The sequence below is a fragment of the Rattus norvegicus genome, chromosome 1 (assembly GCF_021556685.1).
Source record: "Rattus norvegicus strain SHRSP/BbbUtx chromosome 1, alternate assembly SHRSP_T2T, whole genome shotgun sequence".
NCBI classification, from domain to species: Eukaryota; Metazoa; Chordata; class Mammalia; order Rodentia; family Muridae; genus Rattus; species Rattus norvegicus.
Genome location: NC_141534.1, coordinates 104,855,617 through 104,910,732, shown reverse-complemented (window position 1 = coordinate 104,910,732; position 55,116 = coordinate 104,855,617). Strand labels below are relative to the sequence as shown.

General features: G+C 42.7%; 1 protein-coding gene and 1 pseudogene across 2 annotated transcripts; one reads left to right on the top strand and one right to left on the bottom strand.

Moving 5' to 3' along the window:
• Positions 1 to 7,634: 7,634 nt before the first annotated feature.
• Isg20l1 (interferon stimulated exonuclease gene 20 like 1) lies at positions 7,635 to 13,236 on the top strand (annotated as a pseudogene). Its single transcript, XR_015650967.1, has one exon. The product of XR_015650967.1 is annotated as an interferon stimulated exonuclease gene 20 like 1 (transcript).
• A 15,155-nt stretch (positions 13,237 to 28,391) lies between these two features.
• Positions 28,392 to 50,390, bottom strand: Znf431l12 (zinc finger protein 431 like 12). The gene is made up of 4 exons (XM_087607174.1): positions 50,290 to 50,390; positions 32,712 to 32,838; positions 32,460 to 32,520; positions 28,392 to 31,342 (listed from the first exon to the last, which is right to left on the bottom strand). Exons 1-4 carry the CDS (start codon positions 50,290 to 50,292, stop codon positions 30,394 to 30,396), a joined length of 1,140 nt encoding a protein of 379 aa, XP_087463300.1. The 5' UTR covers positions 50,293 to 50,390; the 3' UTR covers positions 28,392 to 30,393.
• Positions 50,391 to 55,116: the final 4,726 nt, after the last annotated feature.

Here is a 55,116-nt window from a genome sequence, read left to right as displayed (position 1 = left end):
CCCTCCAGATAGCCCTAGAGAAGCAGAGAGAGTTGGAAGCACACGGTATTCAGATGACAAGTGGGCCAGGATCTCCAGTGTTGATGTGGAAAAACCCACATCTTTTACCTTAAACTGAATAAGAGATAGTTTATTCTAGAGCCAAATTTGAATGACAATGGCCTGGGAACACAGATTGGAGTTACTCCAAATTCTATGTTCAAGTGTGGAGGCAAGCTTCACAAAGTTTTGTAGTTTGTAGAACAAAGAAAGTCATCATTGAGACAATTTAAAATATATTGTACACCAGAAAGGTGGTCACAGCAAGGTAGAGGGATGTCTCCTGTAGGCCTCAGATGCTATCTGATGACATTCTTAGCTTTTGGATAGGTGGAATCTAGTGGTCTGCTAAATTAATAAGTTCCAAAATAGGTTTTATCTTATTAACCACAGGAGGTATGTTCTGACACAGGCGAGCATGGAATGGCTATTCCAGGGGCTAAAGCTAGCCTTAGAGGGGAGTGGAGGGATAACTCAGCAGTTAAAGACACTGGCTGCTTTTTCAGAGAACCAGGTTCAACTTCCAGCACTCATGTGGCAGCTCACAGCTATCTTTATAAAATTCCTGTTCCAAGGGATTTGACACCCTCTTCTGACTGCTGCATGTACTTGCTGCCTGAACACACTTACAAGCAAAACAAACATAAAGTAATAGTAAATATAAAAACAAAAATGAGTCAAAGGTAATGTGGTTAGCCCATGCACCTACAGCATCCCAGCTTTCCATCAGTCTTTGTGATAACTGCTGCTTTCTAGGAGTTACTACACCAAGGACCATTTCCTGTTGAGTGTTAGATTCCCCTTCTCTTTATTTGAGAGTTTTCTATTTTGACCCTTTTTATCTCTTACCTTAAGATAGTATCTTCACCTCTCATTAGATTTGCATGTATATCTTCAGACCATTGGAACAACCTTTTGCCTCCTCCTTTATCAAAAAGGTCTTCAACCCTTCTTTTGAAATTTACCTCACTCGTTTACACTTTAAACAGAGAAGGAGGTTTTAGTTTGTTTCCCCTCTCTACCTGTAAGGGCTTTCCCCAGGCCTATTCCTTGACTCACTCTGGTGACCATGGTCTAAAACCCTCATATTAATAGGTATTGTTAGGTACCTGGAAAGGCAAGGCTTTGTTTGATAAGATTCCATTACTGAAGTTTTCTCTCTCTGTATGCAATGTGGTGTAGTCAAGAAACTGTCAACAGGTTCACTCCATTATTGTCAGGGGCAAAGAAAAGCAGAGGGAAAAAGTGGGGAGTCGCCAGGGCTATGGGAGCAGAGAAGATAGCAATATTGATGGAAGAGTCTGCCAGTTATAAGGGGTTATGGTGTGGTGAGAGGAGGGCAGGTTAGCTGGAACAGCCTAGAACTAGTGTGGAGCTCTTATCTGTTGGAAGTCTGTTAATAGAGAACCAGATGTCCTCTCTGGAGACTTGGGGACTATAGGAATGGGTACAAAGTAATGGCTTTTTCTGGCAAACAAACCCACTTTACAAGGTTTTTGAGGAGTGCCGAATGTTTACCAGGTCGAAGTCCTGCCTTAGCTAAGTCATTTAGTGGGATTGGGACCTGAAGACATGTGAGGGAAAAGATATCACAAGTGTAGGGATTGTGGGTATCCTGCATGGTACCCCAGGAATCCACACTGTAGCTTGTCTCCATTGAACAATTTTTACCTGGGGTGGACATCAATGCCCAGTATCATTCTCAGCAGCAAAGGATACTTTGTTTCCCCATTTGCTAGATGGTTGCTCTAGCCTTTTCGAAAACCCCTACTTAGAAAACCTTATTCATATGGTAGGATGAGAAACCTATACTTGAAGATGCAGTTTGAAGGCAGTTGAATTAAACTTCATATAATCCTTTTTTTTTTTTTGGTTCTTTTTTTCGGAGCTGGGGACCGAACCCAGGGCCTTGCGCTTCCTAGGTAAGTGCTCTACCACTGAGCTAAATCCCCAACCCCATATAATCCTTTAGGGCTCGGCCCACCTGATACATCCAGTCTTCTAATTGGCCTTGCATACACAACAGGGAAAATCAGAATGAGAGGATGGCCCTAAACCACTGAATGCCATGAGCCTGCGGTGGGATGGCAGGCCTGTCTTACCATACCTGGTTTATATGGTGTGAGGATGGATAGGTGGAATGAAGGACTTCATACATGCCCGGCTGGCACTCTACCAATTGACTTATATCCCCAGCTCTAGCTTTCACTCTGCTAAGCCAGTAAAGTAGTGATTAAGATGTGTCACCATCTCAGCATTGTTCTAAGACTAGGGCATGTTCCAGATCACTTGGACTCATTCTGACTGGTCTTCAACTACCACATAGCCCCTAGTATTTTCACAGGTCGCCCGCTGCTGTCATCTGTCCTGGATTGTATTGTGACTGCCTTGCCAATCAGATTAACAGGTTTCTGAGGAGGGCAGGGTTTTAATACCCATTCATTTTCATGTCCCATATTTAAAAAAAAAAACAAACAAAAAACGAGTGGTTTGTGGAACTTGGAGGAGAGGGAGTATGCAGTATAAAAGACCCTGCTGTGGGAAGGGAGAATGTTAGAATGTTGATCAAGGGTAAATCATTTTTTTTAAAGACAGTTTTAAGATTTATTTATTTATTATATATAAGTACACTGTAGCTGTCCTCAGACACACCAGAAGAGGGCATCAGCTCTCATTACAGATGGTTGTGAGCCACCGTGTGGTTGGTGGGAATTGAACTCAGGACCTCTGGAAGAGCAGTCAGTGATCTTAACCGCTGAGCCATCTCTCCAGCCCCCTCAAGGTTAAATCTTAAAGCTGGATCTGGATCTTGCTCAGGGAGTGTTTAAAAGGCTATTCTACAGCAGAAGTTTAAACCGGGAGAGATTTTGCCTCCCAGGTTGCATTTGGCATTGTCTCAAGACATTGTTTTTAAAGTCATTGGTGGTATGTGGTGTGGTGTGGTGTGGTGTGGTGTGGTGTGGTGTGGTGTGGTGTGGTGTGGTGTGGTGTGGTGTGGTGTGGTGCTCTTGAGGTAAAGCATCCCATCTTGGAGGGAAGCTCACTAAGAGCAGAATGTGCTAAAGAGAGGGAAACATTTAACTTCCTCTAGGGAAGTTTGTTAAAATTCAGGAAGCTGGCACTAGAGAGATGGCTCAGCTCTTAAGAGAAGGCACTGCTTTTCGGCAAGGACCCCAGTTCAGTCCCCAGCACCCAGGTCAGTAGGCTCCAGCTGACTGGCTATAGCTCAAGCTCCATGGGATCCAATGATTCTGGCCTCCACAGCACCCATGTGAACATATCCTCTCCTTCCATAATTTTAAAATAAATCTTAGAAAAAAATTGCAAGAAATAAACTCAGTAGCTTCAAGAAGTACCAGAAACTGACCAAATGCACCAGGCCTCTCCAGTCCCCCATGTACAAGAAAGATACTGAGACCAACCTAGCTGCCCAGAAGAGACAGAGGCCTCAGAGCTGACTGTAAATTATGCAGAGAGAGCGCTCTGTCACCCAGGCTGAGGTGGGCTTTGGTGATGTAGCTCCCTTGGAGTCTTATGAGTAACCTCTCATCCATTTTCCTGTAAGCAACCCCGATGAACTTGTTGGTTCACCAAGTTGGACTTTGGTGGTTCATTTCCACTCTTGGGTGAGCGGACATTCATTCCAGTTTACCAAGGGAAAGTATGACGAAGCACTGCTTTTGTTTGTAACCCAAGTTCAGTTACTGGCACCCCTGTCAGGTGGCTTATAACCCTATAACTTCTATTTCCAAGGCATCTGACGTCCTCCACTGTCTCCCACATGTATGTAAGTCATGTGCCTGGTCATGTACACCTTTAACCCCAGCATTTGGGAGGCAGAGACAGGTGCCTCTCTGAATTTGGGACCAGTCTGGTTTATATAGTGAGTTCCAGGGCAGGCAGGGCTCCAAATAGTCAGAAAACTAATAATCATAATTTAGAATTTTTAAAGATTTATAATTTGTGTGTGTGTGTGTGTATGTATGTATGTATGTATGTATGTATGTATGTATGTATGTACCTGAAGAGGCCAGAAGAGAACATTGGATACCTTCAAACTGGAGTGACAGATTGTCAGCCACCATGTAACTTCTCAAAAAACAGCAAGTAGTCTTAACAGCTAAGCCATTTCTCTAGATCTCATTTATTTACTTTTTTGTTATGTATGTATGTATGTATGTATGTATATGTATGTATGTGTGTATGTATGTGTTTGTGTGTATATGTATGTATGTGTGTATGTATGTGTTTGTGTGTATATGTATGTGTGTGTATGTATGTGTGTTTGTGTGTGTGTATGTATGTGTGTGTATGTATGTGTGTGTATGTATGTATGTGTGTGTATGTATGTTTGTGTGTATGTATGTATGTGTGTGTTTGTGTGTGTGTATGTATGTGTGTGTATGTATGTATGTGTGTATATGTGTGTATGTATGTGTTTGTGTGTATGTATGTATGTATGTATGTATGTATGTATGTATGTGGGCTTATTATGGAGATCAGAGGATAGAGTTGGTTCTTTTACCATATGAGTTTCGGGATCAAATTCTAGTTGTCATGGTGGACAGCAAGCATCTTTATCTAATGAACCGTATGACTAGCCCAAGCCATTGTTGGTTGACTTTTTGGACAGAGGTTGCTACTGATAACTTGTGGGTAGAACCTAGAGATACACTTTTCATTTCACTTTTCACAAGATGGCTTCTACCACACCAGTCCATAATATCAGGGGTGCGCACAGTGACTAACTGCTGTGGGAGCTGGAGAGACAGCTCAGAGGCTAAGAGGACACACCAGTCTCATTGAGGATCTAAGTTTTGTTCGCAGCACGTACATCAAATGGCTCACAGTCACCTGTAACTCCTGTAGTTCAGGAGGATCAGATGCTCTTTCTGACACACATGTGCACACACAGAGGCCCATGCACAAATCTCCAGAGTTTAGGGTCCTTAGGGTTGCTTTTCTTAAGGTCTGGAGAGCTGGCTCAGCAGTTAAGAGAGCTTGCTGCTTGTTTGTTGTGAAGCAGTTTCCTCTGAAATAAAGCTTTCCATCTTGGAGGGGTTAGGAAACAGCATGTACTAAAGGGAGGTGAAACATCCCACCCTGCAAGGAAGCTCATTAAAACCCAGGAAGCAAGGACTGGAGAACCTGCTTGGCTGCTAAAAGAAGATACTGCTCCTGGTGGGGCCCAAGTCCAGTTTTCCCTGGCACTGGCGCCCATGAGCAAAAACCCACACCGTAAGTAAACAATACCAAGTCTCCAGGACGTCCTGGAAACTCACCAGATGCACCAGGTCTCTTTCTCCCCCTTCCTTAAGGATGGCCAAGGGACGCTCAAATCAGCCAAGCTGCTTGGAAAAGACGCCCTGTGGCTTGTCACGCTGCCTTCGGATTTCGAGCTCCAGGTTTCCAGGTTGTATGAGCTGGGGCCCATACTTGGGTGGACTTCTGGTGTTAGTCGAGAAGCAATCGTACGTATGTCCATGACTGGGCCGTGCTATTATGTGTGCGATCCCTTTCCCAGTGAGGCCAGACTCCTGCTCTTTCCCAGCTCTTCATTAGGCCAAGGGAGCAAGAGGTGAGAGGCAGTATCCAGGACTCCGTGTGATCTAATCCAGGCTTAAGAAGGCCCTCTTTTCAATGAACTGGGACTCTAAATAACGCACTATAGTCAGTCCAAGGTCCCAGAAAGTAAGGGCAAACTAAAGGGAAGCTGTGAAACCCCTTCAAAAGATACTGTATAACTAGAAATCCTGGGGTCTGCAGATGAGGCTCAGTTGGTAGAGTGCTTGCCTAGGATACCTGACGCCTTGAGTTTGATTTCCAGCACTGCATAAAACTAGGTATGATGGCACACATTCATAATCCCGGCTCTAAGGAGGCAGGAGGATCAGGAATTCAAGGCCATACTGGGATACGTGAGACCCTGTCTCAAAACACAAAAAGTACAGAGATGAAAAGGTAGGTCACTGGTTAAGAACGTGGTGGTTTACAACTGTCTGTAACTACAGTTCAGGGAATCCGATGCCCTCTTCTACCCTCTGTGGGCATCAGGTATACACATGGTGCATAGACATATATACAAACAATACACATACAAGAGTGGTCTCCTCAAGGCTGTGCAACAGGTCCTTAAAGGCACTCCACTTCCTAAAACACAGTTCCGTTCTGCACCTCCTTTGCTGCTTCCCGCTTTGTTCTGTAACCACATCTTTAGAGCCTTATTTCCTTGGTGGAGAAGGAAGCTGCTCTTCCCGTGGGCTCCCCTCTGCAAGGACCACTCTGGGCAGACACCATCTAAACAGCCCCCCTATAACACGGACTATCTGTATGACTCGCTTCTCTCTGTACTTTCTGCTCCAAAGTACAGACATCCTAGGTAATCGACTTTCCCTTTTCCTCCCATCAGCCCTGCAGTGCAGATGCCCCAGGTGATCTCTTCTCTATACAGGTATACCTGCCAACCCACTTCTCTTTAGAAAGTGTAAATGGGTAACCTACTTCTCTCCATGGTGTAGACATCCCTGACGAACCCCCATTTGCTCCTTTGCAATGTAGACATCTGGGTAACTCACTGCTTTCTTTTCTGCAGTGCAGACATTCTGGTGTGCCCCCCGCCCCAACCCCTTTCACTGTGTAGACATCCTGGGCTACCACTTCTCTCCCTGCAAGGCCTGTCAGGATGTGCACTTCTGGATGCACAACACACTACCCTCTGCCCCTCCAGATTGGGCACTGCCATGGAGTCTGAAGTGCTGCTATAAGGATTTAGAGGCAGAGTACTTTGGTGGTCTGGGCCTAGGTATGCTGCAAAGATCACACCATGACACAGATCTCACACGAGATTTATTGATGGGAGTGGGGGAAGTAAAAGGTTATCTAGGAGTGGGGATGTGACAAGAGTCAGAGAAAGAGCAGCAGACAGACCAGGAGCTAGAGCTGGCTGTGATGGCAGGGGACCTTTTAAATGGCTGGTGACTAGCAATGATGCAGGTGTTAGCACTGAGTTCTGAGGAAAGGCAGTGTGTGTGGGTGTGCCTGCGTTCTAACATTCCTCCATTTTGTCTATTATAAAAGGTGAGGACATAGGAAGAGTTGACCGGGTAAGGCACGATGCTGCTTTTTAGACCGTGTCCTACTTTCTGAGAGTGTCAACATCTTTGGGGACCCAAGAAAGGTGGGATGCTGGCCAAATCCTGGAAGAGAGGCTGTTTTCCTCATTGTTCTGGCTCTGTGGGACGATCTGTGCCTATTACAGTGCAGACCTAGTTGAAGCAGTCTGTGAGGATGGACCACCTGGGCTAACCTCTTTGAAGCTACCCAGGATTTAGATTTTGAGGGAACATCTAGACCTGGCAGGATGCTGAAACAGATATCTATATCTCTATCTATCTCTATCTATCTCTATCTCTATCTATCTATATCTATATCTATATACCTTTATACCTATATACCTATATACCTATATATATATAATCTCTCTCTCTCTCTCACACACACACACACATATATACATATATATATGTATATATATGGCGGAAGACAAAGTTAAGGAGTTTAGGGGAATTTTTTTTCTTACTTTTAGGCCCATGCTCCTGGTGGTAGAGGAAGAGAGTTCCCAAGCCAGGAAGAGGGGGATCCAACCCTCGGGGATAAGTGAAATAGGCAGGTGGAGGAACAATCTACTGATTGGCAGCACTTATCTGGAGTTGGTTTGACCCATGCGAGGCAAATTCAAACTGAGTTCCTAAAGCTTAAAAGAAAAAAGGTGGGTTCTAGCTATATTATTAGCTTTACCATCATTTGTAACCTGCACTGAAATCAACGTCTTGAGAAAGGAAGTAGACTCGGCACCTTTGTATCATAGTAGAAGCGTGGGAAGTGCTTCTGGTTTAAAGCATGAACATTCTTTAAGATGAGTTCAGGGAAGACAGACTCCTCCTGTGGAATAGAAGGCTCAAAGCTCACTTGACCTTGATTTTCAGTATGTGTAGAGACCATGAAAGTGGGGTCTTTCCCCTCTATCCAGAAGACTGAATGTATATAGATTAGATAAATATTTTTAGCACAACGAGACTCACTTTTAAGTCTATATTTAGAAGAAAGCCAAAGGAAATCTAAAATCTTGGGTTTGTGACTATGCTAATAGTAGCAGTGCTTTACCAGAGCTAGATGAAAGCTTACAGCATAGTTTTAAAAGATTTTTTTTGAGAGCAGAGCTCAGAGAAATCATAGAGATTAAAGATCTATGAGGGGAAAGTAGAACCTTAGAGACGAGACTTTGGGATCATTTGTGTGGTGGCAGAAGTTGTTACAATCTGTGAGAATTTGGAAATCAAGCATGCCACTATTTTGCCGTTGGTCTGTACAGAGGCCAACTGTCTATGGCAGAACAGAGGGAGTCACAAAGCAGAACACTGAGCAGGTGTGTTCCTATAAGCTCCAAGAAGGAGCAGGGAGTTGAAGCTGAGGGACTGCGGGCCGGAGCCAGAGATAACCAGGAGCGAGCAGGAGAGAAGGTAGCCATAGGGAGCTTAGGGGGTTATGTTTGCATCAGACGCTCCAGAGAGAAAAGGTTTGCGCCGGGTGTGTGCACTCTGTATCTGGCCTGCTCCTTTGCTTCCCGACGCCAGGTTCTGCTAGGTCTGGCTCCTGTTCCCACTTTGAACAAATTTACAGATCCACCAGCCTTAATGTAAAGATAAGACATTTACACAGTGGTGGGGGTGGGAGTGGGGGACCAATCAAAAACAAACAGCACTTGAAGCAGAGAAAAAAAGAAATAGGGAAATAGGGAATGCGTTTTTTTTTTTTTTTTTTTTCTGTTCCAATTGCTTGGTTGGTCCATTTGGATTGATTGTCTAAGGGATATTGAAGCCATTTTCAACCTCAAAGGCAGATAAGCTTAGAGGCTCTGGTGGTTTGAATATGCTTGGCACTATTAGGAAGGGTGGCCTTCTTGGAGGAAGTGCATCACTATGGGCATGGACTTTGAGGTCCTGTGCTTAAATTCTGCCCAAGGAAGAAGAGCCCCTCCTCCTACTGCCTTTGGAAGAAAGTCCACATCTGGATGCCTTCAGATCGACATATAGAACTCTTGGCTCCTCCAGTACCACATGTGCCTGCACGCTGCCATGCTTCCCACCGAGATGATAATGGATTGAAACTCTGAAACTGTAAGCCTGCCCCCATTAAATGTCCTTTATAAGGATCACCGTGCTCATGGTGTCTGTTCATAACAATGAAACCCTAATTAAGACAGAGGCCCTTAAGTCAAGTGCTAAGTGGAACAGTTGGAGGTTCTCCAAGAGGCATCCCCCAGGAGGAACCAGGAGATAAAGATGGCCTAGTTCCCAGAGGTGAGGTAGAGGAGGAGTTCTGAGGCCTGAAGTCCAAGGTTTTTTTCAAGCACATGGGACTGAATGAAGAGGGCACAAGACAAACAGTAGGTTGTCACCTTGTGGGTTGGGAACCAGGACCCAAGGAGACATGGTAACTGATACCTGACTTTTGAATGAAGCCAGAAGGTGAAAACTATGCTCAAGATCTAAGTCTCACCCAAAGGAAAGGGTGAGAGGTGGGTACCTCTGCCTCCAAGAGTACCAGAGAATCAGGGAAGCATTTAAGCCAACTGAGAGGATCCATTCACCAGTTGCTGTTGATAGATGGAAGGCCAAAGGATTGGTGGACCAGAAGGTGGATCTGTTGCAGGTGGAGTGACCTGTATGGCACCAGTGTTAGGATTTAGTGGCAGAGTACCTTGGTATGTCAGGGCCAAGGTATGCTGCAAAGATCATCACACCATGCAACAGATTTCATGCAAAGGATTTATTGGAGGTGTAGGGAGCAAAAAGACTGTCTCAGTGAGTGAGTGAGTGTGTGTGTGTGTGTGTGTGTGTGTGTGTGTGTGTGAGAGAGAGAGAGAGAGACAGAGAGAGACAGAGACAGAGAGAGACAGAGACAGAGACAGAGAGACAGAGAGAGTCAGACAGAGACAGAGAGAGACCAGAGAAGGAGTGCTGGGAGACAGAAGTCTGACTGTGATGTTAGGGGACCTTTTAAAAGGGTTGAAAGCTAGATTAGTGATGATGTAGCTACTAGTGCTGAGGGCAGGCCGGGTGATCATGCTGGATGTAATGGTTGTGGACTAAGGCATCTGCTGCTGATGCCACACACCATACGCAGACAGGTAGTAGGCTTGGAGCTGGCATTCACTGTGGTGGTCTATACAGATCTCTTTAGAGGCTGAGTGATGGATATGGCTGCCTGCAGCGTGGTGGGCATGTGCTCACGTTCATTGGGATTGGAAAAGACCCCCAGTGCCTGATTTAAAGAGTGGAGTCCATTAAGACATAGACTGTGGCTTTCCGCGGCCCACCACCTTCGAGTTGTATCTCCACCGCCGAGGGGCCGGGGAGCGCATCCCGTCCCCGCCCCCCACCCACGCCGCCACCGCCGCCACCCTTGCCACTGCTCACTCACTCTGAGTCCCTGGCCTCGCTGCCTGAGGTGGGGGCGCTGCGGGCACGTGTGCGCCGGCCGCCTTCCCGTTGCCGCCCGCGTTCTTGCCGTCCGGGCATACGTCGACGCGCGCCTGCATCGGCTCCGGACGCTTGCGATTTTAGTGGGACCTAACTTGGAGGCCTATGGTGCAAGTATCAGGATTACTTTTGCCCCCAAGGCTAATTGCAGATCTCCTCATGTTGAACTACGGGATTCCATAGAGAATGAGACTCTCATCCTTTTTCCATCAGTGAGCCACTCTTCCCAGCTTTCTCCCACCATCCACTGACCTCATGTCTACCATACTCCTGAATTTGGACTTTGGGGAACCTTCGAAAAAGGCATTTGGAGGAAATGCCAAACATCAACGTTTTGTCAAGAAGCGAAGGTTCTTGGAACAGAAAGGATTTCTGAGTAAAAAGAACCAACCCCCTAGCAAGGTGTCTAAATTAAACTCAGAACCTCCAAAGAAAGGGGAAACTTCAAGAGTAGATAGCATTTCGAAGATCCTTTCATGCCTAAAGAAGAAAAAAGAGGCAGCTGCCTCCAAGAGGGACTCAGAGCAGTCCAAAGACAAGAAAGCATCGTCATGGCTGACCCCTGCTCCTTCAAAGAAGACTGATTCTGTTGTGGCTAAAATAGATTTGCTTGGGGAGTTTCAGAGTGCCCTTCCAAAGCCTAAGAGACGCACCCAGAAGAAGGGCTCCAAGAAGCCCTTGAAAAAGAAAATTGCTACAGAAAACTCCACCCAAGCTCAGTCAAAGGATAAAGGCTCCAACAAGAAGCCCTTGAAGAAAAATGCTGTACAGAACTCCACCCAAGCTCAACCAGAGGATAAGTGCCCTAAAGTCCCTCAAAGCTTGCCAAGGAAGATGGTGGCAATAGACTGTGAAATGGTGGGCACCGGACCCAAGGGGCGTGTGAGTTCCTTGGCTCGCTGCAGCATCGTGAATTACAATGGAGATGTGCTTTATGATGAGTACATCCGCCCCCCCTGCTATATCGTGGACTACCGGACCAGGTGGAGTGGCATCCGGAAGTGCCACATGGTTAATGCTACCCCGTTTAAGACTGCTCGGAGTCAGATCTTGAAGATACTCTCAGGGAAGGTAGTGGTAGGGCATGCCATTCACAATGACTACAAAGCCCTACAGTACTTTCATCCCAAGTCCCTCACTCGAGACACTTCCCAAATACCACTCCTCAACCGGAAGGCTGACTGCCCAGAAAATGTCACTTTGTCACTGAAGCGTCTCACCAAGAAGCTGCTGAGTCGGGACATCCAGACTGGACTAAGTGGACATTCCTCGGTAGAAGATGCCCAGGCCACATTGGAGCTGTACAAGTTGGTTGAAGTTGAATGGGAGCAGCATCTGGCCCAGAATCCTCCAGAAAATTAGCAGTCCCAGGGAGACACATGCAGTAGACCAACCCACAGTTCTGCCAGCTTCTCACCTGTAGAAGCCGGAATCATTGGGGAGAGGAGCTTGACCAGAGACTTAATACCCATTGAAATTTCATCTCAGCTATTGTGGTTACTGTGTGTTAAGTGTCTCATGGAGGAGGAAAGCCTTCATGTTAAAATCCACCTCTAGGTCAGGCAGGACGCCCAGGCTTGTAATCTCAGATACTTGGGAGGCCGAGGTTATAGATTTAAGGTCTGCCTGGACTACAGAATTAGTTCTAGGCCAGTGAGACCCTGTCCTAACATAAGAAGAGGGCCAGGAGTAAAGCCCGGTGCTAGAACACTTACCTAGCACATAAACCACTAGATACAGTCTCCAGTGTGGGGTGGGGGATAGTAGAAGGAATGGGACCACAACTGTTTACTTCTTTAGTGGTGCTAACCACATGTCACAGTGCTTGTGCTAGTCAGCCTTGACTTTGAGGGAGCAAGGCACACCAGGGAATACTGTTTCCCACCTACCTTATCTACGGGATACATATCATAGATCTGTCTCCTTTTGTGGGGAGTGGGTTAAAGGAGTAGCTGAGTTGCCAAGGTTGACCTCAAACACTTGGCCTTAAATGACTTCTTCCTCAGCCCCACAAGTAGCTGGGACCACAGGTGTGTGTTCACTGCTGTGCCTGGTTCTGTTAATTTATGAGGTTTTTTTTTGTTCTAAAGTACTTAACAGTATCTTTTCACTTTCAGACGAGTCCTGATTGGAGCTAGGTGTGATGGTCTGTAATCTCAGGATTTTGAGGCCAAGACAGGAAGATCAAGAGTTTAAGACCAGTCTGAGTACATAGAAAAGCTCTGGTTCATAGAAGTAGAAAAAGAGAAGGAAAGGATTGTGTGGTTGCTTGCTGAATTTTAATTTACGTTCTACTTAGTTTAAAAAGAATTTATATAGTTTTAATAGTCTTTCAGTCTTTTACCTTGCAAATGCAGCCTCTTAATTCATATAATTCTTATGAATTTTTATAATAGAATACTGGTGATTTTTTTTACATAAAAAGATGTATTTTTTATTTAAAAAAAAAGACATAGACTGTGTAGGCTGGAGAGATGGATCAGTGGTTAAGAGCACTGTGTGCTCTTACAGAGGCCCTGAGGTCAATTCCCAGCAACCACATGGTGGCTCACAACCATCTGTAATGAGATCTGGTGCCCTCTTCTGGTGTATCTGAAAACAGCTACAATGTACTCATATATAATAAATGAATAAATCTAAAAAAATTTTAAAAAAAGTTTCTGTTGCCTCAGCACCCATTTAACTAAACTATGCTTTCTCACAGCAAAAGCAAGGTTCAGCTACTCTTGGCATTTTTTTTTTTACCTTGCTCAGATCCCTAAATATAGACATCTGTTTTATATCACCCCGTGGTGGCCACTTCCCTGTGGAACAGGTAGGTGTTGCTTACTAGAAATGACTTCTTGGTCTCCACACCCTCTCTGATGCTGTGCTTCCTAAGCACTGCATAATCACAGCATTTGCAACACACTTCTGAGAACCACCAGCGCAGTGATTCTCAACCTTCCTAATTCTGTGGCACTTTAATACACTTCCTCATGTTGTGGTGACCCCTAACCCTAAGATTATGTTCATTGCTACTTCATAACTGCAATTTTGCTACTGTTATGAATTGTGATGTAAATATATGATATGCAACCCTTGTGAAAGTCATTGAACCCCCCAAAGGGGTCCTGACCCACAAGTTGAGAACCATTGCACCAGAGGGAAACCTTCTGGCATAACACTTTGGAGCACAATATTAGCTCTAGCCTCTTCTCTCCCTCCCCCACTCCTCTTTTCCTCCTGATCCTCCTTCCCCTCCCCTTCACTCTCTTTTTCTCCTTCTCTAGTTCTTCCTTTCTCTTCCACCTTCCTCTCTCCTCCCTCTCTTCCTCTCCTCCCCCATTTCCCACTGTCCCTTTTCTCTCTTGTCTACCTCCTCTTCTCTCTCTCCCTTCATCCCCATTGCCTTTCCTTTCTCCCTTTTCTCTCTTTTCTGGTGTGGTAAGCTAGCCTTCCTCTCTCCCTCCTTCCCTCCCTCCCTCCTCTCTCCCTCCTTCCCTCCCTCCCTCCTCTTTCCCTCCTTCCCTCCCTCCCTCCTCTCTCTCTCCCTCCTCCTCTCTCCCTCCTTCCCTCTCTCCTCTCTCCCTCCTTCCCTCCCTCCCTCCCTCCTCTATCTTCATCATATTCTCTCCATTACGATGCTCTGCCTCTTCACAGACATACAGCAATGAGGCCGTGCATGGTGTAAAACTTCAGAAGCCACTAGACAAAAGTAAGCACACATGCAACTCTGGGTTTAGATTACAGTGTTGGCTGGATTAGAAATTCCTGTGTGGCCCCAATGTTGTTATTAAAATATCTTGTTGTTAAATATTGGCCTGAGCCCATCCAGATAGAGCACACCAAACCAACATGGTTTCACGTGGAGAGATTTAATGGGAGAACAAGACAAGGGGGAAGGGGGGGGGGAGAGAGAGAGAGAGAGAGAGAGAGAGAGAGAGAGAGAGAGAGAGAGAGAGAGAATGAATGAGAGAGCGCAGAAGCTGTCTGCCTTTTATTTGGAATGTGATGTAACTACTCCCAGGTGGAGTTGTGAATTGAGCCAAAAGGTCTTCTGGGAATGTATGGTCATTTCCATGGCAACAGTGACCAAACAGCCTAAACAGCATCGCTGCTGAAGGCAATTCCTGATACCAACACCCAAACCCACAGAGTTCCACCTGTCTCTGCCTCAGGTTTGCTGGCATCAAAGGTGTGCACCACATGCCCTGCATTACCTGAAATCTTTTACAGAGGAACTGTAAAATTGCAGTAGAGGCCCTGAGTTTGATTTCCACTGGTCATGTGATGGATGGCTCATAATTGCTTGTAATTCCAATTTCAGGGAATCTAACTGGACACCTTCATCACATGTATTTATGCTCAAGCTCGTGTGCGCATTCTCCCCCCTCTCCCACATGTTCTTGGGCTGGAGAGATAACTCAGCATTTAAGAGTGCTGGGTGCTATTCCAGAGGAATTGGGTTTGATTCCCTGCACCCACAGGGTGACTCACAATCATCTATAACTCCAGGAGATCCATTACCCTTTTCTGCCTCTGCAGGTACATGGTATACATACACACATGCAGGCAAAACACCTAGACATATAACATAAAATATAAGTAAACCTAAAAAAGTCTTTAACAATTTCTACCAGTAGAAGAATTTTAAATGTTCAACATGTGTTTATAATAACAACTTTAGCTGAGCCTGGTGATACTAGTCTATAATCCCCGCAATTGGAAAGTTGAAGCAGGAGGATAAGTCATCCAAGACCAGTCTGGTCCAGACAGCAAGGACTTGTCTCAGATAAAACAAAACAAAACAAAGACCCAAATGCTCTTAATGCTAGAAACTTCCTTAACAATAAGGTTAATTAAAATAAACTGAAAATAGCTGGATACTGAGTGCCTCTCTTTCGAAATAAAGATACTTTATGCTGAAGAGATAGCACAATATGTAAAATACTTGCCTTACAAGCACAAAGCTTTCATTTCAGTCTCAGCACCCACATAAAAATACTTAGGTATTCTGCTAGAGATGGTAGCGCACACCTTTAGGCCTGGCACTCTAGAGGCAGAGGCAGGTGGATCTCTATGAGTTTGAAGGTAGTGTGGCTTATATAGGGCAGCCAGGATTATATGATGAGAATATAATTTATTGTGTATCTGGGTTTTGTCCTGCACACTTGTAATCCCAGCATAGGGATGTGGGGGTGGGGAGGTGGGAGGGGTGGCAGGCCTGGCAGGGGTCTTCTTTTTTGTCCGTTCTTCTTGAGGCAGTAGAGGAGGAAGAGGATTAGTGGAGGCTAAGACTCTGTCTTACAAGGTATTTAGGGTTGCTGTATAATTAAAAGTTTACTTATCTAAGTCTAAGTTACCTTGCTGTTGTAGCTGACTTGTCTTCTGTGTTCCTCTGAGGCCAGGAACTGCAGTCTCTGACACTTAGCACCTCTTCCTCAAACAGCAAAGGATTAACTAAATAGCATTTGTACTATCTCAGCAGGAACTGCTCAGTTCTAACTTTCAGCCTGCTAGTCAGAAGTTGCAGGAAGAAAAAGGAACACATAGAAAAGTAATTATAGCATTTATTACAAAGTTATAAAAAGTTTCCTATGAAAGTTATCTAATGGGAAAAGCGGAGAGATCCTAACTGGAGAAAGGTGGAAAAATCTAAGTGGGGAAAAGCAAAAAAAATTCTAGTAAGGGAAAAATTCTCTAAGCAAGGGAAGGGAAAAAAATTCTCTACTCTTTTTTCTCATCTCTTTGTCCTCAGTATGTATACATCTTTCAGAATATATGATCACGTTAAAAAGTTCATCACAAGTTCACACCCGAAAAAAATCAATTCATAAATTGAAATAGTTTACAACAGAGAATGTTTGCATTCCATTAGGAGTAATTACCTGGCTCAACATCCATCACCTGTCACAGCTCTACAGGCTCACAGGATGTTTAAAACCATAACTATTAGTGAGGTTTTGTATAGATAAACCCAGTCAATATATTATCCTCTGTCCTATTTGTTCATATAGCCTCACTACAAGACAGTACCTCTTCATGGATCTGCAGAGATCTTCTCAAAAGGGATGGGCTAATACCTAGTGATTGTTATATATGTTTAATAATGACAGGAAAAGCATATTAATAGCAGGAATCTTTCCTAAAATGAATTCTCTTATGGTCTTGCCAAATAAGAGAGAATCTGTCACAGACTATATTATAATCTGAAGCAGACCATCTCAGGAAGGTCACCTGCTAGTTATTAGCTTGTCCTATTATGGCTCCTGATATAGGGAAAGTGGAGATGGATGTATACCTGGGTCTAATTCACCAGTCATCTTAGCCTAATAGTGAGTTCAGGCTAGCCAGGGCTACATAGTGGGACCCTCTCTCAAAACAAACAAACAAACAAACAAACAAACAATCTTAAGCAATACTTTGATTTCCTATCTATCTATCTATCTATCTACCTACCTATCTATCTATCTATCTGAGGTTTTAACATTTTTATTTTTTACTTATTCACTTTACATCCTGCTCACTGCCCTCCTCCTGGCCACCCTCTCCTACAACCTTTCCTCCATACCCCCTCTCCTCTGCTGAGCAGGTGGGGGTTCTCCCCAACACTGTCACATCAAGTCTCTATGAGGTTAAGTACTTCCACGAGTCCAGAAGCTCCATCCGCTATTTGGCTATTTGGCTGTGGATGTCTATATCTTTCCAAGTCAGCTGCTGGATGGAGCATCTCAGAGGACAACATGCTCCTGTCTGGAAGCATAACAGGGTATCATTCCTAGTGTCAGAGATTGGTGCTTGCCAATGTGATGGGTCTCAAGTTGGGCTGGTAGTTGGCCATTCCTTCAGTTTTTGTTCCACTCACGCCACCCCTGGGTTGAAAGTTCTGTGGGTGGGTTGATGTCTCTATAGCTCCACAGAGGAGTTCCTGTCTGGCTACAGGAGGTAGCCTCTTCAGTTTCTGTATCCCCAATGTTGTGAGTCATAGCCAAGGTCACCCCCATTGATTCTTAGGCTCTTCCCTTATCCCAGATCTCTGTCTTGTCCTGGAGATGCCCCCCAACTCCTCACTCCTGACAATTGTGTATTTCCATTCATTCTCATACTCATCTGGCCATCTCTCCTGTTCTTCCCCACAGCTGATCTTGAAAACTTCCAATTCCCCTCCTCATACCTTTTCCCACCCTGTTCTCTCCACCTGCCTCTTTCTATTTTGTTCCCCATGCTAAATAAGATTCAAGCATCGTTGCTTGGGCCTTCCTTCTTGTTTATTTTCTTTGGGTCTGTGGAGCGTAGCATGGGTATCCTGCTTCTTCTTCTGACTAATATCCACTTATGCATGAGTACATACCATGCATATCCTTTGGAGGCTGGGTTACCACACTCAGAATGATATTCTCAAGTTCCATCCACTTGCCTACAAAATTAATGATGTCTTTTATTTTAATAGCTGAATAGTACTCTGTTGTGTAGATGTATCCCATTTTTTAAAATCCATTCTTCAGTTGCGGAACATCTAGGTGGTTGTTCCCAGTGCCTGGCTATTATGAGTAAAGCTACTATGAACATAGTTGAGCAACTATCCCTGTGGTATAGTGGAGCATCTTTAGGGTATATATCCAGGAATAGCATAGCTTGTCTTGAGGTAGAACTACTCCCAGTTTTCTGAGAAACCTTGGCAAAACTTTTTAACCATTGCTTTCTCAAGTCACTACAGACATTTCAGTTTTCTATACAGACAGTTTATTGGGCAGTGAGAGATCCCACAGACCTCTGAACCCCCCACAAATTTCCCCTTGTTCAAGCTTAATGATAATGTCTGGGTCACCTGAGTAGCCAAAGGAACACTAGAACTGACTTGGAAAGGACCCCGCATAATGATTTTCTCAACTTCTAGAGCTATGAAAATAGGCAACATTACACTATGGGTCCACCATACCCAGGTCAAGAAAGCAAAAGGCACAGATGCTGCCACCAAATGTTCTGTCTCCGTGACAAACCTATTAAAATGAAGGTTTCATTGGGTCTTGAGCCCTTCCACTCCTTGCCCCTCTACCTCCTCCTCAGTCTTATGTATGACATGAATATAGCATCATGGTTCAACCTCTTCTTGTCCTCAGACCTGGACATGGGAACTGAGAAAAATAGATGCTGGGGAGATGATAGCTAATATGACTACATACCAACAACCCTCATTTCATATAGTCTTTCGCTCATTAATCTGGTTATATTTAGAAAAAGGGTATTCCTACCACAATATACCACATCTATTATTTGTAGTAATGCTTCAGTTAACATGGTGCTGCAAACATAGCTACTCGATCCTTTTAACGTTTGTTATGTTTATTTTGTGTGTGTGTGCACACCTGTCTTAAGTTTAAGTTTATAACACATCCAAGGAAGCCTAAATAAGGCATCGAATCCCCTGGAACTAGAGTTTAATGTCAGTCATTAGATGTTATATGGGTCAGTTGGGAACTGAACCCAGAACATCTGCAAAAGATGTTCTTAACTTTTCTGAACCATCTCTCCAGCCCCATTGTTTCCTGATTTTAATTTAATCAGATATTTATCCAGGGGCAGGATAGGCTCATCATATGGTAGCTCTATTTTTCATTTCTGAAAAAATATACATTACACCAATAGTTCGCAAAGGTTCATAATTTGAATGTTCTTATATTTTTTAAGAATATATTTAAAATTCTCATACATAGGTTGTGAGCCTAGCCTTTAACAGCTGAGCTATCTCTTTAGCTCATTTTTTTATTTTAAATAGTCATCTAATATTGAATAAATGGTTGGCAAATATATTTTCTTAATATATAGGATAGTCCCTCATTTGATTGCTAGGCAGAAAATTTACATTATCATATAGCTTCTGAAATTTTTAATCAACATTTTTCTTCTTCTCTGATACATGGTCTCTTGTATGGCCTTGAACTCATTGTATAGTGGAGGGTGATCTTGAAACACTTGGCTCCTGGAGGGATTATAAGCATACTGGACCATGCCATGCCAGACTTATCAATAAAATAGATACAACTCATATTCTTCTTCTGGAAGTAACTGCCCATGGCTTTATCTTTAGTTATCTCCATTCATTTCTCCAACACTTTCAACAGTTCATGTCTGTGTTAAGGACTTTGTTCCTTTGCTTTTGTACTTTTGAAAAATAGTCATTTCCTTTTAGTCTTGTGTGTGTAGAAAAGAACTTTCAAGGTACCATCTTTCAAAGATCCCTCTTTCAAACCTGGGTTGTTGGTAATACAGTCGAAAAAGAGATGGTAGTGACCATTTGAATATACTTTGGTATTAAGAGCTTGGTATCTCTGTTACTAATATTTTGTGTGGCGATATTGCCATTATTACTTTTATTCACAGGATTTCCTTACCCAGTATGGGAGACTTTCTTGTGGGATTGAAAATGCAGATAATGTTCATTAAGACATTTGGGGCCAGGTATGATTGTGCATGTCTTTAATCCTTGCACCTTAGAAGGGTCTAAGGTGACAAATCTCTGTTTTTCTAGACAAACAATATCAACAACAAAAAACCAGCTCTTGGTAATTTGATGAGTTTGAGGCTAGTCTAATGTACCTAACTCCCCCCTCCTCCCAAACCATAGGTTTTTCTTCTGGCCACGGATATCAGTTTATAGGCAAAAGGATTTTGGGATTCTGCGTTGACATTAAGATTGTGACTTTGGTTCTGCTCATGGTCATGAGGGGTGAGGTATGGATTATTTCCCTTTTTCTTTCATTTCCCTTCAGATTTTCTGCTCTCTCTCTGTTTCTCTCTCATAAATTATTTATTTACATTTCAAATGCTATCCCCTTCAGTCCCCTCTTTCAGAGTTCCTCCCCTGCCCCGTTCTTCTTCATCTCTGAGAGGACAGCCTCCCATGTCCCCCAACACTGGAACATCAAGTCTGCAGGATTAGATGCATCCTTTCCCACTGAGGCCAGACATGGCAGCCTTCTGCTACATATGTGCTGAGGGCCTCAGACCAGCCTGTGTATGCTTTTTGGTTGGTGTCTCAGTCTCTGGGAGCTCCCAGGGTTCCAGATTAGTTGACACTATTGGTCTTCCTGTGGAGTTGCTATCCCCTTGAGGGCCTTCAGTTCTTTCCCTAACTCTTCTAGGGGTCCCTGACCTCAGCCCAGGGGTTGGCTATGCTCATCTGCATTTGTCTCAGTTATCTGCTGGATAAAGCCACTCAGAAGGCTGCTATCTGCAAGCACAAAGTAGTATCAGCAATAGCGTGAGGGGCTGGTGTCTGCCCATGGGATGGGTCTCAAGCTTGGCCAGTCACTGCTCTGTTGCTCCTTCAGTCTCTGCTCCATCTGTGTCCCTGCATTTCTTTTAGACGGGATCAATTTTGGGTCAAAAGTTTTATAGGTGGGTTGGCGTCCCCATCCCTCCACTGGGTGTCCTGTCAGGCTATTGGAAGTGGTCTCTTCAGGATCCATCTCCCCACTATTGGGCATTTTGGCTAAGGTTGCCTGCATTGACTCCTGGGTACCTCCCTCATCCTGGATGTCCAGATACCTCTTTTTTCTTTTTTCATTTCCAGCAAATGTTCTCATTATCTCTTCTTGCAATATCTCCTTTCCTCTACTATCCTTTTATATCCACATAGTGACATGGAACAAAATTCTAACCCACCATCCTGGAAATTATGATACTCCATTTTCTTATACATTCTACAGATGGATACCAGAACTATGCTAAAGACTCAGTTGAAGCTACAGATTCAACTTTTCCAAGTTATCAATCTCTTTTGTAACCATGATAGGTATCAAGTCTTGAATCTGTGTATCCTATGACAAATGTGAAAAACTCATTTCAAAGTTAAAGTAAGCAAATAGCAAGTTACCTAGTAATGGATTAGCTTTAAGTCATTCCTACAATAAAATTGCATCGATTTTTTTTCTTTCATCTAAGTAAATACTCTGTGGTCCATATCTCGCCATGATACATTATCTCTTTCTTATTTTACATTTACTGAAATGGAAGTACTTCAAGGAGAAAAGAGGTCATCAGAGACCAAGCTTGGAAGATTTTGTCAGCAAAGGACTAATAAAGAAGTATACAACAGGGAGGGAAGGAGGACAACTGAGAACTTAGGTAAACTATGCAATAATCTTGGAAGGTAGCAGAACAGGACCATGTGGGTCATGAAACTAAGAGAATTAGGAGTTAAAGGCCAGCTTTATCTAGACTGCAAGTTCAAAGGTTAAATAAGAACTTCTATCAAAAAGTCAAAGAGAAAGTGTCTAAAGTCTATGTAGGCTGTCTTAGGGTTTTACTACTGTGAATAGACACCACCAAGGCAACTCTTATAATCCTGCCACTCTCTGGGCCAAGCATATATAAACCACCACATAGGGATTAAATTTTGTGAAAATCTAAAATTCAGAGAAAAAAATTATCAAGGAAATAGTCAACCCATTTTGTCAAAATTATAAAAATCAAAGGTAGTTGGTATCTGGATGGGAATCAAATAAGGTTTTTTTGTTGGGGGGGGGAGATCACCACACTATCAACATGATGACCTATCTTCTTGTTGACCTCCTTTGCTCAGTTTGCATGCACTGATCTGGCAGGCTCTGGATAAAAGCTTCTGCTACACTTCATGGCCCAAATCCATGCTCCAAGTTGAAGATTAACTCAGGTTTTGTGAGTCAGTGCTCTGTAAGTGGGAGGTAATAAACAAATTATGACAGACAAAGTAGGTCCATTGATAAAAACAGCTCTAATTCAGAAATATGCTTTGAATGGGAAAGTTTAATTAGAGGGCTTATATTGGCATTCTTTAGAGACTGGAATATTATTTTCAAGTAGCACTAACATGTCTAATAAATACCCAAAGTGAAGATTTTTAAGAAAACTTAAGGGTCTGGAGAGATGGCTGTTAAGAACACTGGCTGTTCTTTTATAGGACTCTGATTCATTTCCCAGTACTGACAAGGTGGTTCACAATTGGATGGAACTCCAGTCCAAGGGATCTAATGACCTCTTATGGCCTCCTCAAGTACTACATGCATGTGATATAAATATATGCATCAAGGCAAAACACCCATACATATGGAGTAATAAAATATTTTTATGAAGAATTAAATTTAAGAAACATGAGTAAGAAAAGATTGGAAAGATATATTTAGAATGAACTGAGCAGGAGAGAATAGTCATAACTGCCTGAATCTTTTAACCCCAAAGACTTCAATTAATAATTTTGTTTTTGTTTCCATTTTTATTTTCGAGACAGGGTTTCTCTGTGATGTCCTGGCTGCCCTGGAACTCAACTCTATAGTTCAGGCTGGCCCTGAACTCAGGGAACCACTTGCCTTTGTCTTCCAAGGACTGAGATTAAAGGGATGCACCACCACTGCCTGACTAATTGTTTTCAACTACAATTGTACAGTTCAACATATGGGCTGAAGAAAAAAAAAGATCTTAGTCCAGAAATTTTATTTTAAAAGAAGCCAGGTAGACTAAAAAAGAATGAGCCTTTTACTATATAGGCATAGTAGTTGAGCAAGGGAACATTTGACTGTTTAGTGCCCCAGGAGAAAAAGAAAGGACACCAAAATACATATCCACTGAAGGGGGTTTGACCTCACGGCAGAACCCCACACAATGGGAAGAGTTGGATAGCAAAGGGGGAGAAAATGAAGTAAAGGTGACAAGAGCTGTTTGGTGCTGAGGTCACTGAGGGAGATAAAATTGCATTGGAAGGAAAGTTTTAAAGAAGTTAATTCACCAAGGACTACAAAACTGGTGTGCTACCCCAGTGGATTTGGTGAGTCCCATAAGGTTGGAAAGCTGAGATCTTTGTGAGATAGGAATTGCTTTCATAGACTTGAAAGATCTAGATTGGCATACAAGTCAGTTCAGAAGGTGCTGAAGAGTCAGGGAAGAAATGAGGAAAGAGGAAAATCCACAATGGACCCTGCTTACTTCACGTTACTAAAAACAAATGTGGCAAGATTTGAGTACAGATGGAGTTTGTAGGAGGAAGACAATTGACAGAAAGTCAAATGCTGGGCTTGTGAGTTTTCAGAAGGCTTTTAAGTCTGACCAACACCTCAGCAGAGGGACAGGGAGGGGCAGAGACTCTCCAATGAACCATCTGCTGTGGAGGAAGATGTCTCCCTCTCCTCTGACAGGAGAGCCAAAATTGCCCAGGAGTGAGGACCATACGTGGCACCTTGAGGCCTCATGCCAAATCATGGACTAAATGATTCCTTTTTAATGTACAAAACACTCAAGCTTTGGTCAATACTAAAGTCAAATGTTTTGTCATCCATGGAAACCCCCAAGTGCACCAGAGCAATGGTCAACAGTTGATGGATATGCAGAGGAAACAATACAAATAAAAAGAGCCAAGCTCTCGCTAAGGGTGGGCAATAATCCAAGAGTAAACTATACATTTTTCTTTTTGGTAAAACAGTATGATAGAAGTAGGAACTGCCTAGCCTGGGGCTTTCAAAGAAGCAAGAAGGATGACTACAGCTATAGCTGCCATTCAGACCAATAGCCAGACCCAAGTGGAGTGTAGCCTGAGACCTAAAAAAAAAAAAAAAAAAAAAAAAAAAAAGGCCATTTATCTCCCTTGGACCTATGCTAAACCACGAAGCTTGAGGCATCTCGATGTAGGGAAATACACACAAGTCCCATGGATGTGCTCTAGGATGATTAAGCCAGATAACAGACTCATTCTATATTAATCCTTGCTAATGCATTAAAAAAAAACCACTTATTTATGATGTGTGAGCGAGGTGTATGATGGGGAGTGAGGTGCCTAGTCTACCATGGAACAGGTATGTAGGTGAGTCAGTTCTCCCATTCATTATATGGGTTCTCAGGTTCTTCAGGCTTAGCAGCAAGCACTCACAGTACTCCCCCAAGGTTACCATCATATTTATACTATCTGTCATGAAATGGTGGCCCTGGAACTTGCTCTTACGTTGCCAGACATCTCTAAGTTGGCTTTGTTGCATGGATGTAATAATGGTAACATCGGAGTACTTAACATACTTAGAAAAGCATCCTAAAGACACACAGGTGAATGTAAAGGAAGGAACATCAGGGAACAGTCTACACAGAGTGCAAGGGTCAAGCACCAGTGTAAGCTTTTGGGAGAATTAAGCTCTAACAAGACATATTTGATAGCTAAAACACTTACTGAAGAAATCCTGCAACATCCTGTGCCTCTAAATATAAAAGAGCTATAGACAGTCTTGGGACATTGATTTTCATACTCTTAAGTTGTTCATACTCTGTTATAACTTGATAGTGGGGAGGGACATGTGAAATTGTGACTGAAAGGAAACTTAAGAAAGCTAAGGTCCTTGTAGGGTAAGCTACAAAGGGGATGACAAACAGAATTGACAAGCACTTTAATCTAACTTGCTCAGAGAAAAAGGGATATGGTTCAGCAGTTACAACCAAGTTCTGTGAAAAACTCAAGTTCCTAGTACTCATGTCCAGCAGTTCATGATCACCTGTAATTCCAGTTCCCAGAATCTGACCAACCCATGGCCTTCTTAGGCACCCTGTACGTAAATGCACACACACACACACACACACACACACACACACACACACACACACACACACACACACAAATCATCAGAAATAATAGGTTGGAAAAATGTCTTAGAAATGAATAGTGCATACTATGTATGTAGAAGATTCAGGTTTAATTGCTAACACCCATGTCTGGTGGCTCACAACCTATAACTTGAGCTCAAGAGAGACCCAACTTATTTGGCCTCCATAAGAATTTATACTCATATTCATATACACACACATACAAGTAGTTAAAAAATAAATTACATCTTTCAAAATGTTTACAAATAAATAAATGAACTTTAAATTAAATTTAACTTCAATTAACTTGTTCCATAAAGGATTAGAAAATAGACTATTTTCTTAGAGTTTCTATTCCTGTGAAGCGACACCATGACACAAGGCAACTCTTATAAAGGACAACGTTTAATTGAGGTGGGCTTACTGCTTCAGAGGTTCAGTCCATTATCATTAAGGCAGGAAGCATGGCAGCATGCAGGCAGGCATGGTGCTGGAGTAGAATCTGAGTTCTACATCTTGTTCGGAAGGCAGTCAGAAGACTCAGCATCCTCAGGCAGCTTGGAAGAGGGTCTCAAAGCTCCCTGCACAGTGACACATTTTCTCCAAGGCCACATCAACTCCAACAAGGTCACACCTCCTAATAGTGCCGTTCCCTGGGCCAAGCATATTTAAACCACAACTATGTAGAGCTTTTGCCTGGTCATCAAGAGAAGCAAACATACCCTCACTTGTATAACAGTTCTCTCCTGGGTGTTTTTATAAAAGCAAACAATAGGTAAAACCACTAAAAAGGTTGTCACCCACCCCAGCCTTTCATATGGGCATAAACCAGGAACTGATAAGTACCCATGGTCTTCAGCTTGCAAATACTGATTTGCAGGAGTCAGTTGAAGACAACAGTTACAATAACTACTTCCACCTACCATACACACTATTGGGACTGGAGTAACTGAAAAAGAGAATGGGTTATTAAAGCAGTAGGTAAGGTTCACCTCTTTACCTTCATGGGTAGGCAAGGGCACACTGAAGGCCATAAAATTATTAAAAGAGAATCCCAGTGTCAATGGTGGGTTACTTCCTTACCAACTGTCAGTCAGGGATGCCACAGGCCCCACAAACCATAAGCCACTGGTATTGGTGGCATGTCAGAACGAGACACCACAAACTTTGGTTGTAGGATATGGAGAGATAAAGCCGACTGCTTTAAGTTCACTCTGTAATGGATAGCTCTCATAAAGATGGGAGGGTTTGGGGGGCTTCGGGAAGTAAGACTGTCACAGCTGTCAGCCCTGTGGCAGTCAGAATGTGCCTGCTGTGCACGATTGTGGGCACAACCAACAGGTTTCTGTACAGGAGGGCAGAAACCTGACTAACAATGCAACCGCTATTGTTAAACAGAAGTGGTTTGCTAGTCAAATTGCCCTTAAAACATTTGTGCTTATTTCAGTATTATAAGTATTGCTGTCAGCTGCAATCTATCAGGGAAAGAGTTTCTTTTGCAATGGTGTATCATAGAGACACACAACTACTATTGAGTTTCTGAGATCAAGTGACATAGGAGCTCAGTGCTTAGCCATAGATGGATGGCTACGCCCCCTACACCGAGGTGTAGGGAACTTCATGTTAGAACAGGCGGAATGTAAGAACCACAGGCATGGGTGGAACACTGAAAATCAATTGAAACACCCTTCCTCAGAAGGGAGGGGGAAGCTCATGAAACTCAGTGACCCGAGTCATGTTAGATAAAGCTGAAACTTGCAAAATTCTTAAAGAACCTTCCTCTTTATAGAAAAACCAGGCACTTTATGTAGTAGGAAATTCTGGTCATCTGAGCTCCTGAGGTAATCTTAGACTTGAGCTCCCTTCAAGTTGAGTAGAGCACTCCAAGGTTGCAATCTTGTCGGAGTGGAATTTTTAGTGATGCAGATACTTTTGAGTGGTCTTTGTTTTTGTAAGTAACCTCTTAACCCCATTCCTGTAAACAACCCTAAGAAATGTACTGGTTCACCGAGCTGGATTTTGGTGTAATTGTTATTGTGCTCTGTCATGGGTTTCCAATCTAGGCCATGTACTCATGTGTGTTATGTCCTCCCAGAAATTCTCACAACATAATCCCCAATGATTATGGGTGTAAAACACTCAAAAAACACCCAGCATATAAAATAATTACAAACTATGACCACACCTGACTCATCAAAGGGATGCTCTGTCCACTATTAGGAAATGTACCAGTTTAAATGCTTCTATCCATACATTGAACAAACATCCATATGAACACAAATCTACAACAGGAAAAGGGCATTTTGTATTAATCCTATCTTCAAAACCAAACCAAACCGAAACAGTAAAATAGATGTAAGCCTATACCTTTACAACAATGACTACATTCAAGCCCACAACTTGACCTTAAGGAGTACAGCAAGCCTGAGATGATTTCTTTTAGCATCTGAAGCACAGCAGGATGTGCTTTACCACTCTTTCGGTGCACTAATCAAGTCTACAGATATGTATACCCAATAAGATAAAGAGCAAAGAGCATCACTATGCCTCCACATACTAATGCCCTCCTCCAAATGTGTCCATGTCAGTGTAAGAACTGTCGTTCACTTAGTCTACTTCCCACATGTTCTTCACTGGTCTCTGTAGATGGACACTTACCTTGACATGTTAGCTTTCATGGACAATGCAATACACAGAGAGCTGCAGATGTTTGGGCATAGTAGTTACTTTTCTTAGCTACTAAGCCAACAGTGTAATAGCAGCATTGTACAGTAGTGCAATGTTTAATTTGGTGAGGATGCATCTTACTGTAATTCATATTAGCTGTGCTAGTTTGTATTTGTACCATCATTATATGAGACTTTCAGTTTTTGTTACTTTGTGTCTTAGATAACAATGGTTCATTCAGAGCAATTGGCCTCTTCATTGTGGTTGTGATTAGACTTGTTAAGCATTTCAATATTAATCTTGTTAAACCCTATTGACAAAGCAGGATACAGTGTGGGTAAATCTTCTTAGACTTGTACTCAGGAGGGTGACACATGATAATCAAGAGTTCTATATAGCCTAAACTAATTACTGATACTCAAGCCAGACTGGATAGCAAACAGCACCTCAAGGGTTGTGAATACGACAAACAAAACCAGGAACAAGGACCCCTCACTGATTCACAGATACCCTTCCTTGAAATGTATAATTACATGCTGTCCAGTATTTAAATAAAAAATGGACCACTTATTTAGAGACATTTTATTATACACATTGAAGCCAAAAGACATCTGCCACCAAGTAAAAGCACAATAGAAGACACCTATAGCCACAGAAGCAATATAAGGACCATCAAATAAGCTTTGTCACACAGAACACTTCAACAACTTCAAAAGTGTCAAAGTATAAACCACATGCAGAGCTATGAACCATCAGACTTTTGTGAGCATGGTGAATTATTTACTTGCTTCAAGGCTAAGAAAAAGATGTACAGCAATAAATTTTCTGGTGATTGAATGTGATGTCAAAATCTTTACCAAATTGTTTGTAGGAATAGCATTTTTCTCTTGTATGAGTTATTTTTTTTTATTACCTGACGTCAAGATGATTGATAAAGGCTTCAATATTTACAGGGCTGGAGCCATGGCCAAACATTTAAGACAAGTTCATTCCAGGACCAAGGATCAGATTTTTGATGAAGGCCATAATTCCAGCTCCAAAAAGATTCAAGGACTAACATCCCTAACTCTTGTATAAAGACTACACTGAAATGTAGAATTTAGTACATTTATAGGAATTCTCTGCAGTATGAATTTTTTTCTCATGAAAAGCTGCTGCTACATGCAAAGGCTTTATAAGATTGATTACATTCGTAGGGTTTCTCTCCAGAATGTGTCCTTTTATGTAATAGAAGACTACTGTGATGTGCAAAGCTTTCACCACAGCAAGTCCATTTATAAGATTTCTCTACAGTATATGTCTTGCATTCATTGATAACTATTATGTGTAGTAACACCACATTGCTTGCATTCATATGATTTCTCTCCAAAGAATAATGTCATGCTGATTACAAAAATGGGCAAAGGGTTCAACACATTAGAGACATTTACAGGGTTTATCTCCAGCATAATTTTTTTCATGCCTTTGAAGATGACTGTGATGTTTAAAGGCTTTCTCACATTGGTTATATTTGTAGGGTTTCTCTCCAGTATGTGTTCTTTTATATATTTGAAGATGACTGTGATATGCAAAGGCTTTGCCATGCTGGATACATTCCTAAGTTTACTCTCCAGGATGTGTTTTCCGTATTCAGTCATAACTGGGATGTGCAAATACTTTACCATATTTAATATGTTCATTGCATTTCTCTCCAGTATGAATTCTTTCATGGCTTTGAAGTTGACTGTGATATGCAAAAGCTTTACCACATTGACTATGTTCATAGAATTTCATTATGGTATGTTTTTTTTAATGTATTCAAAGATGATCGTCTTGTGCAAAGGCTTCACCACACTGATTACATTCATAGGGTTTCTCTCCAGTCTGTTTATTTGATGTATTCAGACATAACTGTACTGTGAAAAGGCTTTATCACCGTAAGATTCCATGATTCATGAAGAGTGACTCCTCAGACTCAAAAAGTATTCGATGGCAAAAGCATTTATTATGCAGAGAACATGCAGGCAGGGGTCTGAAATATACCAGGATAGAAGACAGACGTGTAGACTTTTCAGGGTCAATTTAAAAACTGTTAGGGTAGGAGTGGGTGACTTTTACTTTTCTTTCCCTTGATTGGTTGGCTCTATTTTGAGGCTCTATGGTGCCTTTTGATTAGCTAAGGGGATTTGGGAGACTTTTGCTAATTAATTATACTTGGCTCAAGTTAAGTGGTAAGCAGCTTCCACAGTTCATGATTGGCTGCCCTTAAGGGTTGGTTTTTCCTGAAATTGACTTGTTTTGCACTTTGCCAGTTCTGGCAAACAAAAACTTAGCTCACTCTGCCAAACTGCCAGATTGCATCCTGTCATGGAATCAGCCTGGCTCTGGCTAATTGAGTCCCCTCACCACTTTGGTAACACTTCTAATAACAATTTCTAATCTCTGGTTTTTTCTACATTAAGAGATAACTGTGATATGCAAAGGCTTTATCACATTTCTTCCATTCATATGGTTTCTCGGCAGTATAAATCCTTTCGTGATGATGAAGACTACAGAAATGTGAAGAGGCTTTATCATGTTAAATACCTTGTCAGGGTTTCACTCCCAGATGACTCTTTTTATGTTTTTGGAGACCACTGTTATATGCAAAGACTCCACCACAATGATCACATTCATAGGGCTTCTCTCCAGTATGATGCCTTTTATGGTTTTGGAGAGTACTGTTCCGTGTAAAGGCTTTACCACATTGACGACATTCATAAGGCTTCTCTCCCGTATGTATTCTTCTATGCATCAGGAGACTACTGCTTTGTGTAAAGGCTTTATCACATTGATCACATTTGTAGGGTTTCTCTCCAGTATGTGTTCTTATATGCGTTTGGAGACTAGGGTGTTGTGAAAAGGCTTTACCGCATTGATTACACTTGTAAGGTTTCTCTCCAGTATGAATTCTTTCATGAGTTTGAAGATGATTGAGAGATACAAATGACTTACTGCACTGATTACATTTATAAGGTTTCTCTCCAGTATGTGTTCTTTTATGTAGTACGAGATGACTCTGTTGTGAATAGGCTTTATCACATTGATTACACTTGTAGGGCTTCTCTCCAGTATGTGTTACCTTATGTATTTGAAGATAACTGTTATGGGCGAAGGCTTTACCACATTGATCACATTCATAAGGTTTCTCTCCAGTATGTGTTCTTTTATGCAAACGCAAAGTACAATGATATGCAAAGGCTTTACCACATTGATCGCACTTATAACGTTTCTCTCCAGTATGTGTTTTTTCATGTATTCGAAGATAACAGTGTTGTGCAAAGGTTTTATCACACTGATTACATTTGTAGGGTTTCTCTCTAGAAAATGTTATTTTATGTATTTGGAGACTTGCAAGGGCTTCACTATGTTGAAAGCCTTCAGAGGGTTTCTCTCCAGTATGAGTTCTTTTATGCTTTTGATGATGACTGTGGTAACGGAAGGCTTTATCACACTGAGTATGTTCATATGGTTTCTCTGAGGCATGGCTTTTTTCACGCCTGCAATGATAATTAGAACATGTAAAAGTTTTATCACATTCATTACACTGACAGATCTTTTTTATCTGTTTGAACTAATTTTACAATCTGGTCTAACTGTAAGGTACAATGAGATCGTAAGCTTTTATGCCACTGTTTCCAGTCTTTCACTGTGGGTTGTTTTGTATCACTAGAGACTCCCATGATGATCAGGGCATTTATTACATGACCCACACTTATCCCAGACATTTTCTACATGAAGATTTTCACAGATTTGAAGAAAACTGCAAGAATTCTCAGATTTACCACTCTAATTACATTCATAAATTTTCTTACACTGTGAGTCATACTATATTTCAAAAGTGAAGGACAAACAGAATTTCCACATTCCTAATGCTCATAGGAATTTTCTGGAGTATAAGTATGTGGTGATATTCCAAATGAAAACCTAAGTGATTACAAACTTTTATTACTTTCAGAAAGTCTCCTCAAAGTGGAGACTACCATATATCATCTAGTTGTTCTAGAAAAGAGAGATGTTCTGCTTCTTTCATTATCCATACGCTCATATGGCCTATTTCCAGTGTGACATATGGTTTACCTATTAAAAGAATAACAAAGTTTTCCACCTTGCCTTAACACAGCTTGACTTTTGTTCCTCGTAGACATGAAGTATGGGGATTAGGGTTCCTCCACAATAACATTCTTAACTCTCATAACCGTCCCCTTGCTCTAAACTTAGCAAATTTAAGATAAGTGTGTGAGTAACAGCAGCTTTGCTGTGGACTATTTGCTTATGGCAAGGTTGTGGATATTTACACATCACCTGCTCAGTGCACGCATACTCTTTGCAATCTCTGAGTGGTATGAAAAAGATAGGACATGGCAGTTCTACAGGGTAGCTCTAATGGTGATACGATTCAAACAATTATATGTGTTAAGAAATACTGTCATTGAGGAATGCCTTGCAAGCACCAATCAGCTAGCTGACATCAAGGACCTGGCTTTGTTAGAATTTAATAATCACTAGCACACTTAAAGCTGTGCTTATTTACACTGCTGCTGATCTTTAAAACTTCCAGAACACATTAACTTTTCTTCAGAAGCATATTTGTATCAGGTTTCACAGAACAATTACCTTCCATATGTTTTATCACTTTGACAACGTTCTTCAATTTTATGGTCTTCCCAACTGTATCCTAAAATATAGTACCAGAAAGTGTATGATATATTATTGGAAATTAGGCAAAATTTAAGCTATTATTTTCAGTGATCTGAGAACCATGTCTGCTTTATTCACTGCATTCTCATAAAAAATTACAGAAGAGCATCAATAACCAAGAAACAGTTGACCCCTTAATTTAAAACTTAAAGGAAAATTCAATTTTACCTATAGCAGTGAGGTTCCTGTAGGTCTCCAGCATCACATCTTTGTAAAGTCTCTTCTGAGATGAATCCAGCAAGGACCACTCTTCCCGACTGAAGTTTATGTATACATCATCATAGGTCAGTGCATCCTAAAATATCCCATACGAGTGTACAACACAAAGCGTGATAGTGATAACACTGTAATGAATATTTCATTGACAATATATTCATATGATTCTGATGATTCCCACACTTGGCCCATGACGAAGAAATCCTGCTATAACCATGAAATCATTTTAAAAGAAAACCAAATTATGAGGTTCACCTGCCATTGCTATGCTCTTTAACAGTATATAGCCTAGTAAAAGAAATGACACTTGAGAGAGAGGAAGAGAGAGAGAGAGACAGAGAGAGACAGAGACAGAGACAGAGAGACAGAAGCAAACAGGTGAACAGTATTGAGTATTCATCAGAGAAATTGTATGAACAATTACTAACAAGAGAAAACAATGATCATTCTGGGTATATTAGCTCATGTCTTTAAGCACTCACCAGGCAGGGGCAAGTGTATCTCATTGTCAATACCAGATTGGTCTATTAACCAAGTTCCAGGACAGCCAGAGGTACCTATTAAGACCCCGTTTCTTTTGCAAAAACCAATCAAACAAACAAGAACGATAGAAAAAGTCAGAGGTTTTTTCTAAACCTCTTGGAAAGAATTAAACCTTCACACTCATTCTGTATTCATATTACAGGTACCTGAAATTCCCCAGTTTAAATTGTCACATTAATAAGACCTTTCTCAAAGGCAAGAGATGTTTAAAGTTATAATGAACAAATGAAAATATTAACAATGTAAACGTTGATCTTAAATAAACAACATAGGGCAGGAGGGATGACTCAGTAATAATATCTCTTGTTGGTCTTAGATATGGGACTCAATTGCCAGGACTTACCATGGAAGCTTAGAAGTATTCATTTATTACTCCAAGTTTAGGAGTTCCAAGACCATCTTTTGCTTATAGTAAGGACCAAGCACACAGAGGTTCATATGCATGCATACATGCAAAACAGTCATAATCATTCTAAAATTTCAAAACAAGCACACCATGTAGGAAGAATGTTACACTCTTACAATCAAATGAATGAGAGGGATCAGTCAGAATTAATGTTGTGAACACATGCTATTTTGGGAAAAAGAATAACACTGCTAAATTTCATAATTCAAGATGTGGGTGAAGCACAGAATAACATCATATGCTTGGCATGTACAAAAACATACATTCCAAACTCATGGGCCAATCATATAAAACCAGAAAAGCAAGGCATGTTGACACATATATAATCCCAGGCCAAAAGAGCCAGACAGGTGTATCTCTAAATTCAAGGCCTTTCTAGTCCACACACCTACTTTTAGGGCATCCAGTTCTACACAGAGAAACCTAGTCTTCAAAAATAAAAACAACAAAATTAAAACCATAAAAACATTAGGATAGCAAAATAATGTAGAACTGAACAGGAATTGCTTCTACATGACATATTTGATTTAGGAGTTAAGTCTATAATAGTGACAGCATGACAGCAGAAGAAAGATGCTGAAGAATCAATTTCAACCACAAAACAGTAGACACAAAGAATAGGAAATGGGTTGTGTCTATGGACACTAAAATCCTAAACTCAATGACTAATTTTATCTAGAAAGGCTCCTCCTACATAAGCTTCAATAAGCTCCCTGCTTAATGTCACTGATGACAGACAAGTGTTCAAAGACATCATCCCAGATAGGGAGAATTTTCATTCAATTGACTGGAAAATCTGGAGGAAATGGACAATTCTCTAGACAGATACCAGATACCAAAGTTAAATCAGGAACAAATAAACCATCTGAACAAGCCTATAACTCCTAAAGAAATAGAGGCAGTTATTAAAAGTCTCCCAATCAAGCCCTTGGTCCTGCCAAGACTGAACCCCCAGTGAACATGATCTTTGGGGGCAGGGCGGTAATGGGAGGAGGATGGGGAGGGGAACACTCATAGAGAAGGGGAGTGGGAGGGGTTAAGGGGATGTTGGCCCGAAACCAGGAAGGGGAAACTGGGAAGGGGGATAACAATCGAAATGTAAATAAGAAATAAATACTCAAGTTAATAAAGATGAAAAAAAAAGTCTCCCAACCAAAAAGAACCCAGCACCAGATGGGTTTAGTGCAGAATTCTATCAGACCTTCATAGAAGACCTCATACCAATACTATCCAAACTATTCCACAAAATACAAACACATGGAGCACTACCAAATCCCTTCTATGAAGCCACAATTACTCTTATACCTAAATCACACAAAGATCCAACAAAGAAAGAGAACTTCAGACCAATTTCCTTTATGAATATTGACGCAAAAATACTCAATAAAATTCTTGCAAACCGAATCCAAGAACACATCAATCATGATCCAATAGGCTTCATCCCAGGGATGCATGGATAGTTTAATCCATCAATGTAATCCACTATATAAACAAACTCAAAGATAAGAACCAGATGGTAATTTCATTAGATGCTGAGAAAGCATTTGACAAAATTCAGCACCCCTTCAAGATAAATGTCCTGGAAAGAGCAGGAATACAAGGCCCATATATAAACATAGTGAAAGCCATATACAGCAAACCAGTAGCTAACATCAAACTAGATGGAGAGAAACTTGAAGCAATCCCACTAAAACCAGGACTAGACAAGGCTGCCCACTCTCTCCCTACTTATTCAGTATAGTACCCAAAGTCCTAGCCAGAGCAATCAGACAATGAAAGGACGTCAAAGGGATAAAAATTGGAAGGGAAGAAATCAAAATATCACTATTTGCAGATGATATGATAGCGCACTTAAGTGACCCAAAAAGTTCCACCAGAAAACTACTTAACCTGATAAACAACTTCAGCAAAATGTCTGGGTATAATATTAAGTGAAACAAATCAATAGCCTTCCTCTACTCAAAGGATAAGTAGGCTGAGAAAGAAATTAGGGAAATGATACCCTTCACAATAGTCACAAATAATATAAAATATCTTGGTGTGACTTTAACCAAGCAAGTGAAAGATCTGTATGACAAGAACTTCAAGTCTCTGAAGAAAGAAATTGAGGAAGATCTTAGAAGATGGAAAGATCTTCCATGTTCATGGATTGGCAGGATTAATATAGTGGAAATAGCCATTTTGCGAAAAGCATTCTACAGATTCAATGCAATCCCCATCAAAATTCCTACTCAATTCTTTATAGAGATAGAAAGAGCAATTTGCAAATTCGTTTGGAATAACAGAAAACCCAGGATAGTGAAAACTATACTCAACAATAAAAGAACTTCTGGGGGAATCACCATCCCTGACTTCAAGCAGTATTACAGAGTAATAGTCATAAAAACTGCATGGTATTGGTACAGAGATAGGCAGATAGATCAGTGGAACAGAATTGAAGACCCAGAAATGAACCCACACACCTATGGTCACTAGATCTTTCACAAAGGAGTTAAAACCATCCAATGGAAGAAAGATAGCATTTTCAACAAATGGTGCTGGTTCAACTGGAGGTCAGCATGTAGAAGAATGCAAATCAATCCATTCTTATCACCCTGTACAAAGCTTAAGTCCAAGTGGATCAAGGACCTCCACATCAAACCAGATACACTCAAACTAATAAAGAAAAGTGGTGAAGAGTCTTGAACACATGGGCACTGGGGAAAATTTCCTGAACAAAACACCAATGGCTTATGCTCTAAGATCAAGAATTGACAAATGGGACCTCATAAAACTGCAAAGCTTCTGTAAGCAAAAGACATTGCCATTAGGACAAAAGGGCAACCAACAGATTGGGAAAAGATCTTTGCCAATCCTACATCTGATAGAGGGCTAATATCCAAAATATACAAAGAACTCAAGAAGTTAGACTCCAGAGAGCCAAATAACCATATTAAAAAACGGGGTACAGAGCTAAACAAAACATTCTCAGCTGAGGATTATCGAATGACCAAAAAGCACCTAAAGAAATGTTCAACATCCTTCGTCATCAGGTAAATGCAAATCAAAACAACCCTGAGATTCCACCTCACACCAGTCAGAATGGCTAAGATCAAAAACTCAGGTGACAGCAGATGCTGGCAAGGATGTGGGGAAAGAGGAACAGTCCTCCATTGTTGGTGGGACTGCAAACTGGTACAACCACTCTGGAAATCAGTCTGGAGGTTCCCCAGAAAATTGGACATTCCACTCTGAGGACCCAACTCTACTTCTCCTGGTCATATACCTGAAAGATGCTCCAACATACAACAAAGACACGTGCTCCACTATGATGTTCATAGCTACCTTATTTATAATAACCAGAAGCTGGAAAGAACTCAGATGCCATTCAACAGAAGAATGGATTCAAAAAGTGTGGTACATCTACACAATGGAGTATTACTCAGCTGTCAAAAACAATGACTTCATGAAATTCATAGGCAAATGGAATGAACTAGAAAATATCATCCTGAGTGAGGTAACTCAATCACAGAAAAACACACTTGGTATGCACTCATTGATAAGTGGATATTAGCCAAAAAGCTTTAATTACCTAAGATGCAATCCACAGACCACAGAAAGCTCAAGAAGAAGGATTACCAAAATGAGGATGCTCCCACTCCTTCTTAAAATGGGAAAAATGTCCATAGGAGGGGATATGGAAGCAAAGTTTAGAGCAGCAAGTGAAGGAATGGCCATTCAGCGCTTGCCCCACATGTGGCCCATATATATACAGCCACCAAAACTAGGTAAGATAGATGAAGCTAAAAAATGCATGCTGAAAGGGACCGGATATAGATCTTTCCTGAGAGACACATCCAGAACTTGTCCAATACAGAGGTCAATGCTAGCTGCAAGCCACTGAGTGGAGAACAGGACTCCCTTGGGGTGAATTAGAGGAAGGATTGAAAGCTTGCATCCCCATAAGAACAACAATACCAACCAATCAGAGCTTCCAGGGACTAAACCACTACTGAAAGACTATACATGGACTGACCCAGGGCTCCAACTGCATATGTAGCAGAGAATAGCCATGTTGGGGCACCAGTGGAAGGGGAAGGCCTTAGTCCTGTCAAGGTTGGATCCCTAGTGCATGGGAATATGGAGGGTGGCAGTAAGGGGGTTGGATGGGGGAATACCTGTATGGGAGATGGGGAGGGGATGGGGGATTACGGAAAGGAAACCGGGAAAGGGAATAACATTTGAGATATAAGTAAAGAAATATATCTAATAAAAAAAAAAACCTAAATGCAAGATAACAGTGTATCCCGCTAAATAGCTTGTTTTGCTCTACTGAAAACAAGTCTATCCTCAATTTTATTTTTGTATTAATGTGTATGAGAGAGAATGCTTTTCATGTGTGTACAGGTGATACACCAGAGATTTATTAGCTTCCTCACTTGAATGCTGGTATCTGAATTCAGGTCAACTCCAAGAAGAATACCTACTGAGTGACCTGTCCAGCCCACACAAAAGCTTTTATCTTGTAAACTAAAAAAAATTACTGTAGATCACCAACAAAAACCTGAATGAATATAGAAGTAAATAAATGATCCCCAGGAACCTGATGATTCAGTATTAAGATGTTGGGTATCGGAGAAGGCAGGATGCCTGCAGACCCAATACTCATGGCTGGCCCTAGTGCTGCAATTTCCTCTCCTATTGTCCACCCCTCAAGTAGATACCACAGACACTCTCGTCTTCCTATTCTGTAATGGCTATTTCTGGTTGTCAACTTGACTATATCTGGAATGAACTACAAACCAGAATTGGAGGGCTCACCTGTGATCCATATCTTGAGGCTAGAAAACATACGTTTCTGACCTGGATCTCTGCATGGAGATCTTGAAGCATAGTGGCTATGAAAAGCTTAGGCCCAGGCAAGGCAGTACACGCATGCCTTTAATCCCAAGAGACTGAAGCAAGGAGATATTCCTGAGTTCAAGGTCAGACTTGAACAAAATGAGTCCCAGATCCAGGCTTGTTTGCACACACCTTTAATCCGGGCCACACCTTCTGCTGGAGACCTACATACGGACATTGGAAGAAGGAAGATTCGCTCCTCTTCACCTGCTTGCAATCACTTGCCAGCACCTCTGTTGGAATCATCTTCTACAGAAGACCACCTGAAATAACCAGCCTCATGGGACTGAGCTACTACTAGATTCTTGGATTTCCCATTCCCAGCCTAAAAGTGTTAGGGTAGTTGTACCACGAACTTTGTCATTACAATAAATTTCCTCAATATAAAGAGACATTCCATAAGTTCTGTGAGTCTTCATAGTTGTCCTTAGCACTGGAAGAGAACAGCAGAGGCAAGGGCACCACCTCCTTCATCTATGCCTCCGATGGATAGGTGAGATCATATCTCCCTTGTCTCCTCTTCGTCAAGTCTCCAACACCAGCAAATATTCCCACTTGACCATACCAGGATAGTGACCTTGACCATGTAGGATAGTAAAATACGCAAAATTCAGCCAACGCACTCTCCGAAAATACAGAGGGCAAACAGAAATCCAGGAACAAAACTCCCATTCAAATAAAACAAACCCAGAAATCAGAACCTAGACCTATAATCACCCCAAACCCAGCTGCCTAGACACCATCATACGCATATAATCATCAACTCCCAGGAAATAGGTTAGCAATAGAGCCAAGCTATCCTATCACAGCAGGTCCTGAAAATTCCATCTCTTAAGTTTGGCTCAGAGTTGCCTGTTTTGTTGATTTTTCTCAAAGAATGAATTATATGTTTCACTGATTGTTGCTTTTTGTTATTGTATTGTTTTCTCCTTTTGGATTTGGCCCTCAGTTTGATAGTTGCTTGCTATGTCCTCCTTTAAGGTGTGCTTCCTTTTTTTTTCTAGAGCTTTCTTTCAGGTGTTACATTAAGTTGCTAGTAAGACATACCCCCCCCCTTCTAACGTATGCACTTTGTGCTGTTCTGTTATCACAACTTACGTTGTGTCCCATAAGTTTGGATATGTCGTGTATTCATTTTCATTGAATTCTAGAAGTGCTTAATTTCTTTATCACTGTCCGACATATTTTATACCCAGTAAAGGTTGTTCAGAGTTTGTAAGCTACCTGGCATTTCTGTTGTTGGTGATGTGTAGCTTTAGTCCACGGTGGTCTGACAGGATACAGCAGGAGCATTTCAGAATCATGGTTTTTTATCCCGTTTGCAAGTATTTTATTGAGTATTTTTGTATTTGTGTTCATGAGGGAAATTGGATTGTAATGCTCTTTTTTGTTGAGATTTTAAGTGTGTTGAGTATGAGGGTTTTGGTAATATACCTTCTGTTTCTATTTTGTAAAATGCTTTGAGGAATAATGGCATTAAGTCTAAAAGATTTATGTATTATGCATACAGCATTCTGCTTGCATATACACCTAAATGCCAGAAGAGGGCACCAGATCTCGTTATAGATGGTTATGAGCCACCATGTCTGACACATGTGGTTTTGGGGAATTGAACTCAGGACCTCTGGAAAAGCAGAGATCTTAACCTCTGAGCCATTTCTCCAGTCCTGTTTCTTGACATTTTTCATCCTAACATTGGTGCTGAAACCTGGGATGACACGGATGGGGTTTATGATCTTCCCGTGCCCACATGGCCTGGCGCCCAGGCCACCCCGCCACCGACTGCAGAGGATAGGCTTTCCCACTACATGCCTCTGCTACCTGAGGCGGCCCCCAGCCGCATTGTCGAGGGCCCAGGGTGCAGTCGAGATCACTTGCCATGGGTTGTGTGCTCACGCTGGCCTTGGCAAGGAAGAATGGAGATGCACGCCACTTCTGCGCACATGACCCGAGATCACTGCCGCCGCGCGTGTGTCCTGCCATTACATCTGCTGCCACTTCTGTTTTGATCGCAGCTGCTGCCTCCACCACATCATCTAGGCCATCCAACCACCAGCACCACCACCATCTGCTGGCTGCTGTGGGACTCAGGGTGTCCACCATTCCAGCAGGCCTCCCCATCGCCATGATGCCCTGCTTACAGCTGCCCACCAATGAGTGCGCCCTCTTCAAGCATGTGCTGGTGAGCTGTACCTACTCAACCTCTGTGTGCTTTCTTTACCTCAGACTTTCCATGGTGTACACATGGTCTCAGGGGAGTGTTCTCAAACTTGGAGCTACCTGTGCTGCCTCTGGGGATGAATCTTTTTACTGACTCTTGTTCTAGGACCTTTTCCCTTGGGTGAGACTTTCTCTCTCTTTTTGAGACAGTTTAATGCCAGCCGGGCCTGGATAGACTGCTTTCTGGCTCAGGAGCACCGGCTCTAAATCTAGCCCTAGCACAGGTCGGGGCAATTAATCCTTATTCTCACCCATGGGTATATAGGTCTTCGCCGCCTGTCCTCATATCCTGGGATGTTTTGGTCTAATTTCCACTAATCAGAAAACAATATCTCTGTCTGGCCTCATCCTCAGACCTCCCTCTTCTCCCTTCCTCGTTGCTGTAGCTCCTGGTTTGTGCCTGTGAAAAGCAGGTCTGACCCCGTTCCTCAGGAACCCTATCTCTTAGGCCTGCCTTCCCACACACATGCGACCCCTAAGACCCTCGTACAAGCGAGCTCTCTCTGTGTGTACCAGTGTCCCAGCTACGCACGCCTGCGCCCATGTGCTTGAGCCTCTCCCTTGCCCTGCAGATCTTAGGCCTCAATCTTGTCAGAAGTCTGGTAATTATTAATATGTTTAAGTTTAGGACAAACAGAATTTCCCAAAGCCTTTAACAAACAGTTTGTCCCACAAGGTCTCAGAAGATATGAACACAGCTTCGAGAGTCTGCCTGGATTGTGCTATGACAACCACAGAGAAACACAGGTCTGACCCTGGACAAAGCTGGATACCCTCAGAGTCAGATGATTTACCTAAATCAAGTCATTTCTCATGTCACACATATCCATTCTGAGGGGGGGAGGGGGGCTCTGTGTCTTCTGGGCTCGAAAGCCAGACTGACTCTGCCCAAGTTGCCATGAAGACCATAGAGACCACGGGGAACGGTTGGCTAATGGACTCTGTCATTTTTCAAATAATATATTAATGGTAGATTATGGTTTATTCTTCCCCAGATTTCTGATTACATTGACAGCTGAGACACTCTAACTTACCAACTAAGAAACAGACCTCTGAACTCAGCCTCTAGCAACTAGTTCAGGTGTAAACTTTCAAAGATGAAATCTGTTACTTCCTTACCTAAACTCGGTTTTCATTGATTAAATGCTTCATATTTCCTCTTCTTGCTATACCACTGTCCTATTCAAGTTCTTATAATCTGCCTAACTAATGACACTTCCCACCACACAGTCCAACTGTAATCACAAACTCTTGTTCCTTCGGCTCCACAAAAAGCTTATCTTAAAGAATATTCAGGGGGTTGGGGATTTAGCTCAGCGGTAGAGCGCTTGCCTAGCAAGTGCAAGGCCTTGGTTCGGTCCCCAGCTCCAAAAAAAAAAAAAAAGAAAAGAAAAAAAAAGAATATTCAGGTTGTTGACTCATGTTGTTATCTCTTTTGTAAACTTATAAGCTACAGGAAACCCACTCAGACCTACCTCTCATGGACCAAATAGAATCCATCCAGATAAGTACATCTGCCTGAAGTTCCCACTTACTACCTATTCTGAAGGGTGGGATTCCTCTGGGTTTCAAATGTACATCTAAGAAAATTTTTCTTTTCTCCCAAATGCACTTAATCTCTGCCTATAATAAATACATATGTGTGCTCCAGCATCTTGTCAAGTCCAGGCGCTTACTACACCCGGGACAGCTCCAGAGAAGCCACCTCCAGATGTTCCAATCTCCTCTACAGACACAGACGCTTCTATTGGACCGGTTCCTTCTGACTTATCCTCAGATGGTTCCACAGACCCTGGACAACAGGGAGACAGCCAAGTCTAGGACTGGACAAACATTCCCATACCCATTTTTCTAGGTTCCCCCTAGACACATCGCCCCAAAGCAAGCAGGAAGTAGTCAGAGATCACGACGACCCTATTCCTGCTTCACCATCGCCCCTAATTTTTCTTTGTAATTAAACAAAATTGGGGGAATGTTGGTATTCTGTCTAAGCTCCACCCCCACAGCTACCTGGCAGCAGCCAGCTGTGCCTGACACTATAAAAGGGGCTGCTTGCCCCCTCCTCTCTTACCTCCTCTTACCCTCTCTTACCCCTCTTGCTCTTTATTCTTCTCTGTTCTTGCCCCTATCCTCCCCTCCCCCCTCCCATGTGTCCATGGCTGGCCGCCTTTTCTCTCTTCTTCTACTCTTCTCTCATTAAACCTCTCCACGTGGAACCATGGTGTTTGAGTGTCTTCTGTCCAGGCACGGGCTGATATTTAAATCCTAACGTAAGTGACCTCAAAATTTCCATTATTAAAGTCCTACAGCTGATAAACATTTTCAGGGAAGTGCCTGGATAGAAGTTCAACTACAAACACATAAAAGTGATACATAGACTGAGAAAGAAATTGGAGGAAACAACACCCTGCAAAATACCCTCAAATAATATAGAATATGGTTGAGTAACTCTATACAAAAGCACATCAAAGACTTGTGTGATGAAATCTTCATGTCTTTGAATAGAGAAACTGAAGAAGTCACGAGATGACACAAAGATCTCTCGTGCTCATGAATCACTAAGAGTATAGCAGTTTGGTCATCCTAACCAAACCAATTCAGAGACTCAGCGCAATCCCCATCAAAATTCCAACCAAGTTGTCAATAAACCTGGAAAGAACAATTCACCACCACATGTGCAATATCAAAATATCCACCATAGCTAGAACAATCCTGTATGTTAAAAGGACTGCATGATTCTGGCATGAAAAGTGACACTTTGATCAAAGGTATCAAATGGAAGACCCGGCCATAGTTCCAACCACCTATGGAAACCTGATTTTTGCTAAGGAATCCAGAAATACACAGTGGAAAGACGACAGCCCCTTCAACCAATGGTGCTCCTTAAATTGTATCTTTGCATGTAGAAAAATGGAAATAGATCCACATTTATCACTGAAGTCCAAGTGAATCAAAATAAAAGCAGACACACTGAAATTGATGGATCAGAAATATCCCTGAATGAACAGCTCTGAATACGCTGGCACGGGAGACAACCTTCTGAACTGCAATACTGCAGGTGCTAATATCAACATCTAATAAATGGGACCTCATGAAACTAAAGAGCTCCTGTAAGGAAAAAAAATCACAGTCAACTGGACAAAAAGACAGCCTAAGGAATGAGAAAAGATTTTCACCAACTCCAGAACTGATAGAGGCCTAATACACAAAATATATAAATACCTCAAGAGAGTAGATGTTCAACTAAATAAACAAAAATTCAATTAAAAATGGGGTACAGATGAAGTCTTAATAGGGGAATCTCAAATAGCTGAGAAACACTTAAAGGCTGTTTGTATTGTAATGCTAAATATTGGCACCTAAAGCCAGGTTGCCCCCAGACAGGAGACAGAGTCTGCAGCAGGTCATACTATGTGACCTTGCTCCCAAGTTATTCCTGATTTGTGAATAAAAACCCTGGGCAGAATAGACATAGGCTTGAATTGGGGTTCCTGGGCTTGGTGTCTGAGCAGAGAAGGAGAAGAGAAAGAGGAATGTAGAGAGAAAAAATGATTCCATGGGCTAAGAATCTTAAAATAATGACCATCATTGGCTGCAAGCATCCCCATCTGTATAGGTAAGGCTCTCACTGAGCCTCTCAGGAGACATCCATATCAGACTCATGTCAGCAAGCACTTTTTTTTTTCCTCTTCTATTTTTCTGGAGCTGGGGACCGAACCCAGGGCCTTGCGGTTGCTAGGCAACCACTCTACCACTGAGCTAAATCCCCAACCCCAGCAAGCACTTCTTGGCATCAGCAATAGTATCTTGGTTTGGTGGCTGCATATGAGATGGATCCCCAGGTGGGACAGTCTCTGGATGGCTTTTCCTTCCACTCTTTCTCCCTGTAATTCCTTTAGACAGGAGCAATTCTGAGTTAAATTTTTGAGAAGGGCGAGTGCCCCATCCCTCAACCCTGGGCCATTCCTAACCCCTGGATATGGTCTCTACAGGTTTTCTCTTCCCTTTATTGGGTATTTCAGCTAACATCATCCCAGTTGGGTCCTGGGAGTCTCTTGCTTTCCTAGCATCTGAGACTTTCTGTTGGCTACCCCTAGTTTCCCATCTCCCATTGCTACACAGCTCTGTTTAATTACCTGACCTTCTGTACCTCCCCCCCCCAACCCCATCTCCTCCCACACCTGATCCTGTCCCCCCTTTTTCCTCTCCCCCTCTTCTTTTCCTCCCAAGTCCTTCCCACCCTCTACCTCCCATGATTATTTTGTTCCCCCTTCTAAGTAGGACTGAGGTATTCACCCTTTGGTGAGAAGGGGGATCCCAATGGAGGAGTTAGGGGAAGGACTGAAGGAGCTGAAGGGGTTTGCAACCCCATAAGAACCACAATATCAACCAGAGTTCCCAGGGACTAAATCACCAACCAAAGAATACACATGGAAAAACCCATGGCTCCAGCTGCGTATTTTGCAGAGGATAGCTGTGGGGCAGTGGGCAGTGAAAAGTACCCTGATTCCTGGTCGAGATTGGTCGAATACTCGGGAGACCCAAAAGGGGCGGCAGGTGCATTCCCAGTCTCCCAATCAGGGCCTCACGTAGCTGTACCCCTCAAAGACCCTAGGAGAGAGGTTTGAGACAGCCAGCAGTCGCAGTCCCGTAGAGCAAGAGCAATGCCTCAAGCCCTTCCTCCCCGGTTGAGGACGTGACCACAGGTTATGTAAGCTCAAGACAACGCCCCAAACCCCTCCCCCACAGGCGAGGACGTGCCACAGGTCACGTAGGCTCAAGACAGAGACAAGACCACGCCCCCGAATATGTAGATGAGGTCTTCCCTCAGGCCAAACCAATAGGAAGTACCTGCGTCAGACACTGACCAATCCAAAAATCGGTATTTACGTGTTGTGTTCTGAATTAAAGGTATGCAGGAATTATTCCATCGTCAGAGCTTCTGTCATAAGAGCTGTAACATTGCCGCTTGGAGAAGAGATTGGCTCTCCTGGAGCTGCCCTGCACTTCTTACCGGCTAGTCAGTCTCCTGGCTCAGCAGTGGTAGAAAGGAGAAGGACCAGCAGCAGGGGTGGCTGTTCCCCCTCACTGCCTGAGTTCTCCCCCCCATCGCCTGAACTTGAGCATCTGGTTGGGTCAAAGATCACTGTGGAGAGCACCAGGTGCCAGAGCCCTATGATGGCCATGTCAGACATCAAACAGAGGGGAGGCCCTTGGTTCTGTGAAGGCTTGATAGGGGATGCAAGGGCAGTGGGGCAGGAATAGGCAGGGTGGGGGAGCACCCTCGTGGAGGCACTCGGAAGGGGGGTAACATTTGAAATGTAAATAAACAAAATAACCAATAAAAATTAAAAAAAATGGCAATGAAGCTGGCTAATTGGAGTTAAGAACAGCCCTGATAAAACATGGAAAATCATATAGGTGGGTTACTGGCAGGGAAACAGACACAGTAGCAGAAAGGGTAGATATCTGCCCAGTTCTGGTGCTGTTTAAAGCAATGAATATAAGGCCATAATTATAAAGGATGTGTGTCTTTTATTTGGGAACTGAATACTCAAAGGAGGGTAGAAACCCCAGATTGAGATTAAATATTTTCTATAATACTTTGAGATTCCATCCCACACATGTAGAAATGGTTAAGATTAATAATTCAAGTGAGAGCTCACGCTGGCCTCCATTGCTGGTGGGATTGCAAACACAGACACCATGGAAAGCAACTGTGGTTTCTCAGAAACCTGGGAAGTAGTTTCACCTCAAGACCCAGCTACCCCACTCTTGGGTATAGACCCAGAAGATAGTCCATCCTACCACAAAGAGACTTGCTCAATTAATGTTTATAGTGGCTTTATTCATACTACACGGACTCTACAAACAACACTGTTGTCCCTCAACTGAAGAATGGATAATGAAAATGGGGTCTATTTACAAAATGGAGTATTATTACCTAGCTGTTAAAACATTGGTATTGCTCTTTTCTCCAGCAGAGCAAAGAAAGTCAAGGGGAAGAAGGTGGCCCCGGTCCCCATCACTTCGGCATCCGGCAGGACATCCAGCCCTAAAGAGATTTCATGCACTTCGTCAAATGGCCTCACTATATCAGGCTGCAGCGCAAAGAGCCATCCTCTATAAGTGGCTCAAAGTACTTCCTGCCATTAACCCGTTCACCCAGGCCCTGGACAGGCAAACAGAGACTCAGCTGCTTAAGCTCGCTCACAAGTGCAGGCCAGAGACAAAACAGAAGAAGCAAAGGCTGCTGGCCCATGCTGAGAAGAAAGCTGCGGGCAAAGGGGATGTCCCAACTAAGAAACCACCTGTGCTCAGAGGAGGGGTCAATACAGTCACCACCTAGGTGGAGAACAAGAAGGCTCAGCTGGTGGTGATTGCCCATGATGTAGACCCCATTGAGCTGGTGGTTTTCCTGACTGCTCTGTGTTGAAAGATGGGGGTGCCCTACTGCATCATCAAGGGAAGGGCCAGGCTGGGGCGCCTGGTCTACAGGAAGACATGTACTACTGTTGTACATGTTGTACAGGTTAACTCATAAGTATTCAGGCTTGTCTCTAAATTTCCTTTGTGTATCCACACCTTAACCCTCCCAGCTTTGGGACCATTTGCCAACTATGGTTAAGAATTTCTTCACCTGGGGCTGGAGAGATGGCTCAGAGGTTAAGAGCACTGACTGCTCTTCCAGAAGTCCTGAGTTCAAATTCCCAACAACCACATGGTGGCTCACAAGCATCTGTAATGGGATCCACTGCCTCTTCTGGTGTGTCTGAAGGTAGCTACAGTGTACTCACATACATTAAATAAACAAGTAAATAAATCTATTTAAAAAAAAGAAAAAGAAAATGAAATTTAAAGTAATGCAAGACAGGTAGGGGCTGATGGCACATGCTTTTAATCCCAGCACTTGGGAGGAGAGGCAGGGAGAACTCTGAGTTCAAGGCCAGCCTGGCTGACGGAACATGTTCCAGGACCACTAGCTCCTTACAGAGAAACCTAGTTTTGAAAAAAAAAAAAAAAGTCAATTTGGCCATGGTACCAAACACGATCTACAGATTCAATGCAATTCCCTTCCCAGGATAGCCAAAACAATCTTGAACAATAAAAGAACTTCTGGAGGAATCATAATCCCTGATATCAAGCTATACTACATAGTAATAGTGATAAAAACCAAATGGTACCGGTACAGAGACAGACAGGTACATCAGTTGAATAGAATTGAAAACCCAGAAATGAACCCACACACCTATGGACACTTGACCTTTGACAAAGAAGCTAAAACCATACAGTAGAAAAAGATAGGATCGTCAACAAATGGTGCTGGTCTCACTGGTAGTGAGCATATAGAAGAATCAAGCTGATCATATCACCCTGCACAAGGTGAATCAAGGACCTCAACACAGAACCAGATACAGTGAATCTAATAGAAGACAAACTGGGAAATACCCTTGAATGCATTGGCACAGGACAGAACTCCCTGAACAGAACAGCAATAGCTCAGGCTGGAAGATCAACAGGTGATAAATAGAACCTCTTGAAAGTGAAAAGCTTCTGTAAGGCAAAGGACACTGTCATTAGGACAGAACAGCAGCCTACAAATCGAGGAAAGATCTTCACTAACCCTATATCCAACAGAGGGCCAATATCCAAAGTGTATATAGAACTCAGGAAGGTAGATACCACAAAAACAAATAAAATGGGATACAGAGCTAAACAGAATTCTCAGCAGAGAAATCTCAAATGTCTGAGTAGCACTTAAAGAAATGTTCAACATCCTTAGTCATCAGGTAAATGCAAACCAAAACAACCCTGAGAGTCCACCTTACATCAGTCAGAATGGCTAAAATCAAAAACTGAAGGGACAGCACATGTTGGCAAGGATATGAAGAAAAGGGAACACTGCTCCATCACTGGTAGGATTGCAAATATGTACAACCACTCTGGAGCTCCATCTGGTACTTAGTCAGAAAACTGGGAATAGTTCTTTCTCAAGAGCCAGTTATACCACTCCAGGGCATATACCCAAAAGATGTTAACATATGCTCCACTATGTTCATACCGGCCTTATTCAAAATAGCCAGAAACTGGAAGGCAGATGGTTCATTTTAAAACTCTAGTGTGGTACAGCCCTTTAACGTAGGAATTCAGAAAGTTTAAGGAAGACGAAGGCAAGCCCATTGCCCTGTAGAGCAACAGACAGGGATCAAGGCCACCTGAGTCAACATAGCATGTCTCAGAAACCTTTCCCTAAAAGCCTAAAAATGCAGCTGTTCTAGAATTCATATACCTTCCCAGGGAGAAATCTCTACATACACAATGAGAACATCAAACACACATGGACTTGTCTGAGGCCACTTGCACATGTGTAGCAGAGGACTGACTACCTTGTCTGGCCTGACTGGGAGAGCTTGAGCCTAATCCTGGAGAGACTGGATGCCCCAGGGAAGAGGGATGGGCGGATGGCAGTTAAACTGGGAGTGGGGGTGGGGGAGGGGTGGGAGAGAGCTCAATCTCAGAGGTGAAGAGGGAGATGGAGTGAAGAACTTTTAGAATATGGAGATCAGGAAAGGGGACAACATTTGGAGTGTAAATAAGCAATTAAAAAAGAAATATCTTTTTAATAATAGTATGTATCCAGCACCGGATCCAGCTCAAAGACGACCCAGCCTAGAACATATTTCGCATTCCACAGATGCCATCATCCTCCAGTCTCTTTTACGTTCAGTCTCCAGGTTATACATCCAACAATTTAAACAGGGGCAGAAGACTGCAAGTCTAGTCACTTGTGCAGAAGGGAGATTTACACAGCAAAGACAGCCTCAGAAGTATTTCGTAAGCATTTATTCCAGAGACCCGAGACAGTGACATAGTGGAAGATCCTAAAGGACGAAAAGGACAAGGAAAGTAGAAGGTACAAAGTATAAACGTTGGGATGAGGAATTCTCGCACAAGCTGTATCTTATGCAAAGTCAGCTTCTTAAGAATAACATTTTTTATACTACTTCCTGGGGGGGGGGGGATGACAAGGCTTATGAAGTCAGCAGACACTGTTACACAATGGGATAAACTCAGAGCAGTCTAAAACAATGCTGCATAGCTTGATATTGGACTACTACCCGCAACAAATGGTGATATTTACAGCATCCTCATATTAACTCCAAGTATATCTTACATCACTATGTTACAACAAAGTGCAAAACTTGTAGAAAATACTGTAGAAACTAGGCATTTTTGTGTTTGTCATCTCAAGAATGTTTCAACACACAAGTCCACAGTCCAAATGCTTGATCAAATACAGCCCTACAGCAAAGTTATTCAGAGGTCACCTCCATGCTCAGGGAGTGGCTAAGAAAACAACCTCATGGGTGGCCATGTCTAGCTGCGGTTCCCACCCAGTCCCAGGGAGGACTCACCACACTAGCTCCAGCTGTTCAATCGCCTGCCCCTTCCCACTGGAAGCAGCTGCCATATACTCACCATGTCGCGAGTTCAGAGCTCGCCTGAACACCCCCAACAGTAGCACACAGAGCACGACACACCAGCCACTCAAGCCTCCTCAGTTACAGCAATGAGACAGCAACATGGAGCCCGGAAGCACCCTCCTCCACTTCTGACTGGCGGAGACTGTAGGCCCTGATTGGTCACCAAGTCGTGAGTGACATGAGCAGTTCCCTTAAGATTAGAGTCTGATGAAGGGCCACAGCGTAGTGTTTCCTGTCCTTGGCTTCTGCCCTAGGGCCAACCCTTTTCCAGGTGTGTAGGATGAGAGTGCACTGAAGGGACTAGGCAAGATGGTTCCTGGGACAGGCTTCCATTCCAGAGCTAGACCTTTTCCAGATCTGGAGAGATTTGCATTTCAATAGAGCTTGTGCCTGTCCTCTAACACCCTACCAATTTCTCCCCTACCATTCTCTCTTCCAGCAAGTCCCCTTCTCTGTCCTGGAATCAAAGGGGATAGCTTTCTGGCCATCATTCAGCATATAGTGAAGTAAACAGTCTGGTCCACAGGGGAATGGTACCCAGAGTATTAATTAAATAGAGATTTTTTTAAATTTTTTTTTTTTAGGAAACACTTAAGATTTTTGTTCTGTGATTTCAAGGTTAGGTCAGGTAAATTGCAGTTACTCTTTACCTGGTAGGTATGAGACCTTACACAACCCTGGGAGAAAAGCAGGAAACATTTGATAAGCACTATGGAACACCATTGTGAACCAGCACACCTTCCTCTGTGAGAAGGGGGAGAAAACAAAACCACTCGGCCGTATTAATAAAGGTATCTAGATGAACAGAACTGACAGAATGGATCTCTCTATATATGTAGAAAGTGGATTTACTGGAAAGGCTTACAAGCTTCAGTCCAAGTAGTCCAACAATGGCTGCTGTGAGTTGCTCTAATTTCACTTAAAAAAATTGGACTTGCTAGCCAGAGGTAGGCCATGAAGACAAGGAGAACTAGGGTCTTCAATGACCTTCATAAATGTGGCCTATATTAAAGGTATTTCTTATCATTAAAAAAGACTCAGATTTAAAAAAGGGCTTTACATCTTAAAAAACTATAATCAAAAAATTTCCCACAGTACTGAACTGTTGCAGTTTCAGTTAATTCCATGTATAGCCAATTTGACTACCAAGAAAAACCATCCCAAGAGCCAAGACAGAAGAGCTGAGAAAGATTTCTTTCCTGTTGCAGGAAAGGAGAACCTAGGAGTCATTTCCAAAGCAATGCTTTTTAAATAAAAATTTTAAAAAATTTATTTATTGTTATTCTTTAATGCTCTTTTACAGTCCAGACTTTATGCCCCTCCTAGTCTGCCCTCTGACCCCTCCCCATTCCATGCTACCTCTTGCGACCCCAGTCTCCAAGAGGATGTCCCTACCCCCATCAGTACCCCACTTGGCCTCCCCACTCCCTGGGGGCTCAAGGATCTTGGATCTCTCAAGTCTCTCAATCTCTTAAATCTCTCAAGTCTCTCTATTGTATATGTGTCTGGGGCCTTATATCAGCTGGTGTATGCTACCTGTTTGGTGGCTCAGTGTCTGAGAGATCTCAGGGGTCCAGGTCACTTGAGACTGCTGGTCTTTCCATGGGGCCATCCTCCTTAGATTTTTCCAGCTTTGTCCCAGATCAACCACAGGTGTACTGGGTTTCCGTCCATTGGCTGGGTGCCAGTATGTTCACCTGACACTTTCAGCTGCTTGTTGGGCCTCTCAGAGGGCAGCCATGCTAGGCTCCTCACTGCAAGCACACAACAGCATCAGTAACAGTGTCAGGGCACCCGGCCTCCCCTTGAGCTGGATCGAAATTTGGTCCTGTCACTGGACCTCTTTTCTCTCATGCCTTTCTCCATTTTTGTTCCTGCAATTCCCTCAGACTGTAACAATTCTGTGTGGGAGCTTTTGACTGTGGGATGGCAACCCTATCCTTGCACTTGATGTCCTGCCCCTCTACTGGAGGTGGACTCTACAAGTTTTCCCTCCCCATGGTAGAGTACTTCATCCAAGGGTCCCTCCCTTTGTGTCCCTCCTAAAAGGCTCTCACCTCCCAGGTCTCTGGTACATTCTACAGGGTCCCCCTACCTCATACCTCCCGAGGTTGCCTATTTTTATTCTTTCTGCTGTCCCTCAGGGATTCAGTCCTGTTTCCTGTCCCCCAATACCTGATCATGTTCTCCCTCTTCCCCTCCGTGCACCCATTCTCAACCAGGTCCCTCCTTCCCTCTGCCCCCATGATTTCTTTCTTCTCCCTCCCAAGTAGGATTGAGGCATCTTCACATGGGTCCTTTGATTTGTTAACCTTTTTGAGTCCTGTGGATTGTATCGTGGGTATCCTGTCCTTTTTTTGGCTAATATCCACTTATTAGTGAGTGTATACCATGCATGTCTTTTGGGTCTGAGTTACCTCATGCAGGATATATTCTAGTTCCATACATTTGTCTGCAAAACTCATGATGTCCTCATTTTTAATAGCTGAGTAGTATTCCATTGTGTAAATGAACCACATTTTCTGTATCAATTTTTTCCTTGTGGGACAACTGGGTTGTTTCAGCTTTTGGCTATCACGAATAAGGCCACTATGAACATAGTGGCACATGTGCCCCTGTGGCATGGTGGGGCCTCTTTTAGGTATATTCCCAAGAATGGTATAGCTGGGTTTTCAGGTAGATTTACTTCTAATTTTTTGAAGAAATGAATTAAGATTGATTTCCAGAGTGGTTGTATCAGTTTACAATACCACGAGCAATGGAGGAGTGTTCCCTTTTCTCCACATCCTTTCTTTCTTTCTTTTTTTCCATCTTTATTAACTTGAGTATTTCTTATTTACATTTCGATTGTTATTCCCCTTCCCGGTTTCTGGGCCAACATCCCCCTAACCCCTCCCGCTCCCCTTCTCTATGGGTGTTCCCCTCTCCACCCTCCCCCCATTACCACCCTCCCCCCAACAATCATGTTCATGGGGGTTCAGTCTTGGCAGGACCAAGGGCTTCCCCTTCCACTGGTGCTCTTACTAGGCTATTCATTGCTACCTACGAGGTTGGAGCCCAGGGTCAGTCCGTATATAGTCTTTGGGTAGTGGCTTAGTCCCTGGAAGCTCTGGTTGCTTGGCATTGTTCATATGGGGTCTCGAGCCCCTTTAAGCTCTTCCAGTCCTTTCTCTAATTCCTTCAACGGGGGTCCCGTTCTCAGTTCAGTGGTTTGCTGCTGGCATTCGCCTTTGTATTTGCTGTATTCTGGCTGTGTCTCTCAGGAGAGATCTACATCCGGCTCCTGTCTGCCTGCACTTCTTTGCTTCATCCATCTTATCTAATTGGGTGGCTGTATATGTATGGGCCACATGTGGGGGAGGCTCTGAATGGATGTTCCTTCTGTCTCTGTTCTAAACTTTGCCTCCCTATTCCTTCCCAAGGGTATTCTTGTTCCCCTTTTAAAGAAGGAGTGAAGCATTCGCATTTTGGTCATCCTTCTTGAGTTTCATGTGTTCTGTGCGTCTAGGGCAATTCAAGCATTTGGGCTAATAGCCACTTATCAATGAGTGCATACCATGTGTGTTTTTCTGTGATTGGGTTACCTCACTCAGGATATTTTCCAGTTCCCTCCATTTGCCTATGAATTTCATAAAGTCATTGTTTTTGATAGCTGAGTAATATTCCATTGTGTAGATGTACCACATTTTCTGTATCCATTCCTCTGTTGAAGGGCACCTGGGTTCTTTCCAGCTTCTGGCTATTATGGCTGCTATGAACATAGTGGAGCACGTGTCTTTGTTATACTCCACATCCTTTCTAACATGTGCTGTCACCTGAGTTTTTGATCTTTGCCATTCTGATTGGTGTGAGGTGGAATCTCAGGGTCATTTTAATTTGCATTTTCCTGGTCACTAAGGACTTTCAACATTTCTTTAAGTGCTCCTCAGCCATTCGAGATTCCTCTGCTGTGAACTCTCTGTTTAGTTCTATACTCCATTTTTTGATTGACTTGTTTATTTTTTTTGTCTTTAGCTTTGTGAGTTCTTTTTATCTTTTGGATATTAGCCTTCTATAAGATGTGGGAATAGTGAAGGTTTTTTCTCCCCCAATCTGTAGGTTGCTGGTTTGTCCTATTGTCTTTGTCCTTTGCCTTACAGTAACTTTCTTGTTTCATGAGTTCCCATTTATCAATTCTAGATCTTAGAGCCTGAGCCATTGGAGTTCTGTTTAGGAAATTTCCCCTGTGCCAATGAGTTTGGGTTCTTTCCCACTTTTTTGTCAATTAGATTCAGTGTATCTGGTTTTATGTTGAGATTCTTGATCGAATTGGACTTGAGCTTTGTGCAAAGTGACACACACACACACACACACACACACACACACACACACACATATATATATATATATATATATATATGAAATTTTTCTACATACAGACTGTCAGTTAGACCAGCACCATTTATTGAAGATGCTTTCTTTTTCCATTCAAAGATCAAGTTTCTGTAAGTGGTAGTTTTATTTCTGTTTCTTCAATTCAATTCCACTGATCACCCTGTCTGTTTCTGTACCAATACTATGCCGTTTTTATCACTATTGCTCTGTTATAGCTTGAGGTCAGGGATGGTGGTTCCCCTTCTTTTTATTGTTTTTTTTTTAAATTCCTTTATTATGTATATGAATACACTGTAGCTATATCTTCAGACACCAGAAGAGGGCATCAGATCCCATTACAGATGGTTGTGAGTCACCATGTGGTTGCTGGGAATTGAACTCAGGACCTCTGGAAGAGCAGTCAGTGCTCTTAACCGCTGAGCCCTCTCTCCAGCCCTCTTTTTATTGT

What these genes read in the sequence shown, in the direction of transcription:
- Znf431l12 (XM_087607174.1), bottom strand. An exon ending in CAGGAACCTCACTGCTATAG is followed by an intron (nt 32,521 to 32,711) that starts GTAAAATTGAAT and finishes ACTATATTTTAG; the next exon opens with GATACAGTTGGGAAGACCAT. An exon ending in AGTGATAAAACATATGGAAG is followed by an intron (nt 31,343 to 32,459) that starts GTAATTGTTCTG and finishes TTATCATTGCAG; the next exon opens with GCGTGAAAAAAGCCATGCCT.